This window comes from Magnolia sinica, chromosome 10, assembly GCF_029962835.1.
Source record: "Magnolia sinica isolate HGM2019 chromosome 10, MsV1, whole genome shotgun sequence".
In the NCBI taxonomy this organism is placed as follows: Eukaryota; Viridiplantae; Streptophyta; class Magnoliopsida; order Magnoliales; family Magnoliaceae; genus Magnolia; species Magnolia sinica.
This window is the reverse complement of record NC_080582.1, coordinates 75,991,694-76,063,782: the sequence shown is the minus strand read 5'-3', so window position 1 is coordinate 76,063,782 and position 72,089 is coordinate 75,991,694. Positions and strand designations below refer to the sequence as shown.

The 72,089-nt window shown below is 39.2% G+C and overlaps 4 protein-coding genes and 1 long non-coding RNA gene across 7 annotated transcripts; 1 reads left to right on the top strand and 4 right to left on the bottom strand.

Annotated features, from left to right (window-relative positions):
* Nucleotides 1-9,546: 9,546 nt before the first annotated feature.
* LOC131217032 (shikimate O-hydroxycinnamoyltransferase-like) lies at nt 9,547-16,208 on the bottom strand. Its single transcript, XM_058211716.1, has 2 exons — nt 15,500-16,208; nt 9,547-10,449 (listed from the first exon to the last, which is right to left on the bottom strand). Exons 1-2 carry the CDS (start codon nt 16,037-16,039, stop codon nt 9,562-9,564), a joined length of 1,428 nt encoding a protein of 475 aa, XP_058067699.1. The 5' UTR covers nt 16,040-16,208; the 3' UTR covers nt 9,547-9,561.
* Nucleotides 16,209-46,077: 29,869 nt separating this feature from the next.
* Nucleotides 46,078-48,554, bottom strand: LOC131217602 (putative receptor-like protein kinase At3g47110). The gene is made up of 2 exons (XM_058212543.1): nt 46,172-48,554; nt 46,078-46,097 (listed from the first exon to the last, which is right to left on the bottom strand). Exons 1-2 carry the CDS (start codon nt 48,552-48,554, stop codon nt 46,078-46,080), a joined length of 2,403 nt encoding a protein of 800 aa, XP_058068526.1.
* A 7,050-nt stretch (nt 48,555-55,604) lies between these two features.
* LOC131217601 (ubiquitin-like-specific protease ESD4) lies at nt 55,605-57,434 on the top strand. The gene is made up of 6 exons (XM_058212542.1): nt 55,605-55,751; nt 55,839-55,931; nt 56,026-56,280; nt 56,371-56,468; nt 56,545-56,617; nt 57,357-57,434. The coding sequence occupies exons 1-6, from the start codon at nt 55,605-55,607 to the stop codon at nt 57,432-57,434; spliced, it is 744 nt and encodes a 247-aa protein (XP_058068525.1).
* Nucleotides 57,435-62,604: 5,170 nt separating this feature from the next.
* On the bottom strand, nt 62,605-63,643 carry LOC131217037 (uncharacterized). The gene is made up of 3 exons (XR_009157162.1): nt 63,369-63,643; nt 62,786-62,823; nt 62,605-62,679 (listed from the first exon to the last, which is right to left on the bottom strand). It is a non-coding gene; the product is annotated as an uncharacterized LOC131217037 (long non-coding RNA).
* A 1,817-nt stretch (nt 63,644-65,460) lies between these two features.
* Nucleotides 65,461-70,340, bottom strand: LOC131217035 (uncharacterized). 3 transcript variants are annotated; one of them, XR_009157161.1, is made up of 5 exons: nt 70,035-70,340; nt 69,578-69,844; nt 66,188-66,326; nt 65,918-66,067; nt 65,461-65,820 (listed from the first exon to the last, which is right to left on the bottom strand). XR_009157161.1 is itself a non-coding variant. In XM_058211722.1 (4 exons), exons 1-3 carry the CDS (start codon nt 66,686-66,688, stop codon nt 65,734-65,736), a joined length of 738 nt encoding a protein of 245 aa, XP_058067705.1. In that variant the 5' UTR covers nt 66,689-66,776; the 3' UTR covers nt 65,467-65,561; nt 65,727-65,733. The 3 variants fall into 3 exon arrangements, 2 of the variants coding, with proteins under 2 accessions (XP_058067704.1, XP_058067705.1); XM_058211722.1 differs by lacking the exons at nt 69,578-69,844; nt 70,035-70,340 and having other exon boundaries at nt 65,467-65,561; nt 65,727-65,820; nt 66,188-66,776; XM_058211721.1 differs by lacking the exons at nt 69,578-69,844; nt 70,035-70,340 and having other exon boundaries at nt 65,463-65,820; nt 66,188-66,776.
* Between the last annotated feature and the right edge of the window lie 1,749 nt (nt 70,341-72,089).

The window sequence follows — 72,089 nt, the reverse complement described above, 5'->3', positions numbered from 1 at the left end:
ACTATTTGTTACGTGTACCTTCGCAATGGCCAGGATTTCAGTTGGGACGCATGACTAACCCAAGATCAAAAGTTTACCACACTGAGTCTGACTATCCAAATTAGGTATGGGATTGGTTTGGATAGAAGTCCCTTGTGATGGACCCCATAGCCTGCGATACTAAGTACTACCATACCGACTTCACACTCCAGCATGGTCATTCCATTTGTACTGCATGTTGCATTACATTCGCAGCATATGGTATGGTTGACGCTATTCATTTTACTTATCAGGAATGTATATTGCATTGCATCTTCTACATCTGATATTTGGCTCTCTACGACTCTTCATTTGCATACTGATTTGTATTGTGTATTTTAATATTGTATGATTTATGCACTTATCAATATTTCTGCTTACTTTGTTATTGTGTGATTTATGACTTTGTCAGTATTTCTGTTTACTCTGATAATTCATGATCTTGTCAGTATTTCTGCTTACTCTGATAATTCATAATCTTGTCAGTATTTCTGCTTATTCTGATTATGTACGATTTATGGATTACTAGTATTTCCGGTATTGTATGATGATGACATTGTATTGAATACTTGGCACTCACCTTGTGCACACACTTTCACCACCCTCTAAGCTTTCTATAAGCTTATGCACGATAGATGCGTGCAGGTGTTATTAGGTTGCAGCAGCGTTGAGCTTGGAGCGTGCAGTTGTATTCTGGAGCTTTGATTTCGATATATGTATTTTCCCTTTCAGCATTGTACTCAAATGATTATATTAGTGGATATGTGATGATGATGTTGCCTTTGTGAATTGGGTAATCTTGTGGTTATGCTTATTATGAGTTAAATGTACAAAAAAAATCCTCCTTGTAGGATCCCAGGATCGGAATCTGGCGTATGGACGCTAGGACCCGAGAATGGGGTACTACGGAGGCTGTCGGCACCGGATTCGGTGATCGGGATTCCTGCGAATCCGATTTTTGGGTTTGGGGCATGACACCGAGGAGCTACCATATGTCCTCTGAGCATACCGAACTATCGGTTGGACATTAATAGGGGAGACTCTCTTCTCCCTGGCCTTTGCTAAACCGGATGGTACCAGGAGGATGACTCCAATGTCGACACCGAGTGGATATATGAGAGCACGAGGGCCGAATACTAGGCGGCCGCGTCTCCCACTATGTCGTGGTCGGTTGGAAAGGGGTGTGGCCTTACTCGCCCAAGGGTAGAGGGCAATACTAGGCCGAGTTTGACCAGGCTCGTGAATGGGTCCACTATCGACATGCCGGATAGGTATTGTGACTATTAGCCAGCGGATAGTGAGGTTTCTTACGCTCACTTGGGTTGTGCGGTTAGGAGAGCGGCAATGTCATTTGCAGTGTACTGAACCCCGGTGATTATCCAAAATAAGAACTGTACTGATATATGATGAGGATTGACATGCTTAAGTTGCATCTCGCATCGCATGGTCGTGTTATGGCCAATAGCATTCATATCTTGCACCACATAGCCTTGGTACAGCTGATTGCATTCATGTACTCATCACCATGATTCCTCATTACTTTGACCTTGCATTCTGAGCACGCTTATATTGTGCACACACTTACACCACCCTCTAAGCTTTCTATAAGCTTATGCATGATCAATGCGTACAGGTGACGCCAAGACGCAGCCGTAGCCTCGTCAGAGTTGGAGCGTACAGTCCAGCTTTTAGAGTTTCTGTTATTATCATCATCTTGTATTTTTCTTTCATATGCATTATACTTAAAAGTTTTTTATCATAGTGGATTTTGTGATTGTGTTCTTGTGGTTATTGTTCGTGGGTTATGCTCATTTCGAATTAAATTGATATTAGAATCCTCCTTGTGGGATCCTAGGATCGGAACTTGGTAAATGGGTGCCGAGAGCCGAGAATGGGGTTTTACGGAGGCCGTCGGAGTCAGACTAAGTTGACTCACTGAGTTTTCGGGTGAGTTGGGTTGAGTTTGGCCGAGTCCAGTTAACTGTTGGACATTCCGATAGGGAGAAATAGAGAACTTGAGAAAGGGAAGAAAGGAAGTAGAGAAAGGAAAAGAAAGAAGAAGAAAGAGAGGGTGAGAGAGTTGCGGGCTACTGAGTTAAGCCGAGTTGACTCAGTTGGGCCTGAGGAGCCAAGCGTCTTATGCTACCTGTGTGGGGCTGATTCAGTTCAACATCCCATCATCCGATTTTTCAGATCCAAGCCTCCAAGTTCTTATCAAAGTAGAAATCAACTAGAGGCTTTCTCCCAACTCCCTCATTTAGAATGCGTTCTAATTAAGCGAGAAGAGTATCCACATCCTAAGGTGAGGAATTACCCCCATTGCTTCTTACATTCACCAATTTTCATCTTACTTTGAATCTAATAAGTAGATAATTTTAGAATATTGTAGATATGAATTCATTCATTTCATTCCTATTTAGTATTGATGGTCATGAGGTAATGCTTTAATTCCTATTACTCTAATCCTATATTAATTAACCATGTGTATAGAATTTAGCCTTGTATTCTCTACGTCACATTGGTAATTGCTTGAATATAGGTATACTTATAATAGTCATGACATGAGTCTTGAAATTACATTTCACTTTATCTTATAAATTGTATAATGAAGAATATGTGTGGAATGTCTTCTTTTGTAAGAAATGTAGAATGAACTTTCAATTGTTTCAAATAGTTTAATCATTCTTGATATTGACATGCCGTATTTGTGGGCCCTTATTTGAGCCTAAGAGAATTATAAAGATCCATGTTGAACTCATGTTTGGATGTTTAAGATTTGATAATGTCTACAATTTAAGGAACAATCTTTCCAAATTTATGGAATGTACATGGGTACCATGGTGCATAACATCCAGACATAACATGTGAGCTTTACCGAGTGTTTGATATAGGTCACATTCTGTTAGGTTTACTAAGAATTCTATTATTCTAGTTTAAACCTTAAGATAAGTGCATTCATGTCACTATGGGCCGCTCTTTTTACATGAAGCTTTTCCGGGTTTTTAGACCTCCTCAGGTGTATCCTGAATATTTTTCTAAGAGGTTAAATTTTCTTGTGCGCACTCACTACATAGTCTTTTCCAGGTAGTTAGTCTACCGTGGGTGACCCTTTTTTTGACAGGTGGATGTGCATCCCTATGTCTGTGACTTTAGACATACATTCATATATTCATGCATGTATTCATATTACTTTGCTTTTATTATGAATTGCTAAGTTGATTAAAACTATATTGGAATACTATGATATGCAGGAATCTTTGAGGGAAATACCCACTGAGTTTATCACTCACCTTATTGTGCGGTTGCACCAAATAGAAACAAGTTTGATGATGAAAGGAGACCCCTTAGTCGGGATCCCAGAAATGATTGAAGATGAGCTTGATAAGGAAGGACTTTATGCTAGTATAGTTGAGCCGCTGGAGCTCAATTAGTATTCTACGTTTTATGTGTTCTTGTTATTTGGACTTTATGTTTCTTTCAAACTTGAGGATTGTAATTAAAATCCCCCTCTGAGGGATTTCATTTTGCTTTCATTGATTTTCCTTGATATTATTCATGATATTCTAGTTTACATGGTAGTTGCCTTACCTTGTGTTATGAGATTTGTTATTAATTAGATGTAAGTTACTCCACTTCATAATGTAATACTTGGGTTCTCGATGATGAGCGATCATCCTCGGGTTATGAGAACCAAAGTGTTACAGTTAAACTAAGGAATGTAAATGAAAAAATAAATTTAGTTTGATTGGTTGGTATAAAACAATTTGCTTTGCTGAATTCCTTTACTATTTATAACTCTAACCCAGCTATTTAAATGCTTCCCATGTTTCAATGGTTGTTATAACCATTTAAGCATTACTTAACCTTCTTTATTTCTAAACTTGTCATCTGTCGTGTAACCGTTTCAGCACGATTACTCTTTACTCGACCACATAGTGGATGGCATGACGTTACTCAATGTGCTCCAACTGTATTACTGTAGAATCCTCTTAGTATATTCCTAAAAAATCTTCAAATACACCATACAAATACATCCTAATTACACGTAACCCATTTTGATTGGCTTTTGCTGGAATTAGCGACAATAGGGATGAACAAGTATACGACTACTAGTTTTGTGTTTCCACTTCATCTCACCATAAATAAACTTATAAACAGCTTGGATGGCATATAAACATTTAATGTAGCCACGGAAGGTTTCAATGGTGGAAAACCTTTTTACGAAATTTCCATCTCGTTGGCTGCCTTGAGTTTTATATCTACCTGATTTTTGGTATCATGTTTTAAAATGATACGAAGAAACCAATGAATCATGGTATATTTTTCAAATATATTAGGGGGAGTCCACGTAGCATCCCAACATAGGAGAACTTCCATCGATAGGCTTTCTCATAAAATCTGCACCCAGTTGCATCGAGAGCGGATTGGGGAGAGCTCGGATCCACTGAGGTGGGTGGGACCCATGTGGGCCAGTGTGATTCATCTGGCTACATCCCTGCCATCCATCCATATTGAAAGCTCATTTTAAGGCATGATCCAAAAAATAAAGCAGTTTCAAATCCCATATAAACCATAGTATAGGAAACAGTGATGATTGACCATTAATACTTTTTATGAGCTGCAAAACCTTTTGGATCAAGATGATATTTGTGTGGTCTCTTCATGTAAGTGTTTGTGACCTTATCAACCGCTTGGATGGCAAATTCCGATGGACTCGTGAAGTTTTTAATAGTGGAGATTCAATCATTACTGTTTCTTGTGGTGTGGTCCACCTAAAATTTGAGTCAGCTTCATTGTTGGGATCATGCCCTAAATAGAGCTTTCATGCCCTAAATTGGGCTTTTAAAATGGTTTGACAGTGTGAATTTAAGACACATCACTATGAACCCCATAGTCAGGGTCCCACCCACCTAGATGGATCCTTGGTCTTACATAATCCGCTCCCCATTGCATCTCATTGCCTGGCGGTAGGGACACGGTTTGGCTAGTGACCCTAACCTAGATGTCAAAGATCCTGACCCCACTATGATGTGATTGTTTTATCCATGCCGTCCATCCATTTTACCAGTTCATTTTACGACATAAGCCTAAAAATTAATTAGATTCGGATCTCAGGTGGACCACACCACAGGAAACAACGGTGTTGAATGCTCATGGTTGAAAACTTTTTTGAAAGCCACAAAAGTCTTGAATCAAGTTGATATTTGTCTTTTCCCTTCATCTAGGCTTGTGTGACCTTATCAATAAACTGGATGGAAAATAAACATTACAGTGGGCCCTAGGAAGTTTTTAATGATGGACAATTAATTAACATTGCCTTTTGTGGTGTGGTCAATCTAAGATTTGGGTCTTCCTCATTTATGGGGTTGTGCTCTGAAATGAGTTGGAAAAATAGATGGATGGTATGGATGAAACAGATACATCATGGTGGGGCCCACTGTACATCATGTCTACCCTGAATGCCCAGGCCGAGTGGACTCGCCCGAGTCCTGAGTCGACCCCCGTGAGTTGGTGATACCATGGTCGTGACTGGGATGGCTGGTCCGTTTGTACATGGAAGCGGATTAGGTTAGGCGAGACCCTGGCACCCACCCAAGATGGTGCGGCCTTCACTGTGGGGCCCACCATGATGAATCTATTCTTTATCCATCCGTCTATCTATTTTGATAGATCATTTTAGGTCATCATCCCAAAAATGGAAAAGATCCAAATTTCAAGCGGGCCATACTCTATGAAACAGTGGTGATTGCATGCGTTACCATAAAAAACTTCTTAGGGCACATCTTAATGTTTTTGTAGAGTTTATTTGAAATCCAATCCATTGATAAGGTCACATAAGCCTGGATAAAGGTAAAAAAACAAAAATCATCTTGATCCAAAACTTTTGTGGCCCATTAATGGTCAATAACCACTGTTTCCTATGGTATGGTCCACTCGATTAATGGATCTGATTCTTTTTTTGGATCACACACTTAAAATGATCCGGTAAAAAATATGAACGGCATGGATAAAGAATAGATACATCTAAGTGGGCCCCATGGTAAGGGCCGCACTGTCTTGGGTGAGGCCGAGGTCTCACCTAATCTGCTCCCTTGGTACATATAGCCATGTATCATTTGATTAGACTGTTGGTGTTGGTGGGCCATGAAGGTTGGCAATGGCCCAAGATTGACATCAATGAGTTGATCCTGGCCGTTGCACATGCAATTAGGGGTGCCTCAGCGACTCGGACCGTTGTCCAGTCCTGAGTTGAGTCGCAACTCGCCTGAGTTAGGTGTTGACACGTCCGAGTCCAGCTGAGACAGGCATATTTTGGGGTGCGATTGCTGGTATGAAACTGCATCGGACTCGACCGAATCAACGGTGGCAATGCCCAGCTTTGGACTGGGCTTGGACCTATTACCTTGGGCCATGGGTCGGGCGCGGGCCTAAAATGTGTGGCCCAAATCAATTCTCGACTCAATGAATTTACAACCGTTGGAATGAAAATGTTTCACGACTCACATTCAAAAAAAATTAAAAGGTCTGGATGATCACATTCAACTGAAAAATCAATGCTCTGATTATCATTGAAACCTGATTGCCGGGCCATATATGGTATAGTGATATGGATGGTTGAGATCACCAGACCATCTCAGCATGTGGACCCCATTGGGATGACACATGCTGGCTATCCTCAGTTGCGACGTACGCGTGAGAATTCTTTAGAAATAGTTCACACACATAGAGGTGTACACGAGTCACTCGCTCGGATCGACTCGGAAAAGCTGGACTCGACTCGGATTTACAGTTTTATTGAGCTCGAAACATTTCGAGTCGAGTCGGAGCTGGACCTAGCTTGACTCAACTTGACTCAGCATCGAGCTCGAATTCGACTTGCTTTGGATCGGATCAATTTTTGAGTAAGTATATATAAGAAATCGGATGCCCAAAATAGGGTTTTTTTTTTTTTTTTTAATTTTTTTTAAATTTTTTTTAAAAAAAAAAAAAAAAAACCCTTACCCCCAGTGCCCTCTTGTCTCGGCCATTTGCCCAACCTTAACCCTAGCTTGAACATGATCTCTTCAGCGCCCGAATGGCAATCGACAACTAACAAGTGTTTGATGAAATGACGTAAGGAAGTGTGGCTAGTGGCAAAGACGGTATGTACATGAAACAAATACTTTTTTTTTTTTCTTAATTTTTATGTTGCTTACAAGGTGTTTGATGAAATACCTTAAAACCCACTACTGTTGTTTTACATATAGTGAGATTTTGAAGGTGCAGTCCATGTATTTGTGAAAATGTTGCATAGGCAAATTCGGCTTGATCTTAACTCGAACTATCTCAAGCTACTGACCGAACTGAGCCGAGCTAGCCAGTCAAGCTTGAGGACTGAGCCGAGCCAAGTTCGAGCTAGGGTATCTTGCAGGCTGAGTTGAGCCGAGCTGGGAAAATTTCCGCTGGGATCCACTCGTGTACACCTCAACACAGACATGAGAAAGAAAAAGGCGCTTCTTTCTCACAGTTTCTGCATGAAATGCAATGATACAACTTAGACAAAAGCACACATGTTTGTTGAAATTGTGGTAAGGATGGTTGTAGAAGTTAGAAAATCTTCTTTAGCGGGGCCCATTCAGGAGACTCCTAGACATGGGCTTTGGGTGTATAACCTTGGGCTCTTGGAAAATTTGTTTTTATTAATTTCAACAAATATTATTTTTATGACCATGGATGATGGTGATTTCATTGGGCCATCATGGGACCTAGGCTCGAGCCAAGGTTCAAAAAACAAGTTGTTGAACCTGGGCTAAAGCCCAGCCCATTTAGTGGGCATAAACGAGGCTCAATCTAGCCGTTGATTCGACTAGGCGTATAAAGCCAAAGACCCAACTAGCAAGTGAAAGCCCGTTGATATGAAATGCCTTGATGTGGACTAGACTGTTAGGTTTTTCAAAATGAAATAGAAAATAAAAGTTTTAAAAATTTCAAATTTAATCTTAATTAACTTAATAATCTATAGTTATATATCATTAAGCATCTAAAAAAACAAAATTTCAAATTCTACAAATAGGATCACCTTGATTAATGCGGCCATAAGTGTAAAATGTCGATGGAGTAGATTCCTTTTCTCATATATTGAGATAATATCAGTGTCATTTCTCCCACTTCCAATCTCTCTCTCATACACACAAAATATTTGTTGAGGTTGGTTACTACATCATATGTGGAAAGATTACTCGTGGTGATATTACTATATGTTTTGTTGGTTTAATTGATCTAGGGGTTGACATTTTCACTAAGGGCCTTAGTTCTACCGGTTTTTAATTGTAACGTAGCAGGCTTTATGTCGCGGAAAGACCATTTAGCTTTTCAAGGCATATTAATGTAACTCTATGATTAGACAGTCACAAGATTTCAAGTTGGGAGAAAGGCGCACTCTTATGATCCTCCGACATTATTGAAGGGATGGTAACTTGTAGAGCTCGGCATTGAGTTGAGTCAGGCCGAGTTAGGGCTGACTCGACTCGATTCGGTTTTGAAATAGGCTTGACCCGAACTCAATCCGACTCGATACCAAGTCCAGCATGCTTGACTCGGTCTGAGTCCGATCCGGTTAGAAGTACCGAGTCGGATTGAGAGATGAGGGAGGGAGAGACTGAGAGAGTGGAGAGGAGAGAGAAGAGGAGGAGGAGGAGGAGAGTGATGGTTGTGGGTGGTTGCCGGGCTTGGAAGATGAGGAGGATGAGGGAGGGAGGGAGAGATTTTGGGATCGGGTCGGAGTAGGGTGCGGCGGATAGGGTTAGAGAGTCGGGTCTAACTAGATCGAGTTTCAAGTTGAGTCAGGTCGAGTTACCAGGTAACTTGAACTCGACTCGGTTTGAGTTCGGATAGGGCGAAGCCTACTTGGTTCGGACTGACTCACCCATTCGGATCGGATTGAGTCAGATCTGAACGAGTCGGATGAGTCGAGTTAGCTGGATCGAGTTGTGCAGTGCTCACCCCATCAAAATAGAGTCCAATCTGCTTCCCTAGCTCCATGCTCCAAGAAGCAAAAATGAATGAGCGAGCAATCCAGCTTCTAGCCCTTCAATGATTGATTTGTCTAACCACGACCTCCTCAAGGTTAACCTCTCTCATCTCCATAATAACAACTTGACGTAAGAGGTGCCATCATTCCCCTCCCTCAGGGTCCAAAAGCGCCCGACAGCGCGAGGTTAATGAGCAGGGAGGGTACATTTATTCTAGATCGTATAATTTTTATTCCAAAACAAGCAGCATTTCAAGAACAAAAAAAAAAGAAGAGAAAACAAATAACCCATTGGCAGAAACAATAACAGTAATCTAAGCCATCCAGATTGCCAACCCATTGTGGATGAGTCATTGCTCCACAACCACATCAATAACGCAATTAGAACCATCCAATCCGTGGCCAAGAAAATGGATGGGCAAGATGAGTCACGAGCACTAGCAAGAGAGACAAATCACACCCCATTCCTTCCAATGTAACACCAACATATCGGTCTACTCCGAAACAAGCCGATTGGACGTACCGGGTCCCAATCAAAACTCGTAGATCAGCTCCCGGAAGTGGGCCATGTGGTCCACCTGCAGCAAAATGGCCACTGTCAAACTCCCATCGTTGGTTGGACTTGGCAGGACGTAAGCAAGCCCCTCAGATGGAATTCCACCGGGGCCCATGAATATGGGCCGGCCCCACCCAAAATCCGCACTGTATATCGGTAGCCTGGCCCAGCTTATGATCCCAAGATTAGGGCACCCGAAAGTGTGGGGCCCACGTACCAACGTGTTCAGATCCGGTTGTAATTCCAAGTAGTCCAATGCAGACCTTAGGTACTCATCATTAGCACGTGCCAACGTATCATGAATTTTCTGGGCTGAATATGCTACTGGGCCCGATACGATGTCTCCGGCCGTCGAAACCGGTGTAATCATGAAAATGGCGTTCCCAAAGTAGCCCGGCGGGAGTGGTGGGTGGAGGCGTGCCCGGCCATCGACGGCAATGTACAATTCAGTCTGTTGATTGTTGGGGAGGTTGCGGGCCTTCGACGCACATCGCCATACGTGGGCCGCCAATGACTCGTATGAGCTGCAGTTGAGGTTGGCTTGTGGCCCATTTCTGCATTTGGCCTTGATGTGGTTGAGCTGGTCACGCGAGAATTTGAAGGCTGTGACCGTTGGGCCGCATTTTTGGGACGGGGGTTGGGCCTTCAAGGGAGGGGATGGCTTATATTCGACGTGGTGGAAGGATGCTGTTGGTGGGTCCCGGGCCCGCAAGAGGGTCCGGTCGATGAAGGGAGGGATGGTGAGATTGAGCCCGCGGGCCACATCGGACCAATGGTTGATGAAATGTAGGCCCGAGCTGCCGTCAGCCACGTGGTGCTCCACGCCTACGCCAAGTGCCATGGCCCCACATTTGAAATATGTTACCTGTGGTTCAGATCAAGAAAAAATGAACGGTGATGATGAGGTGATGTACATCCTGTGGCCAGTGTCAAAAGTGGGCCAGGCTAGCCTAAGGTCCAGCCCTTGTCTTGAATATTTTGGGCTGACGGTGAAGACTCATGGGCCTGGGCTATACATATGGAAGCCTCCTACCACCAGTACGCATCCATGCTGACATGGCACGATGGCACACGTGAGAGGTCCGCCCGCTCCTTCCACCAATTTGCCAGCATTTTGATCTCGAATTTATCAACGATCAGGAATTATCCAACGTTTAAGCTTTGTGGGGCCCACCCTTGATGTTTATGAGGATATCCAAACCATGCATCTGGTACACCTCCTTAATTTCACTTTATTTGAAAATAATCATCCTGATTCAGTACTTAGGTGGGGCACGCCACGTGGAACATTCTACAATCACACCTAAATTCCATATATTCAATTTGTGTGGCCCACCTGAGTTTTGGAATGGCTTGAGTTTTAGCCTGTTCTTTCATCATGGCAGGGTGCACTTGATTACTGGGTCGGATGATATGTTCTGAACGTGGTGAACCCCACATTCCATCATGAAATTTCTATGGTGGGCCCCACACACCTCTAACTGATCAGGTACAGCTGGATGTAAGCCAACTTCTCATCCAACCACATCATTCCCTGCAAACGGTACGGACACCGCGAGATCACTTGGATCAAGAATCAGGACCGTCTGCTCATGAAGTGGGCCATACCTGTATATGTTGGGTCTGACCGTTGATCGTCCAATGATTATAACCGTGCGGCCCATCTGATGATCGGGACCGTCCGATTTCTCATCCATATGATCTCAAGTGCGCCCACCGTTTGCAAGGTACAGGTGGACCACATGTAAGCATATAAAATCCGAAGCATGATAGAGAGGGAACCTAAATGAAATTGGACAGCTTAATCTGACTCAACTGTAATCAACTTATGCAAGATTTAAGGGCTGTGTATCATCCATCCTCCCTACCAGTGTATCAATGTTTATCTAAAAGGAAAAGAGAAATTTACTAAAATAAATTTATTTTAATTTTTGTCCAATTTAACACGTGTGTGATTTAAGCCTTCATCAGGTGAACTAAACTGTTTAGATGTTGTGGCATAAAAATCAGGATGTATGCAATTGAGGTAGGCCACAACGTATCAAAATAATTGAATATTTGAAAAAATATTTTAACCGTTGGATCATCAAAGCTAAGGATCTAAGCATTATTTCTAACTTGATGGAAATTTCATATCTAGAATTCATGCTTACATGTATGTGTGGTGGGTCCTTACTCTTACCCGGGTGGCGGACTCCCGGGAGTTTCAACACCGGGTCAAGGGTTCGAGTACCCACCAGTTGTGAAATCTCACGGCGTGCGTGTGGGGTGTGTGTGTGCGTGCATGTAAAAATAAAAAAAAAATGTGTACGTGTGATGAGGTGTAGTGTACAGCCGAGGAAGTCTTTTTGGCATTGATACAAGCAGTTTGATTTCTCGTTTCTCTGGTAAATAGTAGTAAATAAGTAATGATGACATTTTAAGTGTAAATAATCTCTTTAATCATGCCTTGATTAAGAATGATTGTGTGTACCAAATTTAAAGGAATTGTATCCAATTAAATATGTAGGGCCTACTAAGATGTATGTGTCTAATCTACGGCGTCCATCTATTTTACAAGCTCATTTTAGGGTATAAATAGAAAAACGAGGAAGATTGTGAGCTCAAGTGGACCACACCCCATGAAACAGATAATGACCTCCACCGTTGAAAGCTGAAAGCCGTTCACAGGGATGCCTATCTGTCATCCAACCTGTTCATAAGGTCTCACAAATATGAATAAAGGGAATACAGTGGGGCTATAAGGGGTCCGGCATGTGTACCCTTCGGCTCGGATTTTGAATTGTTTTAGTTGGATCCTTTCAAAATTTGATTTTTCAGGCCCGAGCTCAGCCCAGTAACACTCCAAAACACAAATATCAGCTTTGATCCAAATCTGTTGTGGTCTGAACAAGTTTTCAATGGTAGGGTTTAACTTGGAAAGTAGATTGCCTTGTGTGCGCTCAAAGGTACTGAGTAAACTTTGTGGGGCCTACCATAGATGTATGCTTCTTATCCATACTGTCCATTCGTTTTTATAGCTCATTTTAGGGTATGAGTCCAAAATTGACTTATATCCAAAGTTCAAGTGGACCACACAGTAGGAACTAGTGGGAATAATGAAATCCACCGTTGAAACCTTTCTAGGGCCTATAGTGATGTTTATTTGTCATCCAACTTGTTCATAAGATCACACGGACATGGATTAATGGAAAATACAAATTCCAGCTTGATCAAAAACTTCTGTGACCCTTAAGAAGTTTTCAATGATAGTTGTTCAATTCACACTGTTTCATGTTGTGTGGTCGACTTGAGCTTTTTATATGCTTCAATGCACTTAGCCTACCGATTAATATGTAGTTCGCTTCCTTAACTACTACTATTTCCCGTGGTGTGGTCCGCTTGTGCTTTGGATCTATGTCTTGGCTCATGCTCTAAAATTAGCAGGAAAAGCGGATGGATGGTTTTTTCCCTCAGTTTTTTTTAATCATGCACGTTCACCGGTAGAACGTACATGATTAAAACGTGCATGATTAAAAAAACCAGTAACACTGAAAATGGGCGCTATAATACGTAAAACTTTTAAGAGAGTTTGAAGCGAAGTAAATAAACAAAAAAGAAAAGAAAAAGAAAAGAACTAAAAAAGATTAGGAGAAAAGGAAAAGAAAAAAGAGAAGTTACCTATATTTTGGCAAAAACTTCTGAGTTATATGTCTTAGTAATTTGTTAGAGTTAAGTGGGTGCATCTTTCTAATAGATGTATTGGAATATTCAAACCGTACTAAAAGTGGGCCACACAGATCATAATCAATTTTTTAATTTTTTTAAAAAATTTATTTTAATCATGCACGTTCACCGGTAGAACGTGGATTCCATGAGGCTGGGGACTTTTTGGGCCAATCATGACCTCAATTGGTTCGAAAGGTGCGTAGGAAGGTATTTACCGCCTTTCCTTTCAGAATTGACTATTCATTTCATCATCTGGTTTTGGCTGAAGGGGCCAAACCAGTCAAGCAAAATCTGAGAAGATTAAGGCCAGACTTTGGGTTTCTCGGACTTGTTAACGAAAATTGAAAGGAGGAAATCAAAGCTCCTTTCAACCGGCGGAAGGATCACCCTCATCAAACATGCTTTATCAAGTATGTCAATACGTGCGCGTACTATATACGCGCACATACACATTGTGCGCGCGCATATAATTGGGAAGCGCCGAACTTTGATGAGGCTGTGTAGTAGGCCCCACCTTGTTGGTGTCTGTGTTATATACCGGACTCATTTTAGGACATGAGTCCAAAAATAGTGCCAATCTAAATCTCAAGTATGCTACAACACTGGAAATAGTGTCAATTGCCCACCATTGAAACATAGTTTTAAATGAAGCTGATATCTTTATTTCTCATTCCAGTAGGTCAGTGTAACCTTATTAACATGCAGGAGGGTAAATAAATATTATAGTGGGCCTAGAAAGGTTTCAACATTGGCCATCTTTATCGCCACCTTTAACAAACCAATCCCCTCTCTCCACTTCGGGTCTTGGGTCACCGTAGAGTTTGTGATGCCAGGGAGTCTGCTGCGGACACAAATTGGCTACTCATAGACTCCACCATGATGTATGTGTTTCATCCATGTCATCCATTCAGTTTTACAGATCATTTTATGGTATTAGCTCAAAGGACGTAGATTCAAATTTCTAAGTAGATCACATGACATAAAACAATGTTAATTGAACTCTCATCGTTGAAAACTTTTGGGGCCACAAAAGTCTTAAATCATATTGATTTCTGTTTTTTCCCTTCATCCAAGTCTGTACAGAGCTGCACATGAACTGAGTTAGATCGATTAGCTTGCTCGACTCAACTCAAAAAAGCTTAATTCGACTTGGTTTGAAACTATGTTCGAGCTGAGTTAAGCTCAGTTTTTAGACTCGAAAAAACTTGAATTGAACTAGTTTGGTGAATCGGTTATTTTGATATTGACATTGCTTAGCTGGTGTTTGATGAAATGACTCAACGAAGTGCCAGTTGGTAGTGAGGAAGGTATGGATATGACAACAAATACCCTTGTATATTGATTTTTATGTTGTGTACTTTTTCTTTTAATTTTTATTTTATTTTTAGCACATGCACACACACCACCACACTCACACCATTGTGGGATTTCACCACCCATGGGTACTCAAACCCTTGACCAGGTGTTGAAACTCCTAGGATTCTACCACTAGAGCAAGAGCAAGGACCCATGTTCCTGCTTAGTGTTTGATGAATTACTTGTAAACCGATGCTAATGTTTTACATTCCATGATAAATTGAAGGTGTACTCCATGTGCTTGAGAAAATGCCATAGAGGCTCCATCTTAGCTCAACGCGTCTCAAATTGGCTTGAGCTGCTGACCAAATTGCGCTTAGCTGGCCAGTCAAGCTCGAGGACAAAGCTAGTCCAGTTCAATTTGGGGTCAGCTAGTGGCCGAGTCGAGTTGAGCTGTGCCTAGCTCGAGTACACCTCTAGGTCTGTGTGACCTAATCAACAGGTTGGATGTCAACTAAAATTACAATGAACCCTAAGAGGGTTTTAACTGTGGACATTCAATTACTACTGTTTTCATGTAGTGTGGTCCATTTGAAATTTAAATCTGCCTCATTTTTTGGATCAACAATTAAAATGATACGGAAAAATGAATGAACCGCGTGGATAAAACACATACATCATAGAAGGGCCCACAAATATCTGACCACTAGCGACCTTGCCAGTGGCAGCTTCAGTAGCCAAGCCGCGTCTCCGACATCGACGGAAGAATCTCGTATAAAAGCTTTTTTAAGCACCCAAACTGGATAGGGCCCACCACGTGTACATGTGAAATCCACTCAGTCGGAGGCTAGCTACTCAATTCGGTGGTCCCCCAGGTATTAAAATACCAGCCATACGTTAGACGTTCTTACCTGTAGCACGCAGAGGGGGTACGATGAGATGTCCCCAGAGTATTCAACGGTGGGGATGAGCTTCTTGAACTCCGTGGTGGGTGTGAAATCCCCAAAGTCGTCGATCACAGCGCCCGTGTCCGCCTCGACGAACAGGACGCCTTCACCGTTGCAATCTATCTGGATCCGACCGTCCACGTCTCTGCCGAGCCTCCCAGCCATTGGATAGAATGGGACGAGGGCCTTGCTGAGGGCCTCCTTGAGCACGTGCGTATCAAAGAAATTGGACGATCCATTCGGACGGTAGAAATACACACTCGGCGTATGCAGTCTCGACACCACCAGGTCCACGTTAGAATTCCACAGGGTGCGCTTTGGAGTATCCTGCGCTGGGCGCACGATAGTCGACTCCCTTACGTTAATGATCATTTTCGGCACCTGCGAGAATAGATTGGTGAATGAACACCGTTTCAATCTCACGACGTGTATATATAATAAAAGCCGGCACGTGCAATGCACGTGTAGAAAGAGGAGAATTGACACGTGCAATATCCAAGCCATCCACGTTTAGAAAACGGATTAATGGGTAGATTTCTCACAAACATCACGGTGGGCCCCACCTTGGTTCCTAGCATAGGAACTTCATGCCAAAGGCTTCGGCAGTAAATACGCGTCCAAGGACGCGGATGAGATGGCACGCAAATTCAAGGCGTTCGGATTTGGGACAGGATACCCTATCCTTCCCTGGATAATGGATAGGGATGTGTGTGTTTTATCCCCACTTCCCACCAATATTTTCAAATGATTTTGGTTGTTTGTTTTTTTAATTTTTATTTATATAGGTATACGTAATGATTAATTATTAATTTAATTACGCAGCTTTTCCTATGTTGGTAATAATAGTTTACTTATTTTTACACTAAAATTAAAAATGATGCCAATTTCATATAGAGATATATATGGCTTATCCAAAGCTGTGCATCTATTTTGTGAGATGATTTTAGGGTATGAGTTCAAAATTGAGATAGATCCAAAGTTTAAAGCGGACCATGCCAAAAGAAACATTGTGTTGAACACCTTTTGATAATTTCTTACAGTGTGAGCCACTTGAGTTTTAGATCTACCTCATCTTTTAACTCATGCCTTAAAATGTTTAGTAAAATGGATTGGATGGTGTGGATATATTATATATGATGGTGGGTTCCATATATTTAAATCAACCTTTTCTATTAAATTTAAAATTGAAAATAATTTCTAAATTCCAAATGGATGCAAATACTATTTACGGTTATTCATGATATTTATCGAAGAATTGAAAAATCAAATACCTCATGCAAGTCCAAATTAAATTAAGGCAATTCCAATACTCAGGTATTACTATTGAAAATATTTAAAAGATACAAAAGTCTTAAATCAAGCTGATATTTGTATTTTCTCTTCATCCATGTCCATGTGACTTTACGTAAATAGATTGGATGGAAACTAACAATGACAATGGACCTTACGTAAGGTTTTAATGATGAGTGTCATTATCACCACTGCTTCACCTGATATGAGTCACTTTAGTCTTAGATTTGCTTTTTTTTTTTTTTTTTAAATATATTTTTTATTTTGTACCTTAAAATAATATGAAAAAAATGGATGAACATTGTGGATAAATTCATACATCATAATGGCCCCTCATAGGCCCTTCCCCTTCTTAGTTAGGGGAGAGTGGGTATCCAATCCACATCATTAAATCTGGTTGGTGATCATAGTAAGGCCTCATTATACTTTATTGTTGTGTGAAAACCATATAGGATCCACCACAATGTGTGCGTTTTATCTACATCGTCTATTAATTTTTCAGCTCATTTGAGGGCATCAAACCAAAATTAAAGCATATATTCAAAGTTTGCATAAACCACATCACAAGAAATAATAGAAATTAAATACCTACTGTTGAAATCTTATTAAAGGTCACAAAAGTTTTGGATCAGCCTATTATTTATATATATATTTTTCCTATCCTTACTAACAAGTTGAATGACAAATAAACATTATTGTAGGTTGTAAGAAGGATTCAATGATGGACATCATTATTCTCATTGATTTTTTATGTTGTGGTGCTCTCGAGCTTTGAATATGCTTTAAGTTTGGTCATGTGCTCTAAAATGAGCCGAAAAAATGGATGGACAACACTGTGATTAAAACACATCACGGTGGGCCCCACAAAATGTTCACATCACATGCAATAAAGGATATTGAGCACTTATTAGTCAATCCACCTCCACTTCTAACAAGTGGGCATGGCCTGATAAAATGACAATATCTTTTATAAAATAAACTATGTTATCTACGGTGCAAGTGGACCATATATGGGTGGTACCTGCAAGTTAAATGATGCATCCACGAGTGGTCAGCTTCCCAATCACCAAGTAACTCACATAAAGGCTGATGACCTTGAGAAGCTTTATAATACTCTGGCATATGATGCTTGATATACGGCCACAAAACTTGTAAACATGGTATTTATTAAATGAAGCTGACTAAGTTTTCGTCCAAGATAAACCAAAATTGGAACCATAAAATCAAACCTGCCACATCATCATGGTCAAGCAAGCCAAATATCTAGTGGGTCTGATCGTAATGTAATGCGTAGGCCACACTATAAAACGCATTATAGACCGTCCAAAAGCATCCAAATTCCCATCCAGCCTATTTGATGATTTGATTGGCCAACTTTTTTTTTTATTACTGTGTTTATCATGGTGTAGCTCATATTTTGTACAGATTGGATGTCATACACGTGTGTAGGGGTGCATATGGTTTGCTTTGGTCTGGTTTTGAGGTGAAACCGGAACGAACCATTCCCGGTTCCAAGATTTTTGGAACCGGAACCGGACCGTCAGCGCCTAGAACCGAACCGGAATAGGACCGTGAAAAATGGTTCGGATCCGAATCGGTTCCACGGCTCCAGACTGAGGGAGGGATCTCACGTTTATATGGTCGATCCCATATAAATTATAGATTACCACTTGAAGGATTAGGATCTTATGTTTATATGGTCGATCCCATCATATCAACGGTGAGAATCATGGGGCCAGGGCCCGCATTTGCATACAAGTTGGATGTTCCTAAAGTGTACATATGCAATTATCACCATGATGTGATGTACCTAACATGGAAACACACTCACCTGTACACGTAGCCATTCGACACTCTTTGGCACGTGTATGGCATCTGAGCTATTTAAAAGATTGGGCCCCTCATTTTAGATTTTCTAAACGGAGTTTAGATTGGTCAATTATGAATTACACCAGAACCGAACAAAAGAGGTGGAGGCTCTATTAAAAAAATATATAAAAAGTAGTTGTTTTACACAGTCCACTGTTTCTTATTGATGTGTGACCCACCTAATAGTAGATCAGCCTGCGCTTTGCGCCATATGGTTTATACAGGTTTTGATAGATACAAGAAATGGACGGTCTATGGTTACGGAAAAAGAGAGAGAGAGAGAGAGAGATCCACGGTTTAGTGTTACGGTTCGGATCTATGGTTCATGTAATGGTTCAGTTCAACAGTTCGGTTCGGTTCTACAGGGCCCTAAACTGGAACCGATCCATAATCAACAGTTCTGAGAATTTTGGAACCGGAACCGGACCGTTAGCATCCTAGAACCGGACCAAATCGGACCGATCCAACGGTTCCGGTCCGGTTACACGGTTCTAACGGTTCGATGTGCACCCCTACATGTGTGGACAACATTTCTTAACTTCATCACTTAAAAAGAGAGGATATTTTGGTAATTTACTACTTTATACCATGTAATGCATACGGATAAAGTATTTGTCAGATAGAAAGGACAAGCATACGATTGATGACGAATAGGCGAATTGCGTCCTACCCCATGACAGTAATCCGTCCGGGCAGGATTCTTTGGGGCCACCGTGATGTAAATGTTTAATCCATGACGTTCACCGCTTTTCTCATATCATTTTAAGATACGTTCCCAAAAGTGAGGCAGGTCCACAGCTCCAGTGGACCACACCAAAGGAAACTTCACTGATAATGACACCCACCGTTGAAACTTTTTTAAGGGCTAACGTGATGTTTTTTTTACCATCCAATCTATTCACAAGGTAATGTATACGTGTATGAAGTGAAAACACAAATATCAACTTGATCCGAAACTTCTCCAGCTCCCAAGAAGTTTTTAACGGTGGATGTTCAATTCCCATTTTGTGACCCAATTAAGCCTTGAAACTGCCTCATTTTTTGATTCATGTTTTAAAATTATACGATAAAATCGTTGAACAGCGTGGATAAAACGCTTACATCACGGTGGGCTCACATATCCCTGCCAGGACGGATAACTGTCCGGGCGGGGGTAGGACGCAATCCGCGGCCGCATTAAATGCGGTTAGCACGGTGAGTGGTGACTCCGACGACACGCGCCAGCTAACGGTCGGATCGTGGGGAACGGATTGGCTACTCCCCCTGACACCGGCCAATGGCTGGTGGTTGGCGCTCCGTGGGCCCCACCATGATGTATGTGTTTCATCCATGGCATCTATCTATTTTTAAAGATCATTTTACGGCGTAAGACTAAAAATGAGGTATATACCGATATGAAATGGACCACATTAGATGAAACAATGTTGAATGAGCATTAACCATTAAAAACATTTTGGGGGCCATAAAAGTTTTGGATCGAGATGATTTTTGTTTTTCCCCTTCATCTGTGCCTTTATGACCTAATAAATAGATTGGATGTCAAATAAACAATACAGTGGGCCTCGGGAGGATTTTAATGATGGATATCCAATCACTATTGTTTTCATGTGGTGTGTTCCACCTGAGATTTATATACCTCTCATTTTTGGCATAAATACCTAAAATGATCTTTAAAAATGGACGAACAGAAGGGATGAAATACATACATCGTGGTGGGAGGGAACGGATTGGCTACTCCCCCTTGCACCAGCCAATGGCTGGTGGTTGGTGCTCTGTGGGCCCCACCATGATGTATGTGTTTCATCCATGGCGTCCATCTATTTTTAAAGATCATTTTACAGCATAAGACCAAAAATGAGGTATATACCGATCTGAAATGGACCACATTACATGAAACAGTGTTGAATGAGCGTCAACCATTAAAAACATTTTGGGGGCCATAAAAGTTTTGGATCGAGATGATTTTTGTTTTTCTCCTTCATCTTTTTTCTCCTTCATCTGGGCCTTTATGACCTAATAAACAGATTGGATGTCAAATAAACAGTACAGTGGGCCTTAGGAGGATTTTAATGATGGATATCCAATCACTATTGTTTTCATGTGGTGTGGTCCACCTGAGATTTATATACCTCTCATTTTTGGCATAAATACCTAAAATGATCTTTAAAAATGGATGAACGTAATGGATGAAATACATACATCATGGTGGGGCCCACAGAGCACCGACCACTGGCCACGGGGTTGGTGTCAGGGGGAGTAGCCAATCCATGTCCCTTACGTTTTGCATTCAACTGCACGAATTGCGTACTCAGTAAATTCTATGGGCACACTGTGATATGTGTTGTGTTAGGCCGTATGTTTTATATCCAAACCGTCCATCCATTTTTCGAGATTGTCTTAATGCTTAAAAGAAAAATAAGACATATCTAATGACATAATCTAATGATCAAGTGGACCACATTGAAAAAAGCGGTGGGGGAATTGAACATCCACCATTGAAATCCTTTTGGGGTCACAAAAGTTTTGAACCAATATGATATTTGTTTTTCCTCTTCATCCAGGTCTTTTTTACCCTATAAATAGGTTGGATGGAAAATAAACGTTATACTGAGCCTTATGAATATTTTAATGGTGAAAATCATTATCCACACTCCTATTTATGGTGTGATCCATTTGAGCTTTGTATATAATTATTTTTTTTGGATCATGCTCTAAAATAATCTCTACAAATGGTTTAATGGTGTGGATATAATAGATACATCATTTTGGGGCCATTTAACTTTGATATCTTTGAATCGTTATTTCAACTGGGAAGCTCGAAGAGGGTCAGCTCTCGTTTTCGACATGACATCGTACCCACACTAGATACATAGCTGGTACACCAGCCAATCTGCTTCCATAAATTTCAGTGACACGCACAAAAACGGATTGGCTACTCCCCTGCGACCAGCCAATGGCTGGTGGTCGGTGCTCTGTGAGCCCCATCATGATGTAAGTATTTCATCCATGCCGTCCATCTATTTTTCTAGATCATTTTATGGTACGAGACCAAAAAGGAGATCTATACCAATCTCAAGTGGACCACATTACAAGAAATGGTGTTGAATGAGTATTGACCATTAAAAACCTTTTGGGGGTTATAAAAGTTTTGGATCAAGCTGATCTTTGTTTTTTCCCTTCATCTTGGCATGTATGACCTAATCAACAGATTTGATGTCAAATAAACAGTACAGTGGGCCTTAGGAGGATTTTAATGGTGGATATCCAATCTCTATTGTTTTCCTGTGGTGAGGTCCACCTGAGATTTATATCTCTCTCATTTTTGGTATAAAACCCTAAAATGATCTATAAAAATGGATGAACAGAATGGACGAAACACATACATCGTGGTGGGGCTCATAGAGCACTGATCACCAGCCATGAGGCTGGTGGCAGGGGGAGTAGCCAATCCATTTCCGACACACACAGCTCATCGGACGCGGATTGGACGCAGATTTCTGCGAAAGCCTTTCACAGGAAGTTCCTGCGTTGGAAACTTTGGTGGGGCCTATGGTGATGTTTGTGAGAAATCTATCCCGTCCATCATTTTTTGATCTTTTTTTAGGACTTGAGACCAAAAGTGAGCAGGATCCAAGACTCAAGTGGGCCGCACTGAAGGAAAAGGTAGGTAGGGAAATTCTTACCGTTGAAACCTCCCTAAGGTCGACAGTGATGTTTACATACCATCCATACCGTTCATAACTTCATTCCCATAGGGAGGAATTGAAAAAAATAAAATAAAATTAGCCTGATTCAAAACTTCGGTGGGCCCATGAATATTTCAACTGTGGAAGTTAAATCCTCACGTTTTCGGCTCACTTGAATATTAGATTCGGTTCAGTTTTGGCCCCATGTCTTAAAATTATCTCAAAAAATTTATGAACGGGGTAAATTTCTCACAAACATCACTGTGAGCCCCACCAAAGTTTCCAGCGCAGGAACTTTGGGCGAAAGGATTTGACAGGAAATCCACGTCCACGCGGATTAGCTACTGCTAGGTTGAGCAGCGAGACTCGATGGTGAAGTGACATCACCAAGTTATGTGGGGCCCACAATGATGTATGTGTTGTATCCACACTGTCCATACATTCATGTATGTGTTTTATCCACACAGTCCATCTATTCTTTTGTATCATTTTAAGGTATAAGCCCAAAAATTGAGGCTTATACCTTACCTAGCAGTGGTTGACTTATTCTCCAAGGTAGGTGATATCCCATGGATCGTATTCTATTGAAAAAATCAGTTTGACTCCATCCGGGCCACTAGTACAATCTCAATTAAGCACACTCCAAGAGAGGCCAATAAGGTAGCAAGCAGCCTAGCCCGTTGGGAAAGTTCAAATCAACAAAACAAGATATTCTTGGCTGTCTTTGACCTCCCATACCTCTCTCGCGGGGAGCCGGTCCTAGATAAGACAAGTTTCTTGGCGTGAGTTGTCAAATCAATCAATGAGTTGTCAATTAAGAGAAAATTAGAAAGATTATATTCATGATTGAACAATATCTATGTATAGCCAAGAATAAGGTTTCTAATCTCCCTATATATTTATACAATATCTCTATAAAGAAAGTATGAAAGAAATACAATAATAGAAAATCTGACATGGTATCAGAGCTACTCGATTTCTGGCTCTTTGTTTATGTCTAACCCTTGTTCATAGCCTCTTTCCGTCGCCACCTTCACATATGGGAGACACCGAAACCCTGACGAAGTCTGGTGACTCTTCCATAAACCATGATACGTTCCTCTCTGAAATATTCACCATGAAATGGTTGAAGCTCTGTCCAAAGCTCAGGCCCCGACCATGCTTTCTGAACCTGCGGCTGTCCCGATTGGCATCATGTTAGATGATTCCAACTATGCTTTATGGTCCTAAGTTGTCGAGATGTACATCTCCAACAAAGACAAGTTGGGCTACATCAATGGCAAGTTACCTCCGCCATCTCCGACCGATTTGTCCTTCCGAAAATTGCGTACTGACAATGCCATTGTCAAAGGATGATTGATTAACTTCATGGATTTGGCGTTAATCGGCAATTTCATTCGATTTTCCACGGCCAAAATGGTTTGGGATTTAGTTGCTACCACCTATTTTGATGGTGACGATACCTCTCAAGTTTATGATCTCCGACGATGCGTCTCATGTCTCTGCTAAGCGGGTAGCTCCCTAGAAAAATACCACATCGATTTGCAAGGTCTCTGACGTGAGATTGATTTTTGACGTCCCAATCCAATGGAGTGCTCTGCCGATATTGAACGTTATAATAATCTTCTCCAAGAAGATCGGGTTTATGTATTCTTGGATGGTCTTGATAACAGGTTGGACAATATTCGTAGGGACGTGTTGCAAATGCACCTGTTTCCCACCGTGGAGCAAGCGTATGCCCATGTTCGCAGCGAGGCTCTTCGCCAGGTGGTGATGAACGCTGACGACCATGAACCACCTCCAGGGGCGGTGCTTGCTTCAAAAGGCCTAAAACTTGGACTGTCTGGATCAGTTTCTCAGCATATTGGAAAATCTTCCTCTAAAGCCCGTACCTCATCTGATGGTATCAAATGCTCTCATTGTGGCAAAACGAAGCATACACGTGAAAACTGTTTTCAGTTGCATGGGTACCCCGATTGGTGGCACGAGCTTCAAACCAGAAAAAAATGAGATGGTACGGCTAAAGGCACGGGAAAGGCTACTGTGGCAGCAGCCGAACCTTATCTCTCTCTTATCCCGCCCACTGCCTCACCTAAATTGGACTTCTCTCCTGCGGATTTGGGTAACCTTTGTCATGCCTTGCTTAGTCGTCGCCATAATGTGGACAGTAGTGATTGGCTCCTCGACTCTGGGGCCACGGATCATATGACATTTGATCCCACGGATTTCTCCCATCACTCACCTCCAAGGCGCACCAGCATTGCGAATGCTAATGGAGTGACCTCACCTGTCACAGGAGCCGGATCTGTATCCCTATCACCTTCTCTTCATTTACCTAACACTCTGCTTGTTCCCTCTTTATCTCACAAACTATTATCTGTTAGCCAAATTACTACAGATCTAAATTGTGTGGTGCTAATGTTTTTCGATTTTTGTCTTATTCAGGATATTCTCACCAAAGAGATAATTGGACATGGTACTAAGAGGGGGGATTATACTACATGGAAGATTTTAGTTTGGGTCACGTGCATCACGTGTCTTCTACACTTGGTTCCAAGGCTCGACAGATTTGGCTGTGGCATCGTCGTTTGAGACATCTATCATTTAGGTATTTAGGCATTTATTTCCTGATTTATTCTCTAATGTGGAGACTTCTGATTTTCACTGTGATATTTGTATTTTAGACAAAAGTTATTGTGCTATTTATCTATTAAGTATGAATAAAAGTAATACATCTCTTGCTTTGATTCATTCTGATGTATGAGTACCCTTTCCTTTATCTACTATATCTGGTGTACGGTGGTTTGTGATATTTGTTGATGATTGTACCTGGATGACCTGCCTATATTTGATGAAATATAAGGATGAAGCATTTCGTATCTTTTAGTCATTTCATGTTATGGTTCAGACCCAGTTTTCCGCTTAGATTCAGATTCTCCGTTCTGATAATGGTGGTGAATATGTTAATCACCACTTTCATTCCTATTTTCAACAACATGGTCTTATTCATGAGACCTTATATCCTCAGACCCCTCAGCAAAATGGAGTCACTAAACGGAAGAATCAACATATTCTTGAGATTGCCCGGACTCTCCTTCTACGCACTCATATTCCCACACTACATTGACCCGATGCTATTACTACTGCTGTACATTTAATCAATTGCATTCCTTCCAAAATATTACATTTTAAGACCCTATTACAGTCTCTGTCAGCCTTGGTTTCTCTACCTACGACCCCAATGCTCCCTCCTCGCATATTTAGGTGTGTGGCGTATGTGCACCTCCCTAAGAACCGGTGCACCAAACTTGACTCATGTTCCCTTCGGTGCCTCTTCTTGGGCTATGCTACGCATCAAAAGGCTACCGCTGCCATGAACTTGCTACCAAGCGTACTTATGTGACTATGGATGTCACCTTTCTAGAATCCGAACCGTTCTATCGTTCTTCGGCATCCACTTCTTCTCTTCAGGGGGAGACACTAGATGAAGAGTTGAATTGACTGAGTTTTGATTGGCCTGAAGATCGGAATGACACACCAATAATTGACGAGGAATCAACAAATACATCTTCAAGGCTTGACATATCCTCTAAATCTAGAGGGCCTTCGGCAACTGAGCTCACATCATTAAGAGAAAAACCCGAATCCCCCCATCTCTTAGTGCCTGCAGACCAATTTCCTAAGAATATTCCTGAGGTAAGCAATTTCACTACACCATCATTTATGAATAACATAAATATGTTTGTTGGGTATACCTTACCTTTCAGGTATAACCGTGGCAAGCCACCAAATAGATACTCTCTAGACATTGAGGAAAGAAGGTCGAGGTATCTAATTGTCAACTATGTTTCCACCGAAAAACTACTTGAACCTCTCAAGACATTCTCACACAAGCTGTCCGCATGTCATATTCCCACTACAATTCAAGAAGCTTTAGCTGATCCCAAGTGGATACAGGCAATAAAGGAAGAAATGGGAGTACTACTAAAGAATCAAACATGGACCTTGGTTCCATTGCCCAAAGGAAAAAAACAGTCGGGTGCAAATGGGTCTTCTCTGTTAAACAAAAGGCAGATGGATCTATAAAACGAAATAAGGTAAGGCTAGTCGCAAAGGGATACATTCAGACATATGGTGTATATTATTAAGAAACTTTTTCATCGGTAGCCAAGTTAAATACAGTCAGGGTCCTGTTATCTTTCGCAGCCAACTTGGACTGGCCATTGCACCAGTTTGATGTAAAGAACGCATTTCTCCATGGTGATCATGAAGAGGAAGTCTATATGGATACTCTTCCAGACTACACAACATCTTCAAAAGCTGAAGTTGTGTGCAAATTGCAACGAGCACTGTATGAATTAAAACAATCACCTCGAGCATGGTTTGAGAGGTTCAGTCTGGCAATGAAGAAGTATGGTTTCCACCAAAGTAATTCAGATCATACATTATTTTTGAAGCACCAACGGGACAAGGTAACAATTTTAATTGTATATGTCGATGATATGATCATCACAAGGAATGATAAGGAGGACTCAAATATTTCATGGGAATAGAGGTTGCTAGATCAAAGCGATGTATATTTCTTTTTCAGCGAAAATATATATTAGACTTACTATGTGAGGTTGGAATGTTGGATTATAAGCCAGCAGACACTTCAATCATTCAGAACCACAAGCTCGGAGAATATTCAAGCCAAAATGCCAACGGACAAAGGAAGGTACCAGAGATTAGTTGGTAAACTTATTTACCTCTCCCATACTTGTCCAGATATTACCTACGCAATGAGTGCAATAAGTCAATTCATGCATCAACCTAGTACGGATCATATGGAGGCGGTGATCCGGATTTTACGATACTTAAAATCCTTTCCGGAAAAAGGGCTTATGTTTTCGAAAAATAACCATATCAGAGTTAATGGTTATATAAACGCAGATTAGGTAGGGAATACTACAGACAGAAGATCAACCTCAGGATACTTCATGTTTATTGGAGGGAATCTTGTTACATGGAGAAGTAAGAAGCAAAAAGTGGTAGCATTATCAAGTGCTGAAGTAGAGTTCCATGGAATGGCTAAAAGACTTTGTGAACTCTTGTGGCTCAAAAGATTTCTAACTGAAATTGGGTTTGCTCCTACATCCAAGATAGACCTCTTTTGTGATAACAAGGCAGCTATCGCCATTGCTCACAATCCGATCCAGCATGATCGTACCAAACACGTGGAGGTTGACAGACAATTTATCAAAGAAAATCTCGAAGCTAAAATAATTCGGTTTCCATTTGTAAAGTCTGAAGATCAACCGGTGAATATTCTTACAAAGGCCGTATCAAGTAAGGATTTCTATAACTCACTAAATAAGTTGTGCATTGAAGATTTGGATGCTTCCACTTGAGGGGGAGTGTTGGCGTGAGTTGTCAAATCAATCAATGAGTTGCCAATTAAGAGAAAATCAGAAAGATTATATTCGTGATTGTATAATATATATATGTATAGCCAAGAATATGGTTGATAATCTCCCTATATATTTGTAAAATATTTTTATAAAGAAAGTAGGAAAGAAATACAATAATAGAAAATCTAACAAAGTTTAGGTGTGCGTTACTTAGTTTATTTTTGTTTTTCCTTTGATATGATAGGAGGGCCCTACCCTGGTTTGGCCAGCCCTAATGTGAATGCTTTGTAAAAACAGGGGAGGCTAGGGTCTTATTTTCTGCTTGAGACTGCCCGCCCAGCCTGCAGGAAAATTTCCATATCAATGAAATTTTGAGGAGTTTAAAAAAAGCCCAAAAATTGAGGCAGCTCTATGGCTCAAGTCATAGAAGTTTTGGATAAGTTAAATATTTGTGTTTTCTCTTCATCTACGTCCATGTGACCTTATGAATAGGTTAAATGGTAATTAATAATCACAGTGGGCCTAAAAATAACACAAATCCAAAATTCACAACCTTGAACTGGCCGCGTGGATCGTCTTTTACGTTGAAGGTGTGGAGGTAATGCTTGAATCAGGAGAAAAGTTAGTTCTAGATCATAAGAGTCTAAAATGAGTTTTCAAAGCGGATGGACCGTGTAGATATAAGGAATATGCATTAAGCTGTACCCTACGGTCAGGGATCCCATCCACCGCGATGGATCCACCGAAGCCGTACCCCTGGAATCCATGTTGTGGGCCAGTGGACAAACGGTGGGGATCTAACAAAGGCAACGGGTTCCACAGAATCCATACAACGAGAGTATATGCAAAATGCAATAATCCATGTACATTATACGGTACAAAAGATTTATTATAAAAAGCCTATGAAGGATCCAACATAGGGACCGTTCATCATGCGTGCCCCACCACAAACGTGCCATGGCCCCAAAACCATCCCTGTCCAATCCGTTTTCATCAGACACGACCGGTCAAGAAATGGGCGGTGCAGCTTCCATTTCCTCAAATCAAGCAAGCGGTCAGGATCATCCGGTCCATCTGATCCTGGGGCCATGGCCCACATGGTGGGGTCCTTATGTGTGCAAAAAGCTGTGTACCGTCCCTCATCTTTAAACATATAACAAAATAATAAGATGCAGAAAATCAGAACATTTAGCTTAGAAACGCATCAAATCTCGAACCCGCTAGTCGCGAGGAGACCCGAATCAATACCCGCCGGAAATACAGAGAGTGGGGAGACTATCGTTACCTGAGGGGTGGAAAAACCAAAGAGAATGTCCGAAGAGAGAGGAAATAGGAAAGAGAAAGTAGTGGCCGAAGCTAAAACGCCGGGTGTTTTTTATAGGATTCGGATTCAATAGGTGCTGGAAAAGTTCCATGGGCCCCTCTATGATGCATGCGTTTTATCCACGCCGTCCATTCATTTTGATAGCTCATTTGAGGACACTAGCCTAAAAATGAGACATCCAAATTTCAGGTGGTCAACGTCACAGGAAATACTGACAATTGAATGATCGCAGTTAAAAACTTAATGAGACATCTAAATTTCAAGTGGCCCACATCATAGGAAATAGGAACGATTGAATGACCACCACTAAAAACTTACTAAAGCCCACTGTAATGTTTATTTGATATCTAGTTGAGCAGCTAGACTCCCTGATGAAGTGATGTCACCAAGTTCTGTGGATCCCACCATAATGTATGTTTTGTATCTACACTGTCCGTTCACTCGAAGAGACCATTTTAGGGCATAAGCCAAGTAATGAGTCGGATCCAAATCTCAAGTGGGCCCACCACATAAAACAGTGGAGAGAGTGATGGCCACCATTAAAAGCTTCCAATGGCCACAAAAGTTTTCGATCAAGCTGATATGTGTTTTCCTTTCTTTGATGTATTTGTTAACTTATGAACAAGATGGATCTCAAACAACCGTCATGGTAGACCTTAGGAAGGTTTCAATAGTGAGTCACTCTCTCTGTTGTTTTCCTTGGTGGGTCCACCGCAACTTTGGATATGCCTCATTTTTTTGGATCATGCCTTAAAATGATATATCCAGATGGATGAACGGTGTAAATAAAACACATACCTCATGGTGGGATCTACGTAACTTTGCGACATCGCTTAAGTAGGGAGACTAGCTGGTCAACCTGTCAGTAACAGCTAATCCGCATTCCTGGCCGTGGATCCGGTCACACTGATGAATGCAATCCTTGCCCGATGGGTGCTGGTGGAGCCCAAAACGTGATGTATGTGTTTTATATTTATGCCGTTCATTCATTTCCCTCAACACAGAAACTAAAAAAATGAAACACGTTAGAAGCTAGAGTGGGCCACACCACAGGAAACAACAGTGATTGAATGTCCACCCTCAAAAACTTTTTAAGTACCACACAAAGTTTTGGATCAAACCAATATTTGCATATTCTCTTCATCCGAGTGACCTCATCAACATATTAAACATTACAATAAGCCTTAAAATGGTTTCAATCGTTGGGTGCTATTATTTCTACCATTTCTTATGGTGTAGTCCACCTGAGCTTCATATCTATTTATTTTTAGGTTCATGCCATAACATGTATTGGAAAAATAGATGTACAACATAAATATATAACACATATAAAACATAATGGCCCAATAGTGCTCAACACATCAACAGTGTCAACACCACCTGATCAGGGTCCCACACAGACCTAGATGATCCTAACTTTTCTAGAAGCATTGATGGGCAACGGTTAAAGAGGACTCAGATCTCGATATCATTATTTTCTTCCATTATTAATGATTTGGACCGTTGCATAGTTTTGGTACTTGGGCATATATAAGATGCTAACCTTTTTTGGTACTTCACGTCCTGTACCTATTGAGGGAAGTTGATTTCCCGTGACCCCAATATACATGTGGCTGGTGCTGTGTGGGGCCCACAGAGATGTCCATATCAAATCCACTCTGTCCATGTGTTTTGAAAGACCACAATAGGACAGGATTCTAAAAATCAAGCAGACCCAAAACTCAGGTGGGTCACACCAACGAAATAGTGAGAACATAAAATTCCACCGCTGAAACCTTCCTAGAGCTGACCATGATGTTTATATACCATCCAAACCGTCCATAGGGTTATTAACAGTCAAATAAACTGTAGAAACAAATTCATCCAATACAAAACTTCTGCCCCACTGTTTCGTGTGGTATGGCCTACAAGAATTTTGGATCTGCCCTATTTTTAAGACCCTGTCCTATTGTGGTCTTTCATAAGAGATGGATGAGTAGATTTATAACGGACAGAGGCACAGAAATATCTCTGTGCATGGGTCACTGGCAATTCGTTTCCCTGAAAGAGTGGGCAGATCAACTTTCACATGTAGAAGACGACCATTCTCGCATAGACATCTATGCGCCACTGATAGTGATATACTGCCACCTTGGGTAATGCCTTTGTCCGTAGAGCTGGGCATCGGACCGAGTCGAATCGGATTGGGTCCAACTCAGCCTGGTCCGTGTTCTGCATGGACCTACTCGAACTCGGACCAATCCGGGACTGAGTCTGGGCCATCTGACCCGGTCCGATCCTAACACATACTTCCCTGGACTGATCCGTGTCGGATCCAAGTCCAAACACCTGATATTTTATATTAAGAAAATCATCAATTCCCAAAAAAATAAAAATAAATAACAAATAATCAAAAAAATCCATAACTCCGCCTGATAGAAAACGTGCCAGTTGATCACGAGCCAGGTTAACGGAGGAGGGTTAATGTTATAAAGAACGATCCCTATTTCAAAGATAGGCAAAATATGATTCACAAAACCCACCCCAAATAATTGGGGGAATGCAATAATGATGATGATGATGATGATGTGGTCTAAATCTTGTGCCACAGAACACGTGGTATCATATTGGGTTGGCCAAAACCAAACATCATGGGGAAAGAATAGTTAACCCATGGAAAGAGATAAGAGTTAAATTTGTGTTGCATTCAATGAAAAAATAAGTACTAACCAAGTTGAGACGAAGACTGTGAAGACTCTCATCTCATGGTGGAAGGAGACTCCAAAAAAGCCATTTGTTGTGCTAGTAGCTCCTTGTGGATTCCTTGGTACTACTTCCTTTGTGTAAATAAGATTAGAGGGCTGCGATATCCTCATTTAGTTTCCTTTTTCCTCAGTCCCTGGACAGGTGAATCATATTGTGGATGACCTGGCTAAGCATGGTGTGGCCAGGCATTCCCTGCTTGTAGCTAACTCTTATCCATTGCCTTAGTGTAGTAAATCGAGCGGGAGAGTTTTGGGCGGGAGAGTTTGGGCCGGAGAGTTTTGGGGAAAAGATCGGGCTAGGGTAAAAATGAGGGAGAGGTTTGGGGAAAAAAACAAGCTAGAGTAAAACGTCTGGGTGAAAAAAAGGGTATTTATAGTATACCTGACGTCGCTCCGGGTCGGTCTGTTCGGGTCGGTTCAGACCCATTCGGTCCGGGTATTCGGGCCGGATCTGTCCGGATACAGTGCTATCTGAACCTGACTTGAAATACCATCGGATCTGGATGATCAGAATCGATCAGGCCCGATCAGATCGTCGGTTCTGTTCGGAACAGTATCAAGTCGGGTTTGGTCAGGTCGGATCCACCAGATCGGACCCAAGTTGCCCACCTCTATTAGTCCGTGTGGGACCGTGGGATGCGGATTTTTTGCGGGAGCCTTTTACATGGAAATGAATTGGCTTGGTGGTCTGTGCTCTGTGAGCCCCACCATTATGTATGTGTTTCATCCATCCCCTCCATCTATTTTTCTAGATCATTTTAGGGCATGAGACCAAAAATGAGGTATATCCCAATCTCAAGTGGACCACATTACAGGAAATAGTCTTGAATGAATGTCAATCATTAAAAACTTTTTGGGGCCATAAAAGTTTTGTACCAAGCTTATATTTGTTTTTTTCCCTTCATCTAGGTTTGTATGACCTAGTCAACAGATTGGATGTCAAATAAACGGTACGGTGGGCCTTAGGAGGTTTTAATGGTGAATATCAAATCACTATTGTTTTCCTGTGGTGTGGTCTACTTGAGATTTATATCCCTCTAATTTTTGGGATCAAGCAATAAAAAGATTTGTAAAAATGGATGAACGGCGTGGATGAAATATATATATCATAGGGGGGCCCACAGAGCACCGACCATCAGCTACAGGGATGGTGGCAGGGGGAGTAGCCAATCCGTTTCCATTTAATTAGGCCACGTGACACATGTTTGATTGGATGACATGGTCCGTAGCCCATTACTACTTACCCATTTCATTTCTAATCATGGCACATAGCCCAATCAATCCTACCACGTTAGCTCATCACTCTGTCAACTATGCCTATATCTAACAACCGCACATGATCTAATCAAACTCCACCACGTCAGGTCATCGTGGATATTTAGAGCCAATAGACTACTTACCCTATGGACATAATTTAATCGGCTTACAGACTGCGGCCAAAAGTTGTTTGGCCAAGCATAGCAGGTACTTGATCAAGTTATATTTTTAATACTTTCTATCATCCAATCAATCTATCATCCAATCAAATCCCATCATATCATGCTTCTACTAACATTAAGTATACACCCAGGGATAATACTCAATATGTGTTTATTGAAGACCATAACATTACAAATAAGAAGACGTGTGGCGCCAGAAAGAGTGTGTGGGCCTTACACATCTTACACTTGGGCATCCAATTAAAAGGAATTATTATAGATGATACATCACCAATAAAAGACGATAAACAATATTATAAGTATTTCTAAAACATCATACAATAAACATGCGGCTGAGATCTTACAATGAACTCATAGGATGTCTTTAGCTCAGACCTTCTTCATTGGATCATCATTTAGTTATTCTATACCATTAGATGTTTTCAGTGGGTGTTAATTGGGTTTAAAAGTAAGTTTCAATTCAATTAGATTTGAGATGAATCAGATCGGTCAGAAACAAGATCGAACGATCAAGATCAAATATGTTTACATATGGATAGGTACTGTCCAATCCAACTAATGCATCGATAAACCCTCTTAAGGAACAACTAATCTTGAACATCCAATTTCCTCAGGATCCAAACGAATGACTCCACACTTCTAACAGTTCGACATACTGGACATGATGGACAGTTCAGATCTTCCCAAAAATTGGGACACAAGTTATTGACATAACAATGACATGTATGGGTCTACATGTAGGAAACCACGCAATCTTACTCGTCCAATATCTTCGCACTCAGAACTCCATTATCGAAGTGTGACCACTCGTTTAAAAAATTGGACGGTTCAGATCTCCCAAAGCCTCGATGGGTTGAACGAGATTAGTGGATCAGATCTCCCAAAGGGTGGCTTTAACTAGGCCCAAATCAGTCGGCAAGTTGCTGATGCAACAAAGGCTAAACATGTGTGACCATAGGCACGTTTTATGGGCCCCACAAGCTGATCCCATGGTCAAGATATGTGGGACCCATTCATGTCAGACATAGGTGGGCCCCACATGGTTAGATCTGGGCATGCACATGCAGTAAGGACAACATGCATCAATGGATGATCACGATTAATTTGGACATGTGGGCCATCTCCCTCTTAACAATTTTCAGAATTTAGAAAAGTCCACTTTAGAAAACATGATTATCATATATTTTATATATTTATATGATAGTGTTTTTCTGAAAATTAGAAATTAACAGAAAAAAAAAGGAGGAAAAGGGAAAGAAAGAGTAAACAGCAGGGCTGAAAGTTGGGCGGGTTCAACCGACCGGCTCGTGATAGACCTGACATTGGGTTGGGTTTGGGCAGGATGAATCGAGTCCGGTCTCAAGCTTGGGCTATACAAACATCAACCCGATAAAACTTGGATCGAGCTCAGGTTAGGGTCTTCGGTTGCCCGACTCAACACGAACCCGATCAATATATAAGTCACTTATAAATTATAATTGAGTGTAGATCATTTGTGTTGAAGACATGAAATTCTGGTGTTGTTGGGTCTCATTGGTCTACATCATTTTGGATGACTCAAGCCAACAAAATATGCTGAATTTCTCTTTCCCAATTAAATTGCGCCTTTTAAATGAGTAGTTGTCCTATATTTTAATTTGTTTGTTTAGAAAAAATGAAGTTCTTTATGATAAATAACTACATGTATAATTAATAAAATTATAGATATAAAAAATAAACCAATGCAATCATGAAAATATTAGCATATATCCACCCGATCAACCTGACCGAACCTGCTTGGGTTGGGCTTGGGTTGAGAAATCCCAACCCGAATGAGGTATAGGAGCCTTGGGTTGGGCTAGGATTGAGCACCAACCCAACCCAACCCAACCCAACCCGCCGGACTTTCAGCCCTAGTAAACAGAGGTGAGAGAGGGCCTAGCAAGAGGGTTGGGTCCATGAAGGTAGCGACGGTGAGATTGAGCCCGTGGGCCACATCGGACAGTTGGCGAAATCTGGGCCCGAGCTGCCGACAGCCAAGTGGTGCTCCATGCCCACGCCAAGTGGCACGTCTCTGCATTTTGAAATATGTTACCTGTGATTAAGATCAAGGAAAAAATGAACGATCATGGTGAGGTGATTTACATCCTGGGCTGGTGTCCTCAGTGGGCCGGGCTGGCCAAAGGTCTGGCCCTTGTTTAGTATGCTTTGGGCTGAGGCTGAAGGCTCATGGGCTTGAGCTACACTTGCGGAAGGCTGCTCACCCCAAGCACGCATCCATGCTGACGTGGCAAGATGGCACACGTGAGAGATCTGCTCCTTCCAGCAGGTGGTCCATGATGTTTATATCTCCGGATAAAAACAAGGCAATTTCACAGGCATTGCCGGAAGTAAGCCAACCTGTCATCTAATAGGTCTTTCCCACTATCGTGGCGCTGGCGCCTTTGTAAAACATCTATACTGTAGTACAAAAGCTTTTGTAATTTGAGTTAGTGGTTTGGTTTTTAAAGGTAAAACTTTTGTCCCCTGTGAGATATGAATGAGGAGGAAAATGTGTTTACATAGTATCTTCATGGCATGTTTTTAAGGTAATGTGCTATATTATGGATAACATTACAAACGTTGGAGGTAGAAAATGTTCTTCTACCTCATGAACCTGAGTCTGTGTATTGAAGAACAAGCGGACTTCATGATAAAAATGAAGGGTGCGAAGGAGAAACCCTCCAACATGAAATCGAACCAAACCGATCAATTTAAAAAGAAGTCTAAGCCCAAGTATAATAACAATAATAACAACAATAATAAGAAATATGGAGGAAATTAAGAAATATTTATTGGTTGCTATGTATGTGGCAAACCAGATCATTTTGCAAGAGAGTGTAGGAATCATAAAAAGAAAGCAACACTTGCACCTCAAGCAAACTTGATCATAAATGTGATTGAAGAACCTCAAATTGTGGCAATGGTTAAGGAGATTAATACTATTTATGTGGAACTGTGTGATGGCTGATGGATTGACATGGGTGCTAACACACACGTGTGCTTCGAATGTTGATGGTTCAAATTCTATGAAGAGGTCTCTCCCAGTAGAAAAGTCCAGATTAGAAATGCGATTATGCGAACGATGCAAGTTGTGGAAAGGTGAAACTTATGTTTACATCGGGGAAAACTATTACTTTAGCCAATGTATTGCATGTTCCATAAATGCTTTTAGTTCCCACTATTAATTCGATTAGTAAAACACCATGTATTTGTGTTATTCCTCCAGTAAAATTACTATTGTGACCTTGGTCTGGATAAGGTCATCTTTAGTCTTTCTAAGTTTAGTTATTATTCTGGCCGATAGAATGTTAACAACAACTCTAGGTCGACCAGAACCTAAGTGATTGGACATCCTTCTAAATGAATATAAATATACAACAACTTTAAATGTTAGGTCATTATAAGAGCCGACTTTTCAATAATGATTTCTTCAGAAAGGGACTAGCTCGACCATTCTGGTCGGCACCTTTCTGGATTCTTCCTCGAAGTCGAAGGATCCATGTTATATAATAATTGACGGGCCTAGCTCTTCCACATATACTTTCATTGTACTTGGTTGAAACAGTTTCTCTTAAAAACTTAATGGCAGAGTCAACACTATATTACAATCCAATGTAATCGGTGGCAGTGAGCCAAACTATATAACCGAATTCGAACACTGCCCCCTTAGTATTTCTAAATTCGATTAAATATTGAATTCAAAGGTAGGTTCCATTCTCTCTCTTTCTGTATAGAAAAAGATTCTAACTCCCTTGCCTTAGCGAGTAACTCTTCAATTAGAAGATCTAATAATTGATGGGCCTAGCTCTCCTACATATGCTATCGTTGTGTTTGGTTGAAACAGTTTCTCATAAAAACTTAATGGCAGAGTCAACACTATATTACAATCCAATGTAATCGGTGGCAGTGAGCCAAACTGTATAACCGAATTCAAACACTGCCCCCTTAGTATTTCTAAATTCGATTAAATATTGAATTCAAAGGTAGGTTCCATTCTTTCTCGTTCTATGTAGAAAAAGATTCTAACTCCCTTGCCTTAGCGAGTAATTCTTCAATTAGAAGATCCATGTTATATAATAATTGATGGGCATAGCTCTTCTACATATACTTTCGTTGTGCTTGGTTGAAACAGTTTCTCCTAAAAACTTAATGACAGAGTCAACACTATATTACAATCCAATGTAATCGGTGGCAGTGAGCCAAACTGTATGACCGAATTTGAACATTGCCCCCTTAGTATTTCTAAATTCGATTAAATATTGAATTCAAAGGTAGGTTCCATTCTCTCTCTTTCTATGTAGAAAAAGATTCTAACTCCCTTGCCTTAGCGAGTAATTCTTCAATTAGAAGATCATCAAGCAGTACATCTGCAAAAATAGCACCCTTAATAAACTGGCTAGAGGAGTGCGTTCTTGAAAGGCAGAGCTATTAAGTCGGGGGGGGGGGGGTGAATAGGACCATGTCAAATTTAAAATTAACAGTGGAATTTAAACAAATACAAATACTGATAACAATAAACAATCTCATAATGCTGAAAATAAATACAACCTCAAATGAACAAGTATTGAGAAATTGATACAGATGTTGTTCTAAAGACAACCTTACACCAAAAACCAAAGGTTTTTGGTAAGACAACCTGATTCCTAGAAAGGTCTGTATATCAAAAACTCCAACTGATACAGAGGAATAAAGAAATAAATAGCAAGGAAAGAAATCTAAGCTATTATAGCATTCCCACACTTGCATAAAAGAAATTACAACATTCTCCACAAATGCAAAAAGAGAAATTACAATCATCCACAAAAAAGAAATAAACAATCATTCCACAAGACTAGAAATTATAGTGGCTCGATTGTGTGTACACCAACTGTTTAGAAAAACAGCCACACAACTACTCACTCCTAATATCCTCACGCAGTGGATATTAGTGATCACTATGAAAATAGGTTTTTCAAGGTTCACCTAAAACCCTCACAATTGTGTCTTTCAAATGGGCTTACATAATTTAAAAAACCCCACATTCTAAGTTTTGTGGATCACCTCAGACAAACCAAAATAGAGGAATTTTTCTAGTACAATCTCAATGAAACCAAAAGATAGAAATTTACAATAATGTAAAATACCTGGATATTCTCCTTTAGATGCAGCCCGAAAGAACCAAATCGGAGTAGAAGTTCAATGTCTACACTCACTTATGAAATGGTTCTAAGGTCTAGATAAATTTTAGATTTAAAGCACCTTGGGCTAGCTTGATTTGATTTTGATTCCAAGGAATGAGAATACTTCAATCCCTCTTTCAAATATAATTGGAATGCAGAATACAAAATCAAATACAAAGAAAGCTAACTAAAGGGAATATAAAATGAGTACTAGATAGCTTAAGAATATCACTAACTTATCTTTCAGAGTGGCGTATTGATTTAACTTGAATTGAATATGAAACTCTGAAATTCATGCACTATTCATAGTTGAAGAAATCGCATTCAGAATTTCCACGACTGGTCGTAGGACCAACAGATTTTTGAAATTTTAAGCGCGATAGGATAAAGCCGTTCCACAACTGGTCATAGGCTCTGCTCGACCGGTCGAGTGACCTCCATGACTGGTCAAGTCCTATCCAGGACTGGTCATGTGGAACCATATTTAGTTGCAGGACTTTGAGTTAGGCTGCAGGACTGGTCGAGCACTGTTCACACGACTGGTCGAGCAATCTCCACGACTGGTCGAGGCTTTAACAAAATTTTTTGAAAATCAGTAACAACCTTAGGACTGGTCTAGGAATTCTTGGACTGGTCGAGTTAGTGCTAGGACTAGTCAAACAAAGTCTAAGACTAGTCGAGAAACATTTAATGCACTTATAAAGTGACTCAATTTAAATTATATATACAAAATGATCTACCCTATGGTCAATCTAGGGTCATTCATACCTTATACATGATGTATGAACATTGAAACTTCTTTTCCTTCGATTCATAGATGTTCTTTGAAGTTCACGACGCTTGAGATCTTGTCATTCGTAGAAGCTTGAACTCGAGACTTCTGAAGCTTAAGCTTGAGGACCAAAGTATAGAAACTTTTTCTTAACTTGTACGAAGTCTTGAAAAACTTGAACTTTTGAAGCTTGAAAGCTTGAATTCACACTTGATGTTGTACTTGAACATGAACAAGTAATCTTGCATTTGAAGATCTTGAAGTAAAGACCACTGTCCTTGCACTGTCTTGAATATATTGATGTGCTACACAAGACACAGATTCCAAGATACATAAGACACAGATTCCAAGATGTTTTGACACTACAAAATTTAACAATCATAAGAGCTAGAAACCATAACACTTACTGATCTTCCATCGAGTCATAATTCATATAAAATTTGGTCGATTCTTTCATATCTGCCACTATTTGTTGTTTTCCTTTTGGCATTACTATCCTTGGTCGATTTGGCTGATAGTGCTAGAATTGATCCAAAGCATCAGTTAACTACCTTCTCTTGACTGCTTATTGTCTTTGCCAACGACGCTTTTGAGTAGGAGTTATCTCCTCAGGCATCACTAGAAAATTTTAACGACTTAGCCTTTTCCAAGCACCTTCTTGACTAGGTTAAGGTTTAACCATTCTTAGCCCTTGAAAAGTTCGAGAGTAGTTGTTGACATGTTTGTCCTTCTGAGTGTCAAAAATATTTCTCTCCCCATAATTTTAATTGGTCGATTGCCTTTGTGAGTATGTCGGTCAATATGATTTTTCACTTGACCGAATTGGTTGTTCACACTTCTCATAAAGTGTTGATATTTTATTTCAGTCTGGTCATCCGTTGTTTTAGGCTTCATGCCCCTTAAGCAATTTTGTTCCTTGGACTGATTCATCTAAACTCCAAGATCAATATTCTGTCATGACTGAACTAGCCTTTGTGGATTGATGTGGCCATATTTATCTCTACGTTGGATGAGAATATGGATCGGTATTGATAAACATTGGTTCCTTTTATTTTTTAGGGAATTTCAACAACCTTTTATCAATATTATCTTCAATAACATTATTGAAAAATAATATATTTGTTAGTATAATGGGATTGAGTTCCATGCAATTTATAATAATTAATTTTCTTTAATTCTTCGGTTGTCGGAATCTTATAATTAACCGAGACTTTGATAAATTTAGCAATTAACATAATATCAAAGATTTCATCAACACTTGAAATATCAAAGGTGAAAGATATTTGAACTTTCTGATTAGAACTACCACTGTCTCTGTTGTAACCAAAGATGAACATGTGAATGACTATTTAACCACTATTTCAGCCACTGCAACATTATAATTAGGGTCATAATAATGTCCCTACCGATGAATTCTTTTGCCTCATTGATTCTTGAAGTAGAACTTCATATTGAGACACTTTCCTGGTTAAATCGTAAAGATATGTGTGCAATAAATTTCTTTCAAAATTTAAATTTCAACCCATCTTGAGCCAACTAGATAAATTCTGCCTCGATCGCAACTACCTTACATTGACTTTTTGATCTTTCAAATTGAGCAATATAATTTTTGACCGATTCCCCAGGCAACTGCCGAAAACGAGCAAGATCGGCCATGAAAATTTCTCTGTCCTTATAAAAAAATTAAGCATGAATTTTTTCTTTCATCTCTTACCAGTTTTCTATGGAATTTTGTACCAAATTGGAATACCAAGTAAAAGATACAGTGAGTGAATGACCTAATAGTTGTAATTTGTAATACTCGTTATTGGCCAATTCTCTACATTGTATAGTGAATTGACTATATGTTCTACGGTCAATTGACCTGTATCACTTATAAATAATGTAAATTTAAGTCAATAGTTCCTCGATAACGGATATTGTCACTCGATCCAATCAGAATATGGTTTATGATAAATTAGAGTAGTAATTTGGCCGTGAACTTGTCATGCTACATCCTAAACTAGTTTCACAATTTAGTTACAGTCCAAATATTGTTGTGGAGCAACTGGAGGTACTTAAGGACCATCTTGATAGTGTTATTCATTACACGATTGATTCTTGGGCAAAGGGTACCCCTAGGCATCCCTTGATTCTTGGCCTTATGAACAACATTCCTATTTTCATGCTCAGGACGTCTGAAATCTATCGGTGGTGGTGAATTTCATATATCGTGAATAGAAATACGTTAAGAATGTTTGAAATCTATCGGTATCGATGGATTTCGCACATCCGATATCATACCAGGGATTAGAACAGGTGATATGTTTCGTTGTAATGGAAGTGTCTATGGCATTGGCTGAACTGGTGGTATAGGTGCCTGATTTTCAACATAACTTGCATTGGCCTGTTGCTGAGGTGCACTAAATGCGCTATTAACAAACAAAGCCACCAACTGATTTATGCTCTCGCTGTGGCCGGTTATCCACCTGTTGAAGACCTCGGCCTGAATTTGTGATGGTTTAGCCTAAACTCACAATTGTTCAGCCTAAACTTGTGATAATTTTGCGATATGCCGAATCTCCCTTTACATATCAACCACCCTACCTAACATAATCTCAAGAGGTTCAACCTGGGATGTCGATGGTCTGTCTGATTTAATGGAAACAACACCAAAGTAGGTGGTGGATCTCATTGCTCAGACACTTGTTGGACTTGCACCTCTTCCTCATGGGTATGAGGCTTGTTAGCCACAACAATTACGACTGTTATAATATTATGACCACCTCTCCAGCTCATGATTCTGAACGATTACTGCACACGCAAATATACTTGCATCAACCAAATGTTATAACAATCAAGTAATTTGTAGTCCCAGTATGCTAAAAAATGTTGGCTCTTGCCAAAATTGTTGGTTGACTGGTGTACAATGAATATTTCTAACAACCAAGCAGTTTGTGGTCCCACCGAGCATATGCTAAAAAATACCGGTTCTCGATTTATTTTTAATTATGTGGGCATGTTAGAATTGATACAATGACTTGATTTACACTGATTAACTTTGACTCTAAGTGCCAAAATAAGCAGATATGTCTGTTATGAACGTATATGACCAAAATATGAGAAGATCAGTTGCTTGCTCAGCCACCTGTAAAAGTTTATAATGATCAGGCGATAATCAGAGGGTGGAGTTGTTCCTCTAAAGGTGGGTTACTATGTGCTTTCCAAAAGAAAAGACTTTTAGAATAATAGTGTAAATTAAACGAAAGGCAAAAAAATTACAATCGGTCACTGAGAGCGACTGCAAGAATGCGTCTCTTGAAAGAACTGCTTGATATTTGATAGAGAACAAATCTATTGTATGAGTGTAGACTCGATTTCCAATTAAAGAATATAACTTTGGATTACTGCTACTCCTAGCTAGGATATGCTGAAATGAAATAAATTGATAGATAAATTTGTTTGTTGGGTTGTTAATTTGTTGGATTGTTTGATGATGTTCTTTCGTCGCATCCTTCTATTATTCTGTTATTTATAGAGCTATGTTGCATAGTACTCTTTTAGATCCTTCTTTCGTTACCGCAATGGTTACAGTAGCCACAAAGTCTTTCTAGATCTGTTTTTGTTTATTTATTTATTTATTTAAATTACGTTCTTCTCTTGAATATCTCTTTAGATCCTTTTTCTTGTTATGTTTATTCTTTTTCACTATTCCTCTTTCTCACGCCTCTTGGCCACTTGCTTTACCTTTATTAGCTAAGGTTTTGTTTTGGTTCTCCTCATTGCCTTTTTGTCTTAAATAGCTTGACTTCCTTCTTATATGTCGACCGGAACATCTTGCCGACCACCTATTGACATATAAAATTAGACTTACCTTGGTTGTAAGCCCATAAAAAGTGTTGCAGATCTTTGAAGATCTTTTTTTCCATTTCCTATTTCTCATACAATGCCACATGTCACTTCCTTATTCACTTTCCCTGGAATTTTGAAAAATAGGGTACAAAACCAGTACAATTAATCACACTTCCCTTTTCTTTTCTTCTTCTTCTTCTTTCCCCACAAAGGTGGGAGCACACCATTTATAACTTCACTTGATTAAAAAATGGCTTTACAACCAATGGAGTGGACACTACAAAAATCAAAGGGCCTCACTCATTATATAAAAACACATAGCATTGAGGTGAAGAAAGAAAACAGCAGGCCCAACAAGATACACAGCCCATAAAAGGATCCAGCTACAAAGAAAAACAAGAAGAAGTAGAGAGAAAGGGGCACAGGGCCTCCAAATGCAATCTACGCAAGGCAAGCAACTCCTAACCTAATAATAGACCCCCACTCACAAACATCAAATAGCCTGCACCATCCCTAAACACCTTCAACCCACGTGCTACATGCATTTAAATCCCATCGCTAACATTCACAATCTAGCATGAATAACAGACCCCATTCACAGACAGCATTAGCACTGTAGCATACACATGCATCTTCCTGGCAACAATTGACCTGCAACACCAGCTAGCAATCCACCCAAAATCATCCCAGTCACACTATTAATTTTTATTTTTATTTTCCCACCTATAATTATATTGATAACAGGAAAAGCATGTGCATCCAGTACTCAGATGGGCTCAAAAAAAAAAAGAAAAGAAAAGAAAAGAAAAAAAAAAAAGCCACACTATTATAACTGATTACATATATCTAAAGCTTTTCTTGAGAAAAATTCAATGCAGTTTTATTTTATATTAGAATCTTCCTCAATGTAACTACTAATATAAACTCAGTATTTAATTAGGTAAGAAGATACTTCACAACAGTAGAGGCCTGATTTATCTCTGACGGTGAATCCCAATCTGGAGATATGAGTCTCTAATTGCATGCATTTCCATGACAACGTCTTTCATCTCCATTCGTTCCCTTGGTGACTCCGCAGCACATGATACACCAATTCTGACCAATGAAACCAAGCAATCATGCATTCTATTTCTCAAATTGTTATGATTTTCACTACCTTGAATAGCTTCAGCATCTTCCAAGAGAAGTCTTGGATCTATAATCTCCATTACTTGGGAAAAGCTGATTTTGCAAAGAGAAGAAGGCTGAAATTATCATTAAACATGTCATCAGTTGGCCGCTTTCTGTTGAGCATTTCCAGAAGAAGGATCCCATAACTGTAAACATCTCCATGTGTGGATGCCTTACCACCCATCCCGTACTCTACAATTTTACAAATGTTTCATATTTGAAAGTTAGGCCACTATTTAGAGAAAGATAAAAATAGGAGTTACATATTGAGAGGAAGAAAGTGAATGTTTCATTTAAACAATTAATAATTCTACTTTTACAAAAATTTAAAATTTCTGAAAACAAGGAATTAGTCTTAACATATTGATTAAATCATTGCATTATGAATGTGTAGTCAATCCTAATAAATAGAAAATATCCAATAAATTGAACAAGAATCCATTGTATTTTGTTATTCTGAGTGTTTCATGAGTAGAGAAATAATATGTTCTTTGTACCTTGACGTAAGGATGGATGTGATGAGGTCGAACACCGTCTTCCCCAAGGATAACTACTCTGAATCAATGAAGCTTCCCTGGACTCCTCACAGAGATTCCTCGAATCCACGAGGGATGAAAACAGAAATAATTTCTAATAATTCGAAATAAATTGATTCATGATGAAAACGAATTTACAATCCTTTAAATAATGATATAAAACCTAGCCAGGAAGAAGTTTCAGACTCAAACTCCCTAAAAATGTGACTTACTATAAATAGTAAACCTACTATTTATAGATGGTCATGATTTCTACTAGACCATGGTTTTTGGCTAAAAGTAGTAAGTTTCTAATTTGGGCTAACCACATTATTCTCCTAATTTTTCTAAGCCTTCTTGATGTTGGGCATGATTCCTAAAGCTCAAAGGATCAATAGTTATGATCAAACTAAAACTTACTATAAATAGTAAAAATAACATTAAAAAGTACTTTCGATCCTTGATCTGATGGAATCTCACAAATCTGGAGTGGGCAACCCGACGTAGTGGGTTGGTTGGCTAAAGTAGCTTCTCATACCCCAAAATCATATAATGTACGTCAAATAACTCATTCTGGTCTGTGAGATATGCCTGCTTTAGTGTTGTGAGAGTCGTGATCACTTCTGCCTTTGATCGGGCCTTCTCTGGTCCATATTAGCCATGAAAGCGTCCGCGACCCACTCTACATCACTTCGTACAGTGTGAATTCATGTTGGGCCCAAGGTAGCCTACATTTAATCATTGTGTACCCTTGGATAAGAGTGGTCTACCATGAATTGCTGGTGCCCATCAAATCACCTCGATCGAATTATCAACGCAATTCACAAAAATGCATGTTCTCAATTGTATATATATGATCTCCCCACAGAAATCCATACCTTCAATTTGTAATGGACAATAGCTCATCATCACTAAACTAGAATCAAAATTGTCAAATTCTTCCATGTTTTAGGCTTTCTTCTCTATCAAGAGTTTGTATTAATTTCATTTATTTGATTATTTAATCAATATCATTCTTAACAAACTTCACCATAAGATTAATATAAGGAAAATTACCAATAATTTTGCAAGATAAATGAATAAAAATGAAAAACAAAAGGAGGATTAAAAACCCTACCTGGAGGAATATACCCAATCGATCCCTTAATCCCAGATGTGCTAGTTTGAATTTGGGAGCAACTTTCTGCAGCCTCTGACAAGAACCTTGCTAAACCAAAGTCACCCACATGGGCAACCATATCATCATCAAGAAGAACATTGCTTGGTTTTAGGTCACGATGGATGATCGGTACTTGGGAATGATGATGAAGATAATATAATGCCGAAGCCACATCAATGGCTATATTTAGCCTCTGAGTAAGATTCAAATTCCTCAAAAATTGAGGTTGTTCATCTACATTTGGATGCAACCACTTCTCCATACTACCATTAGGCATGTACTCAAAGACCAGAGCTTTGAAATCATTGCCATAAAAATCAATGCCTGAGCAAATTGTTAAGATCTTGACAAGATTTCGATGTTGTATATTTCTTAATGCTTCGCATTCGGCTGCAAAACTCTTGAAAGCTGCTTGTTGTAGGAGGTTGAGTACCTTCACTGCAACAAATGTTTGAAAGTGTTCTAGAACTCCTTTATATACATAACCAAAACTTCCCACACCAATTAAATTAGCTGAAGAGAAGCCATCTGTTGCTTGAACGAGATCTGCATAAGAAACTTGTAACCACTGATTCTCTACAGTTGACAGAGAAGAAACTTTCTTTGGAGGATTTCTTCTCCAACAAAGCGCCGCAGAGATACACAACAAGAGAATCGAAGATGAAACCGTAATAATAACTGTGATTTTTACTCGGCGAGCAAACGAATTTCGTCGTTTCTTAGAAGCTTGCTTAACGCACGCCGGCAACTGTAGTTCTGGTATACCACCACAGAGTTTGCTGTTTCCAACAACTGAAATTGCGCTCGCAATTTTAAAGATTCCTTCTTTGGGCACTTCACCCTCGAAATTATTGAATGACAAATTCAAACGCTCTAAGAAAAGAAATTCTTCGAAATACTTTGGAATTTGCCCAGAAAAGTTATTTTTTGAAAGATCCAAAAATCTTATACCTTTTAAAGCACTTAAGGACTGTGGAATGGTTCCTTGAAGCAAGTTACCATTCATACGTAGGTTTTCCAAGCTTTGACAATTTCCCAATGTTTCTGGAATTTCACCCGATAGTTTATTCTTCGAGACATCCAATCCCCAAAGATTTTCCAAATTAGCCACTTCCATTACCAGGGATCCAGTGAATGAATTACCAGACAAGTTGATAAATTTCCCACTGATTTGCTTGACTATCGTACCTGTGAGGTTATTTGCTGAAAGATACAATAATTCCATGAACCTCAAGTTCCCGAACGTTGATGGTATGTTTCCATGGAAATTATTTCCATACAGCGTAAGTCCGTTCAATCGAGTGATGTTACCTATTGAAGATGGAATTTTGCCCGAAAGACTATTTCCATGAAGATACAATGCTTGCAATCTATTAAGCTTCCCCATGCTGCCTGGAATAGTACCCTTCAAGACGTTATCTAACAAAGAAAGTCCAATCAAGCTAACGAGATTCTCAATTACCTTTGGAATGGATCCATATATCTGGTTTCCTCCTAAGAGTAATTGTCTTAACTGGGAGGAGAGATTAGCAATGGACACAGGCAACTCGCCATACAGATTATTATTGCCTGCACTTATCTCTTCTAAATGAGTGCAGTTAGTCAGTGAAGTAAGGAAGATCAGGTCATCACCCTCCCTTCTTCCAAGCTGATTCTCTGCGATTCTGAAAATGTAGAGAGCCGGAAGACTCCCTAGATTCACTGGCACTGGTCCACTTAAATTGTTGAAGGCAAAATCGATAAAACGGAGTCCAGACGCATTGGTCAATGAAATTGGAACCTTTGCAGTGAATTGGTTTCCTCCTAGCAAAATACCTTGCAGGTGAGGAAATGTAAGGCCTATGTTGGATGGAATGTTTCCATGCAGCTGATTACCTGCCACGCCAAACCACTGGATGGAAGAGAGATTACAAATCGACGGAGGAATTGTACCTGAGAACTGATTTACAGATAATTGAAAATAGATCATGCTTGATAATTGGGCAAGCTGGTTTGGAATTTGCCCACTGAAATTGTTACGCCATAGATAAAGAGTTGTGAGAGAGGAAAGGTTCCCAAATGAAGGTGGAATGCTTTCTGTGAGATTGTTGAGGCCGACATTAAGATTGGTGAGCTTTGATAAAGAGCCAAGATCGGCAGGAAGTTTTCCAGTGAGCTGATTTGATGCGATGTTAATGAATATGAGTTCTGAGCAGTAGCTCAGATTGGATGGAATTTCTCCTTGGAGTGAATTTTCTTCAAGGTTGAGAATCTGAAGACGGAACAAACGGGTGATTTCTTGTGGGATTTGGCCTTGGAATTTGTTGCTTGAGAGATCGATTCTTCTCAGGAAAGAGAGATTTCCCAAGTGAGGTGATAGGTGGCCCACCAAACTGTGGCCCGTGAGGTTCAAGATCGTGACCCTTTGATGATGGGTGCGACTGCATGTGACTCCCTCCCATTGGCAGAAATGGAGAGAATTATTCCATAAGGTCAAAACTCCTTGAGAATCTTCGGAAATACCATCTTTGAATGCGAGCAATGCGAGTCGATCGGTCTCATTTTTCAACGTAAATATCGAGGGTGAGGAGGAGAGGATGGAAGAGAGAAGGATTGCACGGAAGAGAGTAAATGACCAAAATACCTTAAGATTTGAATGTGGGAACTCCATTACGTGGATTGGAGATGAGATGATGAATAAGGAAAAGAGTGCGGATCCTCTGCCTCCCGGAGGCAGGAACTCCCTGCCTCCAGCGTTTTCATTGGACAACGTCATTGTAAGTGCCACGTCATTAATTTTTTAAATATATTAAAAGATACATTTAATAAGAACCGTAACGGAGACGTTAAACCGAAGCGATTTGCGCACTGAGTATCTCAGTACGGTAAACGTAATGAGCAAAGTCTGTGGAGCCCACCGTTATTGTCATTCCTGCATTGTATCAACTCCATCCATCTCTTTTATCATCTAATTTTAGGGTTTTACAACAAAAATTAATCATATCCAAAGATCAAGTGGACCACACCACCTGAAACCGTGTGAATTGAATTCTACGGTTGAAAAGTTTTTGGGGCCCACGGAAGTTTTATATCAAGATGATATTTGTTTTTTCCATTCATCCATGGCTTTGTGATCTTATGAACAGTTTGGATGAAAAATAAAAATATTTGGGGACATAGAAATACTTCAATGGTGAAAATCAATACTTCCATTGTTTCCTTTGGTATGGTTTACTTGAGCTTTTGTTATACTTTAGTTTTGGGCTCAACTCCTAAAATGATATGAAAATATAGATGGACGGCGTGGATAAACCACATGAATTCACAATGGGCCCAATAGAGTTTACTCAGTACGATAAGACTCGGTACGCAATCCGATTTCACGTTTTTGCAGTAAGATCCCGCGCAAGGATTCCAGATGGGCCTACTGTGACGTTTGTGATAAATCTAACCCGTTTATCCATTTTTAGATATCATTTTAGGACATCATACCAAAACTAATGAATATACAAAACTCAAATGGGCCACACGAGAGGAAACAGCGGGGATTTAGTGTCCACCGTTGAAATATTTATATGGCCACAAAAGTTTTGCATCGGTCTAATATTTTGGTGTTTTCACTTCATCCTAGTAAAAATGACCTTTTAAACAGTTTGGATGGCATATAAACGTCAAGAGGCCCAGGAAGGTTTCAACGGTAGGAATTTCTTTCTCCATTGTTTCATCTTGTATGGCCTAGTTGAGGTTTTGATCATCCTAATTTTTGTTTACATGTCTTAAAATGAGCTCTAAAAATGGATGAATGGATTGGAATTCTTATAAACATCACGGTGGACCCCACCATACATCCAGCGTTGGAACTTCATGCAAAAGGCTTTCCCCAGTAAATCCGCGTACACGGTTTCCATTGGAAACGTATTGGCTACTCCCCTGCCACTTGGTGCTCGTGGGCCCACCATGATGTATATGTTTCATCCATGCCGTCCATCTATTTTTCTAGATCATTTTATGGTCTGAGACAAAAAATGAGGTATAACCCAATCTCAAGAGGACCACATTACATGAAACAGTGTTGAATAAATGTTGACCATTAAAAACTTTTTAGGGATCATAAAAGTTTTGGATCAAGCTAATCTTTGATTGTTCCCTTCACCTGGGTCTTTATGACCAAACCAATAGATTGGATGTCAAATAAACAATACGGTGGGCCTTAGAACGACTTTAATGATGGATATCCAATCACCATTGTTTTCCTGTGGTGTGGTCCATATGAGATTTATATGGAGATGAGATGATGAATAAGGAAAAACATCTACACCATTTATAGCCGATTCCGGATCCTCTGCAAGGGTATTTTAGTCCAAAAAAGATGATGAAGCTGCAAGTAAATTCAATTCTATTTAAATGCAAGGACTGGCCGGAAACAGATGGGCTAGTAACCCATTCACTAGCTAATGGCCAGGGGTCGGTGCTCCGTGGGCCCCACAATGATTTATGTGAGCGTGGAATATTGCATAATTTCTCCCCATTGTAATTTGGTTTTACCAGGATGAATGTGTTTAAGTGAACTTATCATGCATATTCTCTCTTGCGAGGTAATTTTGAGAGCATAAGGTGAAACGGATGCTAAAAGTATGGATTTGATGCTCAAGAGTTGTCAAAGCTAGGATGGATCTTTGGAGGCCAAGAATGAAAATTTCAAGGGTCTAAGATCCAAGTCAAAGTGGAGAATGAATGAATTCAAGTTTGCAAAATGTAGAATTCAGAGGTTGTTGAACTTGACTGTTGATGACATTGAACACACTTCAATGACATCGAAGTAAGTGTTCGATAATATCGAAGGAGGATCAATCACATCGAAATTATCAAAGAAAATCATGTTTGGTCACCGGACAATTGGGAGCAATTTACGATTACATTGAAGACCCTTCGATCCTATTGAAGAGAAGTTCGATGTCATTGAAGCTAGTTCGATGACATCAATGAATTAAGAATTTTGAGCTCAACTCGTTGGACTGTTCAGGGCGATTTACGATGACATCGAATCTCAGTTTGATGACATTGAAGGTCGGACGATGACATCAGAGACTTATATGCAGTGCAAAAAGGCGCTTAATTTTCAAATTCAAATCCAACTCAACTTCACACATTCGATAACATTGAAGAGTCATCGAAGCTGCTTAAAGTGTGTAAAATTGAGGCGATTTGCAAAGTTGGTCCAACAAAAATTATTTAAAGAGGTTCTTTAATGCATTCTAAGCACGAATTATGGTTGAAAGATTGGAGCAAAGGGTGGCGTTGCTTCCAAGGAGTTCTTTCTCCCTCTTTAGTTAGTTTTTCATATTTTTCTTAAGAGTTTTTAGTTTAATCATGTCTAGGATTGGCTACTCTCTCCGCTAGAGCTAAGAGGTGAAGCTTATAGTTTATTTTAATATTTTTCTTACTTTGATTCAAGTTATGATCTTCATGTTGAATATTTCATAGTTTATGGTTTGAATTTAAGAAGTATTTTAATTATTACTTTGATATATCATTCACTTTAGGCACGGTGGATGCTTAGGAATTCTCTAAATGTTTTTTTTTTTTCTATTTATAATTATTTGATCTGTAGGATTCTTTGTTTTACTATTGACTATGGGCATGCTTTGAAATCTTTACAATCAATTTAATAAGATAATTACATGAGGAACTAATACTATGAATGTTCAAAATTTATTTGAAACTGTTTATGATGTTTTAACCGCTCTATCACTAGATAGATTATGACTTTGATTCTAGTTGAAGTTTTGATTGAATTAAGTAAGAAAGCATTAAGATAATTACAAGTGGATCCTTGGTGCTCAGCATTTCTTTTATTGATAGTTTCACTTCACAACAATATCTCTTCAATTATAGTTTTAAGTTCAGTTTCTAATTCTAATACTTAATTAGTTCAGAAATTTACACCTATTCAGTTCTTGTGGGCATGACCTTGGTCTCACCGAGATTATTACTACATCGCAACTCTGCTCTTGGGGTACACGCGAATAATATGTGTTTCATCTATGCTGTCCATTCATTTTTTTCAGATCATTTTATTGCATCAATCCAAAAATGATGTGGATGCAAATCTCAAGTGGACCACAAAGTGTTGTTGAATGCCCACCATTTAAAACTTCTCGCGGCCACAAAAGTTTTGGATTGAACTAATATTTGTTTTTTTACCTTCATCCAGGTCTATATGACCTAATCAACAGGTTGGATTTCAAATAAACATTACAGTGGGCCCTATGAAGTTTTTAATGGTGGGCGTTCGATTACTATTGTTTTACTGTGGTGTGGTCCACCTGAAATTTAGATCTATCTTAATTTTGGTTTAGAGCCATAAAATGATCTATAAAAATGGATGGACGGTGTGGATTAATTAACATATAAACTATGGTGGGCCCACAGAGCACCGACCACTGGCCACCTTGCTGGTGGCAGTGTCACTAGCCAAACCGCGTCCCGACTGACCTCCCCCAATGTCTAGAAGGTGAGTCGGGATCCTCTGCCTCCGGGTCTCTGCCTCCCGCAATCTCATTGGTCCACCTCACCGCTCCTGCCACGTAGGACTAGCCCATCTGTTTCCGTTTCATATTTTTTTTTTTTTTTAAAAAAAAAAAAACGAAAATCTCTCTGCCGTCTTCCCTAACAGCAATGGCACCACTAACGGTACTTTCCATTTCCAGTTCCGAAGATTTTTCAGAATTTCTTCTTCTCTCGTTTCTAATTTCAAATTCTTTCCTTTTAGAGATGGATCTCATCCAAGCGGAAGAAAAAGAGAGGTTTTTCCTTTTGACGATCGGAGACCCTCTTTCCCCAATCTCTCACAATTTCTCTCGCCCATTTTCCACCGAGCAGCCGATAGTCGATTTCTACTATTTCGTCTATTCATCCATCGAAGATCCACCCCACCTCACAGGTATTTTAATTTTTTTTTAATTTTTTACAGATTATTTATGATCTGCCTCCAATGCCTGTGGTATATCTTCTTCTTTTTTTTTCTTCCTAATGCAGACTATTAAATGGGGAACATTGGATGCTGTTTTTGAATTGCCTATATGCATGTAGACTAATAGGAGATTTTCAGGATTCTTCCTATGGCGAATCCGATTTTTTTATGTTTTAATTTGTTTCTACTCATGCATTGTTTAATGTGATATAAAGATAGATAACGTGGTTGGTGATAGATTTCTTTGGTTTTTATTTTATATGGTTTTATATTGATGATGATAGATTGATTTCTATGGCACATGTACGTTCTAAGTATGTCTTGTTTGTTTACCCTCATTGTGGAAATCTTATTTTCAACTAGTGCATGTGAAAAGTTCTAAATGGTGGGTCATCAAAACCTGAATTCAGGATATAGGCCTATTGGGCCCACTCTTGTAACCACTAGTGGGTTGGTCCCACGTAATTTACTCTCCGATATCCGCCTTTCAATTTTCTGTCAAACTTAAAATTTTGAATTTTAAATTCAAAGAGAAGAGGTTTGAAATAGGATAGATCGAATGTAATAAGGATAAACCCTACTTCATTCAAACTCCTCACATATCCTCTCCATCCCTTCCCATCCCTCTCTTTTCATAAAAGGAGGTATTCTTTCATTAAAGGCATTCCAATCTAGAGAGTTTTTCAGAGTAAAAAGAGAGGAATAATACTCATAGCCTGTTAAGCACCCTAGAATTGGGTGTTATTAGAGGCAATTGGAGGTAAATGCACCAAAATGGTGTTTTTACTGCCTTGGATTCAAAGGTAAATGAAAACACATATTTTGGAGTGTTTTGAGATCATTTTATTTTGTCATGAATTCAAGCTAATTGGTGTGAAATGGCTATCTTGCCCCTCTTTTAAAAGTAAGAGAGTTGCACGAGTAACAAAGGTGTTATTAGGCTACTAATATACCATACACTTGGCATGCTAATGATACCCCGAAACAATTCATTCAGCAATTGCATCACTTAAATCACACCAATTGAATGATCGAAACTGTCCAGACATAGGTAATTTAAATGCACAGTTAAAAAACATTGACAAGTCACTCGTTTGTGATCCCTAGGTTTTCGGCCTACTAGAGGCTCGGAATTTCCTCATCTTAGGTGAAAATATATATTTCAATAGGCTTACTACGATCATTCTGTCAAACATCATATATATACACTAATTTGCGATATTAAAGCAGATTTAACTAATCAAATTAAGGTTCCTATGAATATACTAAAGAGTTCCAACACATTCATGACGGACATCTAAATACAATTTTTTTTTGGGATTAAAGCGCATTCCAATTACAAGCTGCCAAATTCAACTAAGGATTCTGATTCACATGGATTCCATTGTAATCGTGAATTGGATCACAATGCATTCCAATTAAAAAGGTGCCAAACGAGCCCCAACTTTTCTCAAACTCTCCTATTCTTTACACACACACACACCCTCTTCCTTGTTTTCTGTACGTCCTTCTGCAACAGCCAAAAGGCCTGAACAGTTTGTGTACAAATGAGAAAGAGAAATGTCATTTGCAGGTCTTCAATACTGAATTGATTGCACACATTATGAGGCGGATGCTGCTTCTTTCAGCTGTGGTGGTGGTCGGGAGCACCCGCTGGTGGTCCAATATCTGATGAACCTGTTCAAATATTGGTCGCCCGTGCGCCGCAATTGTTGGGTCCACTGGATCTATAGCAACAACAACGTCTACCATCCAATCTAGCTTCTGGGAGGTATTGTTTCCAATATCGCATTCTAGCTGTTGGAGAAGGGATAACAGGACTCCTTGACTCAGAGGAAGAGGAAGAACTGATAGAATCGCTTGCAAATCAATCTGAAGAATGAGTAGGATAGGCAGATAACATTAGAACATTGATTTTTCTCCCCGACAAGAGTTTTGAGAGGCGCTAACAATATTTATATGATAAAACAAGACCTCATTATACATGAATTCTATGAGGTGGCTCCATCTAACATGGGCTATGCTTAGTTACTCAAGACCATATTTAGCAAACACAAGACGTCAAAAGAATAGTAGGGGGAAACGTTCTTGTTTAAATAAGTCTCTATCATTAAAATTTTAGTCAAAGTTTGGTAGAAGAAAGAAAGCAAAAACCCAGAAATACGGAGAATGAAAAGTTTGGGTTTAACATGGTTCCAATTCAATAAAATGGAAAAAAAACAAACAAAAAAAAAAAAATTTTAAAAAAACAAAAAAACAAAAAGCCAGCTATATATGCATATGGGTTTGTTATATTTAAAATAAGGTTGAGGGTGAATATTTCAATTAAAACGATTAAAATTTCTAAATGTATAAGCAACTATTATAAAGGTAATCGAATAGTGGGTTAATATTATCTTTTGCCTCTGTTAAATCCTTCCTTTGGAAGTATTCCCCATACAAATTGATCTGTTTCTTCTGAAATCTTCACTATCTGCCCATCTTCTTTAAAATATGGAGTTTTATTTTGGTTTGTCCAAATATTTATTTATTAATGCCTATCTTGCTAAAAATACAGAGTTTTAAACATTTAGTCAATTTACGCTTAAAAAAATAAAATTAAATTAAAATAAGGATTTTAAACTTGAGTATTGCTAACAAGGATCATGATTTATTCCGAAGAAAATGAAGGAGAATCTTAAATATGGAAGCTCAACATGGTTGGAGTGAATTTTGATTGTTTGCACATGGAGTCCTTGGAGGTGAATGATGATAAATGCTCAATTTTTTGATGTTATCCGGGCCAATGAGAATGGGGGATTTCTTGGAGGTGGGGGTAAATGGCCATTGAAAAGGAGTGATTCTAGAAATGAAACGTCTTCCCACAACCAATTGGAGCCTTGGCCGCCATCTGAGGTATAATTTAAATGTTATATTACAAGGAGGTATGATCCATCATTCATGTATATGACTTAATTTATTAAAATGTTAAATTCGATGCAGGTTATATCCAAGTATACTGAATTGATGGCTATTCGAGAAAATAGTGGTGGGCATAATTTGTTAAAATGTCACTTCTTCAACGCATGGTTTCATGTAAGCTTCCTCATTTATATGTGTAACAAAATTATCATATATAAGTAATTTATGTTTAAATGATGTTAATTTTACTTAAATTTTACCATTGCAGAAATATGTGTGTACAACGAGAATTATAGCGAAAGGAGACAAGAAAATTGAAGATATATATTATGATCGTAATGATGTAAAAATTGAATGTATTATAAGGAAGATTCCTTACGATCTAAAGAGTAAAGAAAAAATTATGATCCCATTGAATGAAATGTCCCATTGGTACTTGCTTGTCATTGACTTAAAGAGAAAAATATTTTCAATTTACAGCTCTCTCAAAGGTCACCAAACATCAACCTACATCAATACGATGGTATGTATATTACTTTGTTCAATGGAAGAACATTCAACTTAAAAAATTGTGATTGTGAAAGTACTTAATACTTCTTCATTATAAATGTAGGTTTCACGTTTGAAGATCCATTTATTAAAAAATTGTGAAATAGAATGTGATGGATTTACTGTCTCTATAGACCAAGAATGCCCCCAGCAACCAAATTCGTAAGTCATTTTCCATTTAAAATATGAATTTACTCTTATTTAATGATATTTATCTATCTTTGTATGGTATTAGCAGGGTTGATTGTGGTGTCTACTTAATGAAATTTATGGAATGTCTTTCCCGTGGAGATGTATTTGATTTCAACTCGGTAAATTTTCTTTTTTCTTTTTCCTTTTTCTTATACAAAATTTATGAAACATACTTACGATCCACTTTCATCATCGGGGCCAATGAATTTTGAACGAAAAAAGTTGGTTGCACAACTGATGCTGGGCAAAATGATTACACCACAGTAATGTGACATGTAGTATGAAACATACTTACAATCATGTTGCTCTTTTTAATGGAAGGTATGTGCTTTGATTTTATTTTTTATTATTATCATAGTTGTTGCGGGATGCAAATATGCTTTGCTTGTATTCATGATGGGTCTTGTTGTGGATGGAATTCAGGCCAAAATTCTCCTTTATCAGTGAAAGCATTGGGGCTAACTGTCATATGATTGCTATCTTACATGTACTGTAAGAGGGAGAATCTATGTTCATGGCTCCAAGCTGATATTGAAGGTTGTTAGTGAATCATTCACGAAGGCTAGATTGTAGTGCATAGAACATTTTTAAGATTAATTAGTTTTTACCATGGTAGGTCCTGCTAGGTGGATGTTTGAAAACTATTGCTTTCATTGATTGGGTGCATTAGGATTAGATCATCTTAATCATGAATTTTGTATCTTGAATTATGGTTGATGATCATTTTTAAGCAGGAAGAAAATCATGTGCAATATAAATCATTTCATAAGCAAGAAGAAAATCATGTGCAAAATAAATCATTTCATAAGCAGGTTTCTAAGTTCTTTCATTTCTTTCATTTTTTTTTTCTTTTGACAGGCTTGTCGGTTGATAACAATTCGCAAGGAGTATAACAGCTATATGGAGCTCTTTCTGCTCAAATGTGGCTGGGGATGATCTTCTCAGGAGTTTTTTTTTTTTTTTTAAAGGTCCAATGAATGCAATTGTTGCATGGTAGCCTGTTAACAGTTTAGATTGTTCAATTAGAGTATCCAAGTTATGGATTGGATCATCCTATCAATACAATAAAACCAAATCAGGCAACAGGTGCAATAGGGCCAAATCAAGGATTGATAAAGGCTTCTGTTTTTTTCTTTTTTCTTTTTTCTTTTTTGTGGTGGCCTGTTAAATGTGTTTTGGATTTAATGGACAATTCAAATTGTTCAATTGGAGTCTACAAGTTTTGATTTGAATTGTATGAATTGAACTATCAAGTTTCATTCTTGCTTTAAAGTAGGAAGCCTTGTGGGATTAAAATCAACAAATTTGGTTTGTAGGGTCAGACCCACTTATATTAATTAGTTATCTACCAGGCAGGCTTGAAATGTCAACTTTGGATACTTCAGGCCCATATTATAACTGCAGAACTGTGCACAGGATTCATACATCAGCGATAGCAGTGATTATCCTAGTTACGCAACTAATGCTAGGCAAAAATTTCAGTGCATCCGCATGTATTGTAGCAAACATATAAAGTTGTAAATAGAAGAGAATAGATACTCCGACCGTGTGTGATGGGTGATATGCATGCGCTTAGAAATTATTAAAAAATGCACACATGGCTTAAAATGAATTCAAATTAAACTGTCGGGACCCAGTTTAGATGCATCAGGAAACAAAAATTAAGCTTCCATCAATCCGCGGTTAGGATTTCTCAACAAATCTGATCTTTGAGATCGTGACTGAGAAACATGACTTTCACCATTAAAATGTTTTGACTTTGAACATATGACCTGAGTAAATTTCCTGAGTGCCCATGTATCAAGCTTCCAACTCTGCCAGAGTATAAAATATGAATGTCAAGGCCATTTCGTTATTTATAGAAATCTTCAGGGCATAAGAAGGGTACGGGGACTCGACGGCGGGGTGATGTAAGTGTTTTATCCACGCCGTCCATCACTTATCTTATATCATTTTAAAGTATGAACCAAAAAAATGAGACGGGTAAAGGGCTTAAGCGGACCACAAAGTGGGGATTTAACGTTCACCATTACAAACTTCTTGGGAGCTGGATAAGTTTCAGATCAAATATCACATTTTTTTTTTCCACTTCATCCACGTCTACATGACCTTATGAATAGGTTGGATGGTAAAAAAAAAAAAGTGACGATAGCCCTTAGAAAGGTTTCAACGGTTTCAACGGTGGGTGTCATTATCACTACAGCTTCCTTCGGTGTGGTCCACTGGATCTTCGGACCTGCATCATTTTTACCCATTAGATTGTTGAAAAAAGTGACAGGTTGCCGGACAAAGTGACCTGGTTCCACTTAATGAATTGACGAGGTTATATTACAAAGTGATGAGATTCACTAGACAAAGTGACGGGGTTCACTAGACAAAGTGACGAGGTTGCAGTGCAAAGGACGAGGTTGCAGTGCAAAGTGACGGGGTTGCAATGCAAAGTGACGGGGTTCAATAGACAAAGTGATGGGGTTGTAGTGCAAAGTGACGGGGTTCACTTATACAAAGTGACGGTGTTCACTAGAAATAGTGACGATGTTGCAATCCAACCCAACCATTAGATTGTTGAAAAAAGTGACGGGTTGCCGAACAAAGTGACGGGGTTCAATAGACAAAGTGACGAAGTTGCAGTGCAAAGTGACGGGGTTCAATAGACAAAGTGACAGGGTTCAATAGACAAAGTGAAGAAGTTGCAATCCAACCCAATCATTAGATTGTTGAAAAAAGTGACGGGTTGCCGAACAAAGTGATGGGGTTCAATAGACAAAGTGAAGAAGTTGCAGTGCAAAGTGACGGGGTTCAATAGACAAAGTGATGAAGTTGCAGTGCAAAGTGACGGGGTTCAATAGACAAAGTGACGGGGTTATAGTGCAAAGTGACGGGGTTCACTTATACAAAGTGATGGGGTTCAATAGACAAAGTGAAGAAGTTGCAGTGCAAAGTGACGGGGTTCAATAGACAAAGTGACGAAGTTGCAGTGCAAAGTGACGGGGTTCAATAGACAAAGTGACGAAGTTGCAGTGCAAAGTGACGGGGTTCAATAGACAAAGTGACGGGGTTGTAGTGCAAAGTGACGGGGTTCACTTATACAAAGTGACGGGGTTCAATAGACAAAGTGATGAAGTTACAGTGCAAATTGACGGGGTTCAATAGACAAACTGACGAGATTGCAGTACAAAGTGACGGGGTTCACTAGACTAAGTGACGAGGTTGCAATACAAAGTGACGGGGTTCAGTAGACGTAGAGACGAGGTTGCAGTGCAGAGTGACAGGGTTTACTAGACACAATGACGAGGCTGCAATCCAACCCAACCATTAGATTGTTGAAAAAAATGACAGGTTGACAGACAGTGACATGGTTCCACTAGACAAACTGACGAGGTTGCAGTACAAAGTGACAGGGTTCACTAGACTAAGTAATGAGTTTACAGTACAAAGTGACGGGGTTCAGAAGACTCAGTGACGAAGTTGCAGTGCAAAGTGACAGGGTTCAATAGACAAAGTGACGGGGTTGTAGTGCAAAGTGACGGGGTTCACTAGAAATAGTGACGATGTTGCAATCCAACCCAACCATTAGATTGTTGAAAAAAGTGACAGGTTGCCGAACAAAGTGATGGGGTTCAATAGACAAAGTGACGAAGTTGCAGTGCAAAGTGACGGGGTTCAATAGACAAAGTGACAAAGTTGCAGTGCAAAGTGATGGGGTTCAATAGACAAAGTAACGGGGTTGTAGTGCAAAGTGACGGGGTTCACTTATACAAAGTGACGGGGTTGATAGACAAAGTGAAGAAGTTGCAGTGCAAAGTCGGGGTTCACTAGACAAAGTGGCGAAGTTGCAATACAAAGTGACGGGGTTTAATAGACAAAGTGACGAAGTGTAGACAAAGTGACGGGGTTGAATAGACAAAGTGATGGGGTTGTAGTGCAAAGTGACGGGGTTTACTTATACAAAGTGATGGGGTTCAATAGGCAAAGTGAAGAAGTTGCTCAAAGTGACGGGGTTGATAGACAAAGTGACGAAGTTGCGGCGACAAAGTGACGGGGTTTAATAGACAAAGTGACGAAATTGTATCAAGTGACGGGGTTCTATAGACAAAGTGACGGGGTTCACTAGAAATAATGACGATATTAATCCAACCCAACCATTAGATTGTTGAAAAAGTGACGGGGTTTTGAGCAAAGTGACGGGTTGATAGACAAAGATACAAAGTTGCAATGCAAAGTGACGGGGTTCAATAGACAAAGTGACGAAGTTGCGGCACAAAGTGACGGGGTTCAATAGACAAAGTGACGAAATTGCAGTGCAAAGTGACGGGGTTCAATGAACAAAGTAGCGGGGTTGTAGTGCAAAGTGACGGGGTTCACTAGAAACAGTGACGATATTGCAATCCAACCCAACCATTAATTTGTTGAAAAAAGTGACGGGTTGCTGAACAAAGTAACGGGGTTCAATAGACAAAGTGACGAAGTTGCAGTGCAAAGTGACAACGTTCAATAGACTAAATGACGAAGTTGCAGTGCAAAGTGACAGGGTTCAATAGAAAAAGTGACGGAGTTGAAGTGCAAAGTGACGGGGTTCACTTATACAAAGTGATGGGGTTATAGACAAAGTGAAGAAGTTGCAGTGCAAAAAGTGACGGGGTTTAATAGACAAAGTGACAAGGTTGTACAAAGTGACGGGGTTTAATAGACAAAGTGACGAAGTTGCTCAAAGTGATGGGGTTCAATAGACAAAGTGATGGGGTTGTAGTGCAAAGTGACGGGGTTTACTTATACAAAGTGATGGGGTTCAATAGGACAAAGTGAAGAAGTTGCGGTAAAGTGACGGGTTTAATAGACAAAGTACGAAGTTGCCAAAGTGACGGGGTTTAATAAACAAAGTGACGAGGCAGTGCAAAGTGACCGGGTTCAATAGACAAAGTGACGGGGTTGTAGTGCAAAGTGACGGGTTCACTAGAAATAATGACGATGTTGCAACCAACCCAACCATTAGATTGTTGAAAAAAGTGACGGGTTGCAGCAAAGTGATGGGGTTGATAGACAAAGTGCGAAGTTACGCAAAGTAACAGGTTGATAGACAAAGTGACGAAGTTGCGGCACAAAGTGACGGGGTATAGACAAAGTGACGGGGTTCAGTAGTCAAAGTGACGGGGTTCACTTATACAAAGTGACGGGGTTCACTAGAAACAGTGACGACGTTGCAATCCAACCCAACCATTAGATTGTTGAAAAAAGTGACGAGTTGTCGGACAAAGTGACGGGGTTCATTAGACAAAGTACACTCCAACAAATTCCTCGGTTGGAAAGATGAGAGTGTGATTCTTGTCTCGATAGGGTAGAAAGGGCTTATTGATAGTCTTCGGACAGACCACATATGCCTCAATAAAGCTAAACATTCTATCTAAGTTCTTGTCATAAGATTGTTGAAAAAAGTGATGGGTTGCCGGACATGTATTTGCATGCTAGCTAGTTATTATTTGGATATGGGTTAAATAAACACAATAATGCTAGACAGTGACTGGATTACTGGATAAAGTGACGGGGTTCATTAGATAAAGTGAAGGGGTTGCCAATTAAATTGAAAAGAAAATCCAATCATTCAGGTCTTAACCGGAGCAATCTTGGAGATGAGGCCTCTTTAGTTGAAATTTGATAAAATAAATATGTGAAGAAATTCGAAATATACAGTGCCAGAAAGAGGATAAAAAGCTACGGATAAAATCCGTAGCAATATATATTTAGCTACAGATTAGATCCGTAGCTGATTACTCCTTGAGGTTGCACTCAACCTGATTAATCCTTATGACATTAGAGGGCTTAAGGTCATGATTACAGATTGATTTTGAGTTCAAGGATATCCAATTTCTATAGACATTTCACACACCCACAGTCCCATTGTAAGGGAATCTTGCACATGATCTGTAGTTGGACAACATTTCGTAAAATATTCAGATACTACACATTGACACCAAATGAGTAAATAGTGCAATGGAAACCAATTGTGGACATGCCAACAATAATCCACCTCTGGTTCACCATTATTCAGTTCCTCATATCCCCTCCCAACGGCCGTAAAATCAAGGGCAATTGTGGACACCAAATGAGTAAATAATAGATCCTTTAAGTGATCCTGAGATTTAAGAAGCAAAGGTCGAAGTTCTGCATGAGCCTCCAGCAATCTCTGCGGTATCACATTTTCAGCAATTAAATACAACTACTTAAAAGAAATTTGAAGAGAATATAGCATGAGCACTAAAAGAAAAAGCCTGCATCACTATTCCACTAACCTCAAGCAAGTATTCCACCCTCTTATCTTCAACATGATCTAGAACATATTGCAGCAATTCCTGTCCTAATAATTCATCAGAGCATGCATGTAGCTGGATTCCTAAATTGGAGCAGATTGGTGATTACTATGATGGACATGAAGGGCCCATTTGGCCGGGCAGATTGGAAGGGATTGGATGGTGTTGGAAGGGATTAGAAGTTAAATCCCGGGATTAGCCGGGCATGCCAAACAGACCGGGTGATCTGATCCCGGGAAATAGCAATCCTATGGATCTTAAGACAATCCACTGATAACACCATTACCTTTAAATGCTATCCAATCCACCCTAATCCGTTCGAATTTTCCTGGGACGTGTTTGCTTTGAGGGATTGGAAGGGATGGAAGGTTTAATCCCAGGATTGGCTGGGCATGCCAAACAGACTCTATATAGCAATTCGGAATATAGCAATCCCATGGATTTTGAGACAATCCACTATCAACACCATCATTACTTTGAAATCCATGCCATCCACCCTAATACCATTCAATCCATTCCAATCCACCCAGCCAAACGGGTCCTAAGAGAAGTTGAAAATATCTACCAAATATCCAGAAGGTATGCCTGAGATTGGATTTATCTGAACCCCAACCATGAAGCCTTGTCCCTGAAGGAAAGTAAAACATCTATCAAATAACAACAGGATCCTTTTCATTGGGGCCCCATACAAATAATTAATAGTACCCCATACAAAGCCTTTCTTCACTAAGCCTCTGTGTTTCTTCACACTTTCTTTCACTTTCATCTAACTTCTTTTCCAGTGAGCTCAGCATGGCCTACGATAAATTAATGGTGAGTGACTTAAATATCGCAAGTAGCTAGAAATGCAAATGCATGTTCACCCATGGAATTTAGGCAAACTAATTTGAAATGTTATGTTAATCATCACAAAACTCCTTGAGATGGCAATCCCGCCTTCAGTATGTCATTTTCAAAGGTCATGAGTTTATCCAACAGCACACTTTCAATGACTGGGACCTCATGTATGACAGGAATTAGGTTTGTTGCTTCCTTCATAGCCTCTTGTTCCTTCACTATCATCTTTTCAGTTTCTTTGAATTGAAGCTGCATCTCGTCCAATTGCATTTCTAGCATGGCGAGCTTCCCATCCCAATCATTGGGTGTCGTGTGAACCGCCTGTGTTTTGGAATGGTCTGATTTTCTGGATATGGGTGAACTTATGAATGGAATGTATGGCAAACACACCACAAACTGCAATGAAAAACAGAACTGAATCAATCAAAACAATATCTTCAAAATACCTGCTGCAATCATACAAATGAATGAATAGTACACAACTCATCTTGATGCCCATTCTCCCTCCTCCTTTACCCGGGCTTGGGACCGGCAATGCAAGGAATTGCATTGGCAGAGTTAAAAAGGGGTTTAGGCTCCATTTGGCTTGTGACGACCAAATGAATCTAATATGTTTAAAAAGGGACTTAGGCTCCATTTGGTCCTAAACTTTCAAGCAGTGGGCCCACAGAGATGGTTGGGAAAAGAATTATGGCAATGGTCCACATTCAATGGGGCCAAAGATCTAAGAGCAGGATCTTCAAATCTGAAAAACCTTTTGGATCCCTCATCCATGCTTTGGCCCATCAGATCAATGGTCTGGAATCTGATCACCAAACCATGCGCCCCACATTCACAACTGTGAGCCAGAGCAAACAGTACAATCACTGAGGCCCAGGACCATATAGTTCCAGGACAAATAACAGTCAGCAGAGCGCTTACAGTCAACAAGATGTGCTAGGTGCCATATATTTCTGATCCGAGTCCCATTAAACTTCAGAACCTGTAGATTGTAAGTAATGATATATCATATACTGCCCTGGATGGAGACATCAAAATTCAGTAGGGAGCAGGAGAGATCACTTGCCTGCTGATTGCCCATATCCTCATACCCGATGTTTACTTCATTTGCTAAGACCTATATGAAAGCAAGGAGTACAAGCTTAGGCATTCAAAAGAAAACAGGAGAAAAAAAAAAACGCTTAATTTGATATTTCCAGAACTACTTCTAATAAGCAAATCCCATTGCACCGAAGCATAACATAAATAAAGAGATGTCTCCTTTGTTTAGAGGAAAACAAAGCTCAAGACATGTGGCAGTTATGTTCCATACGATTCTCCATGGAAGTGTCTGGGAAGATTATTAAGCTCATGCCTTCGAAGCTGGAAGTAGGCCATGACCGGGAACAGTCAGTTTTCAGAATCTACTAAGACATTCTGCTGTTTTGCACCATGGGAGACATCTGGGAAGTGCACCTGATGCTCCAGCCACAAAGATGACCTGGTTGGGAAAAATCAGGCTGTCAATTCATTAGATGGGCCACTAAGACATTCTGCTGTTTTGCACCATGGGAGACATCAGGGAAGTGCACCTGATGCTCCAGCCACAAAGATGACCTGGTTGGGAAAAATCAAGCTGTCAATTCATTAGATGGGCCACTAAGACATAAGGGATAAATTTTTAAATCAAATGGTCCTAAAAAAAGGGATTAAAACAATCACTTCATGACTATCTAAAATCATTGCCATTAGCAAATATCACACACACACACACACACACACAAAAAACCCAGTATCAACAATCCATGGGATGGATAAAGAAAAAAAAAAAAAGAGTTCACCAAAATAGGCCAAGGCTAATAAAATCTAAACATCGAAATGCACTATAACATCTCCTCTTGCAACAGCTCCTTGAAGAAGAGTGGGGCCCATCATCAAAAGCCTGATTGCAACACCATAAGTTTCCACATATGAAATCTCAATCACATTCAACTCTTTAAAAACCAGAAGCCCATCTCATCATCACCAGCCCAACAAGAGGCAAAACCCACAAAAGCTTTATGGTTTTTATTCCTCTCTAACAACCATCATCATTACATAATAGTACAAAACCTTTATGGTTGTTGTCCTTCTCTTCCAATTATTGAACTACTACTGCAACCTGCCACAGGATGTTGGAATGCTGCGTAATTTGTAGTATTCTGCATATTAATCATTCCATGAATCGAAGTTAGTATCATAAAAATATAAGAGAATTAATATACATTATTTAAATTTATCATAAATGCAATTCCTTACCTTAAGTAATTGAGTGAAACTTAAATTATTAGGAAAGTGAATCGAGGGTTGGAGATGGTCCTGCACGGATTGATGTGGTTGAATGACGGAATGAGATAACGCTGATTGAAAGTACATAGTCACGGGATCCAAACAAACACCATTGTATCCCTAATACAACTAACAACATGAAAATCAAGTTCACAAATAAATATAAATTTATCATTTAATTGTTTAATTGATTTTAAAATATTTAAATTTATACATTAAATCAAGATAGTTACAACGTACCTTTGTGAGACATGTATGATAATGGATTGGATCTGACGCATCTCTGAGATCTTCATTAGTAGGGTATAGCATTGGTTCACTTTTCTGCAATTTCTTTTGGCGTTTCTTTGTTTTTGCCTTTTCCAAACAATTCTTAAATCTACGTCTACCACGACATTGCTCTTTTCTCTTGATTTTATAAGCTTCTTCTTTACCTTCATCAATTTCAGCTCCTTTTCTTTTAATTACACGATCTTCTTTGTTAAAGTCATTGAGATTCCTCATTCTTGTTTCGTGAGCTTCTTTTTTTATCTCAATGATTTTGTCTTTCAACTGTGCATTGTCAACATTTACAATTACACAATCATCCTCTCTATAACTCTCGTTATTATTGCAACAATCTTCAATGGAAGATATTCCTTTTAATTTTGCTTTTTCTTTAAATATTTTTTGCATTTCTTGATGCATCAACTCAGAATATTTAGTAGCACATTGAAATGACTCTTCACTTTCACAACCCATTGATGACAACTTAACAAAGTTGGAAATCAAGCTATTATAACGATAAGAACGTAGTTTCTTAGAGTCTCCATCCAAGCCACAATCTCTATTAACCAATGGAAAGGAAATGGAAGTAGCTTCTTTGGTTCACCTCTTTAAGATGTATCTCGCTAGCAGTCTTGTGAGGGTATGATTTGTTGCTTTTAATGTGTGGGAACATAAAATACCCATAAATTCAAACTTTCTGTAACTGCATTCAATAAATTCATCTGTTGAGTTCACGGTAATGATGTGGAGTCTATGCTTTTTACTTTCACGTACTTGGTATTTAATCATCATCCCAGACTCTTCTAATTTTTCAACAGTTTGACCAAGACTGTTGATATACTCAGACTGGAATAATTTAAAAATGCTCGTTGTGTAGACACTAGCTGCATGCTCCAAGATATTAATAGGAAACAACACAGTTGATGAACTTTGTATCGTTTTGAAATTTGCTTCTAATTCGGCGTTCCTTCTATCATCCACCAATCATTCGAAGTGTTCAAAAAATCTGAGAATATTTTGCCCTAGATATAAGTATCTCTTCAACTCTTTGTTCAAACTTTCGCAACGTTGTGTGCTTTTCATATCAGCACAAAATACATTTTTTCTATACACTAATGCCCACTTCTCTTTTTCATTAAATAATTGTTGCAACCATGTATTATTTGTAAGATCATATTTCTAAATCATTTTTTCCCATGCATGGTGGAATTCACCCTCATTATCAAAATCATAGACACATCTACTAAAATTGTTATCAAAAAATTGAGAAGAATTAAATAAATGACTTAGATGTTTGCACGCATTTTGAAACATATGTCATACATAAATACAGTGAACTGTTATTGTTAATTTCGTTTTAATTGCACTTGACATCGCCTTATCCTGATATGTGAGAATGGTTTGAGGCATTCTTCCAAACATTACATCACAAAAGGTTTTAAACAACAATCTGAAAAATCAATGGCTTCATCGTATAAAAGTACGCCTAAAAAAAAATTTGTTTGTCTATGATGATTAACACTAAGAAATGGTGCAAATGGCTATCCATACTCATTTGTTCTATACGTCGTGTCAAAATAAATCACATCTCCAAAACGATCGTAATTTAAAATCATTCTTCCATTTATCCAAAAAATATTGGTCATACAATCTTTATAATCAATTTGAATAGAGTAAAAGAACTTTAGATCTTCAACTTGCTTTGTTTTGAAAAATTGCAGTAGACCCCCAGCATTAAATTGTTTTATTGCATTCAGCCTTTTTTTCCGTAAGTAATTCTTGTAATATACCATATTATGTCCAATATATTATCAACCACTAGCTTGTCTGCTCATTAAATTAAATATTGATTTTAGTTTTATACTGGATCTATCACAGTCATCAGCTACCATTACTTGAGCTATAGAAAGTTTTAATTTGTTGTGATTTTAGTAAATGTGATTCTTCTGGAGAAGCAAGTATATGATTATGATCACTATTAAAATTAATAATTTAATATTTACCATTAACTTTCAACCTAATGATCATGTATGCCTTACAACATGTTCTTGTTTCATTACGGTGTTGCTTTACATTTACATTACGTTTATCAAATGATCGTTTACCTTCTCTAGAGCAGACAAAATTTCTCATTTTCACTTCTCTCGTCTTGCGGTCTATACTTTTAATATTAATCCGAACACTAAAACCGACTTTGTATCCATAACTATTGTAAAACTCGTATGCATCTTTCTCTGTTTCAAATTCTATACTAATTTTCAGATTCGATACACTTTCATACTTACCTAAATCACCTCTAGATGAATTAGAACTTCTTAATTCATTTATATCCATTTCTAATTCAATGTCTATATGAGGTTATGATTGAGACGTGTCCTCCACCTCACGTGGTGTGCATGATTTGAAGAAATTTATACTTTCCATTGACCTGAAAGGCAAAAATAGTGTTTGAAAATAAATGACCTACTTTACAACAATAATCTAATCAATTTATGCATACACATGGCATATTAATTTTTAGTTCTGATTGCAAATTATTGTATAGTGGCAAAATAACATCAAAACTAACAGTGGTGGAAATGTCAATATCTTGTAGCTAAAGCTAAGGCCAAAGCTAAAACTAACAGTGGTGGAAATGTCAAAACTAACAGTCTAAATAATGTCCCCATATTCATATAATCAAACAATCGTAAATATTTGTCCATCAAGGACTCATAACTCAGTTTAATGTTAATTACTTTTATATCACTCATATAAAGTATTAATGTTTCTCTTTGATTTAATTCAAGATCTAAAATATTTTCAAATTTCTAAATAGATACATAACCATGCAAGTTTGTTACTCATAGGGATGTCAATGGGCTGGGTTTAATGTAGACAAAATCAAATTTTTGAATAGGCCCTGGAAGAATTCAAAATCCATAGGCTCCGCCCAGGAACTTTTAGATTCGTACTTTTAGCTGAGGGAGATATGTAGTTAGGGATGTTTATTACATGGGGATTTGGCATTGTGCTTGACCATAAACATGTATTGTCATCAAGCTAGCTTCCTGTGTAGATGGGTCAAAAACACTGTTTCAGGAATCTGCTGGGCTGCATGTATAAAAAAAATAAATGGGACTAGTGGTCCTAATGCTTTTATTTAGATACTTGTGGGTCCCCTTGTTTAGTGATCCAGATTATTTGTCTAATGCTCCTCAAAATGGGCTTTAGGATTTCAATATACAAATTTCAAATACCCATTTCGATATGGATCTTTTAGATTCATGTCCACTAATATTGGAGGGAGAGGAGTGCTAAACTCATTTTCAGGCTGTCTACCAAACGAGAGGAGTGCTCAACTCATTTCAGATAAGGGTAAACAAACAAGACATACTTAGAACGTACATGTGCCATAGAAATCAATCTATCATCATCAATATAAAACCATAAAAATAAAAACAGAAGAAATCTATCACCAACCACGTTACCTATCTTTATATCACATTAAGTGGAAACAATGCATAAGTGGAAACAACTTAAAACATTAAAAATTCGGATTCGCCATAGGAAGAATCCTGAAAATCTCCTATTAGTCTACATGCATACAGGCAATTCAAAAACAACATCCAATGTTCCTCATTTAATAATCTGCATTAGAAAAAAAAAAAAAAAAAGATATACTGCAGGCATTGGAGGCAGATCATACGATGATCGCTTATACCAGTAAGTAAAATATGTCATTTTCTATAGCCTTGGGAAAAGAAAAAGGATTTTGAATGGAGGATAAAATATATAAAATAAATAATCTGTAAAAAATAAAAATTTAAAATTAAAATACCTGTGAGGTGGGGTGGATCTTCGATGGATGAATAGACGAAATAGTAGAAATCGACTATCGGCTGCCCGGTGGAAAATGGGCGAGAGGGATTGTGAGAGATTGGGGAAAGAGGGCCTCCGATCGTCAAAAGGAAAAACCCCTGTTTTTCTTCCGCTTTGATGAAATCCATCTATAAAAGAAAAGAATTTGAAATTAGAAATGAGAGAAGAAGAAATCTCTGAAAAATCTCCGGAACCGGAAATGGAAAGCGCCGTTAGTGGTGCCATTGCCGTTAGGGAAGACGGCAGAGAGATTTTCGTTTTTTCTTTTCTTTTTTTTTTTTTTAATATGAAACGGAAACAGATGGGCTAGTCCTACATGGCAGGAGCGGTGAGGTGGACCAATGAGATTGCGAGAGGCAGAGACTCTCTGCCTTCCTTTGTATAGGTTCTGAATGAAACATGTGGTACATGCGTATGATGACCTAAACCATTCATTCTATGGGTCACACCATCGATTGGCTATTAAACGAGATTATTATCGGTGGAGCAACCCTAACCATCTATTAAACAGGCGGAGACTTGTATTCGTTATTATTATTATTATTTTTTCTTTTTATGTCAAGTAATAGATGTTCTAATGGTCCAAAAACACAGTGAATTTTTGGAACATGCCCCACTTACTATTCAAACCATCAAACAAACGGTTTTGATCTAACCCATCTATTCAATACATGCGAATATGACATAAAGGCACATGCCTTAAAAAATAGTCCTCACCATGAAGATTAACTTTCTTGAAAGTTGGATTGATTTTCTTCAAAATTTCTCCCGGTATTTGTTATGAGCAAGCAACCTAAATGTGAAATTGTCTCTTTTAGCTACAACTTAAAAAGTAAATTGCAATATAGAGCCTAAACACCAACATAAATTCATAAAGCAACAACAAAAAAAAAAAAAAAAAAAGCTCTTATTATCGTGTTTGGATGGTAATAATAGCAAAATTCATCTCCTAAGATATGATTTTCGAGTGAACTGAGCCAAAGTTGGTCCAATCATAGTATTCTGTGACCTAAAAAACAACTGTAAACAACATATCTTCAAAATTCTAAGAACTCATTTTTGAGGAAATGGTTTCCCAGGAAACAGTTGTTATTATTATTTTTTTCCCTTCTTTTTTCATGCCCAGAAAATGATTTTTGAGCCGGCTCCAAAACAACCCCACGCAGTTTCACTCATCAAGTTGGAAAGAGCATAAGATATAATGGAACTATGGCGCTCAGTTTCTTACATTGAGGCCCGCCTAATGAGTGGACCAGCTTGAACTTGATGCCTGCAGAGAAAGTACAAGGTCAGGACCACCTGACAAGCAGGTTGGATGTTTTACACATGTAGCCGGCCCCTACACTCGTGGGGGACTAGTGACCTTCCATCATTTTAATACAAGTCGGCCGGTTGTATGAAGTGGTCCAGAGAGACAACAAGAGGAGACAAATACGTAAGTTGAAAAGGTAATAGGGCCAAAGGACTAAAAAATACTTGAGTCAATCAATGATATATAAATATAAAGAGCCGACAAAAAGTGTATGTTAATAGAGTTAACTTAGCAGGCATCTAATCCCAGTTCCGTATCTTGAGAGTTAATCGGATGGTTGAAATTGCGTGATGGGCCATGAGTAGACATTTACATTGAGCTGATGATCGTTCATCAAAGGTTTAAACTTCTCTCTCTCATCAGGTGTGGCTCAAATAAACAGTGGGTCTGTATGTCTGATGAACGGACTGTCCATTGGATTTTGATAGAATGCAACCTGGATCATAGCTACCAAGCAGGGCATTGGGTGTGATTTTTGGCAGCGATTTTCAGCCACATGAGATATGTGTGCTGCTTCGTGGGCTTGCCAAAATCGGTTGAGTTTGATTCAAACCGTGATCACTGTTGACTCCTGGCATCGAGATAGAGTGATGCTTTTGGTCGCAAAACCAATAGGTCATATGTTTATTCAAAATGTGCTCGTTAACCAAACGATTTTCGGAGGTTAGGGCTCTTCCTCTAATTATGAGCTCCTTGCTTTGA

Coding starts and splice junctions, on each gene's coding strand:
- LOC131217032 (XM_058211716.1), bottom strand. CDS start 16,039: ATGGCTTGGATATTGCACGTGTCAATTCTCCTCTTTCTACACGTGCAT. Junction 10,450..15,499: donor ACCCCCTCTGCGTGCTACAG/GTAAGAACGTCT, acceptor TCTGAACCACAG/GTAACATATTTCAAATGTGG.
- LOC131217602 (XM_058212543.1), bottom strand. CDS start 48,554: ATGGAGTTCCCACATTCAAATCTTAAGGTATTTTGGTCATTTACTCTC. Junction 46,098..46,171: donor CTTTGAGTACATGCCTAATG/GTAGTATGGAGA, acceptor AATCTTACTCAG/AGGCTAAATATAGCCATTGA.
- LOC131217601 (XM_058212542.1), top strand. CDS start 55,605: ATGATAAATGCTCAATTTTTTGATGTTATCCGGGCCAATGAGAATGGG. Junction 55,752..55,838: donor AGCCTTGGCCGCCATCTGAG/GTATAATTTAAA, acceptor AATTCGATGCAG/GTTATATCCAAGTATACTGA. Junction 56,281..56,370: donor CAACCTACATCAATACGATG/GTATGTATATTA, acceptor TTATAAATGTAG/GTTTCACGTTTGAAGATCCA.
- LOC131217035 (XM_058211721.1), bottom strand. CDS start 66,688: ATGGGTTGTGAAAGTGAAGAGTCATTTCAATGTGCTACTAAATATTCT. Junction 66,068..66,187: donor ATCATACATGTCTCACAAAG/GTACGTTGTAAC, acceptor TAGTTGTATTAG/GGATACAATGGTGTTTGTTT. Junction 65,821..65,917: donor GTTTCACTCAATTACTTAAG/GTAAGGAATTGC, acceptor ATTAATATGCAG/AATACTACAAATTACGCAGC.